Source organism: Convolutriloba macropyga, chromosome 10, assembly GCF_964194025.1.
Source record: "Convolutriloba macropyga chromosome 10, txConMacr16.3, whole genome shotgun sequence".
NCBI classification, from domain to species: Eukaryota; Metazoa; Xenacoelomorpha; order Acoela; family Convolutidae; genus Convolutriloba; species Convolutriloba macropyga.
In genome coordinates this window covers 54,242,186-54,311,666 of record NC_134477.1, presented here as the reverse complement: position 1 = coordinate 54,311,666, position 69,481 = coordinate 54,242,186, and the positions used below count along the sequence as shown (strand labels likewise).

The following is a 69,481-nucleotide window of genomic DNA, read 5'->3' as shown; positions in this document are numbered from 1 at the left end:
CGCTCAAAACCTGCTCGTCAAAAACTGATGACATGCAAAAGCTGATGATAGAGTGAGAGCCCGTAAGACGAGCGGAATGTTTATTGGGGCAACTTGTAGAAATGCCATGTTGTGTCTTCTTCGCCTCCTGGGCCTCTTTCGACATCAGCTAAAATCTATGATGTCTATCAAATCTGGAGTTAATTCACGTGACGCTTAGAAAATTCCAATTTAACTCCACGTTTAAAGTAAATGATGCTCATATATGCCAACGTGTAGGCAACGACAAGCAAAAATTGATCATTAGGTAGGTGCTCATAAAGAAGATGCGGACCTATTCAGCTTTTTTTAAACAAGACTAGAATAGTTTTATGACCTACTCTGTTAGTTTTCACGATTACCATTTTAACCTCCACTGCAAACCAGTTTTTCTAATTAAAAAGATGCTATTGAAAAAATGTTGACGTCATTGGGAACATAGGATTTTAAGTCTTGTACTCTGGGGTTGCTGATGCGAGCAGAAATATTGCAAGAATATTTGGCATAACCAAAAGGTTTCAAAAGTTAGGACCCAGCCATTTTAGGCAATTTATTGTCCAAAAATATCTCTTTTCCCTGCCAAAGCAGGAGAGCGTCTAAAAACTGCGGTAGCTACTCAAAAATCTTCTTTAGCTAGCATTTTTGGCTATTTACACGTTGAATGCAAGGTAAGCCGAAGTCAAATTAAGCCGACATAAAAGCAAGCCAAAAGTTATATAATCTTTCAAGAAAAAACATTGTTAGCAATTGCAATCCAGGGAGCTGAGCAGTTTCCCTCCACATTGTATTGCAGTGTTCCCATGATAAAAATTAGGGCATTTTTAAGAGGTCGTGGTTGCGAGCCTTTTATCAAACCGCTGTCCGTGCTAATGACCGAGGGATTTAATCCGGAAACCGCACGCCATTTTTTGCGGCGAAGCCGTGACGCGCGCAGATTGCATCCACCGGAGCGCAAGGAAGAATCTATGAAACAGCTTTCTACGAAATTTTCAGCTTACTCTGTTTTTTGCATAAAGTTTGGCTGAATTGCATATCAGCTTGCTTGACAATCACTTTCTTACACAGTAGACTAGCTCTGGATTAGAGTACCAATGCCAAAAATTGAACAAAACAACCATAGATAACTGGCAATTTTCCTTGGATGTCGGATTGACGGACAGGACGTTTAGTCAACAACCAAAAGAAAAGACCCAATAATTTAAGTAAAAAGGAAAAAAGGCAAGAGTTAACGAAAATTGCTATTATGTGATGTCAAGTGAGAACATTTATCTTAAAGTTTAGTTTTTGAAAATTGGGTGCACTGATACATAATTATGTGCCGAATTTAGAAAAATTATACTGTGCAGGTGAAAATGTGTTGTTGATGTGTGGTTGAGCATTGACGTGTAGTGATGCACCTTGAGTTATTGCTCCTCCAAGTCCATTTGCGCCACCCACTTTTACATGTTATAGCATATTGGTTGCATTTCATACACTAACAAACACAATTATATACGAACGGCAAAAAAATTTTTTATGCAGCGACGTTTTGAAACTAAGTAATATACACGTTGTGGTACACAAGGTAAATATGTACCATATATATATTGACCTTGATCTGTTAAAGCATGATATACTCCTCCGATATTCTGCCTCCGTCTGAAGGGATTTGTTCATATCACCCACTTTTACTTCCTTTCGTTCTTCACCTAATCTTAATCAAATTCAGTTGATCTTCTAACCCTCTAATTTCGGGTCCGAAGTAAAATCAGTTGAAACGTAGCTGTTCTCCAAGCCAAATTCTCGAAGTGGAATTGCACCGCGTTTCCATATCTAATTTACTAATCTTAGAACTCAAGTCTCAGATTTGAATACCGATTCGTACCGCTAGTCTAACTTATCTATTTTGGACAGCATTAGCAATACAATTGCTAATCCGTTTCACGAGACATCACACGACATAGTCAGCACCTAAAGAACGCGCTATCTTCGGAATTTAAAGTTTCTGGGAAACACCCATCCTGGGAACCCCATTGAGAAGGAAACGATGGCGAATTACTCAAAATTTTGCGATCTATGCTAAAGATGGAATTTCTAAAGACATTTGACGTGAGGTACCTCCAAAAAAGTAATCCTACCAACCGAACCAATCCATAATGAAGATGTTGATAATAGTAAGGCTCGAAGCAAACGCGTTTGGAGAATTCCAAACAAACAATTAAAGAGTGCATGTCTTAACAAATGTCAAAAGATTGAAGCTGCGGGATTTTTATGTGGTGACCAACGCTGGAAATTTATTAAAACAAACAGCGGTTGCGAGACATTAGCAAACAAGTGTCTATGGTCATCTTTCTCATCCGCTAAAGGATCTAATTTGGAAAACGGCAAATTATTCAAAAATTAGCAGTTCTGGTTAAAGAAGGATTTCGACAGTTATTCTTCGTAAGATACCTCTAGATAAAGTAACCCTACCACCCGAACCAATCCATGATAAAGATGTTGACAACAGTATGGCTCGAAGCAAACGCGATTGGAGAATTCCAAACAACCAAATAAAGAATGCATGTCTTAAAAAATGTCAAAAGATTGAAGCTGCTGGATTTTTATGTGGTGACCAACGGTGGAAATTTATTAAAACGCACAGTGGTTGCGAGACTTTAGCAAGCAGGTGTCTAGAGTCATCGCTCTCATCCGCTATTGGATCTAATTTGGAAAACGACAATTTATTCTAAAATTAGCAGTTCTGGTTAAAGACGTATTTTGACAGTCAATCTACGTGAGATACCTCTAGATAAAGTAACCCTACGAACCGAACCAATCCATGATGAAGATGTTGATAATAGTCTGGCTCGAAGCAAACACGATTGGAGAATTCCAAACAACCAAATAAAGAATGCATGTCCTAACAAATGTCAAAAGATTGAAGCTGCGGGATTTTTACGTGATGACCAACAGAAAAAATTTATTAGAACGCAGAGTGGTTGCGAGACTTTAGAAAACAAGTGTCTAGAGTCATCTCTCTCATCCGCTATTGGATCTAATTTGGAAAACGGCAAATTATTCTAAAATTAGCAATTCTGGTTAAAGCCGGATATCGACCGTCATTCTACGTGAGATAACTCTAGATAATGTAACCCTAACACCTGAAATAATCCATGATGAAGATGTTGATAATAGTAGGGCTCGAAGCAAACGCGATTGGAGAATTCCAAACAACCAATTAAAGAATGCATGTCTTAACTAATGTCAAAAGATTGAAGCTGCTGGATTTTTATGTGGTGACCAACGGTGGAAATTTATTAAAACGCACAGTGGTTGCGAGACTTTAGCAAGCAGGTGTCTAGAGTCATCGCTCTCATCCGCTATTGGATCTAATTTGGAAAACGGCAAATTATTCTAAAATTAGCAATTCTGGTTAAAGCCGGATATCGACCGTCATTCTACGTGAGATAACTCTAGATAATGTAACCCTAACACCTGAAATAATCCATGATGAAGATGTTGATAATAGTAGGGCTCGAAGCAAACGCGATTGGAGAATTCCAAACAACCAATTAAAGAATGCATGTCTTAACTAATGTCAAAAGATTGAAGCTGCGGTATTTTTATGTGGTGACCAACGCTGGAAATTTTTTAAAACGCACAATGGTTGCGAGTCTTTAGCAAACAGGTGTTCATGGTCATCTCTCTCATCCGCTAATGGATCTAATTTGGATAACGGCAGACAATTCTAAAATTAGAAATTCTTGTTAAAGATGGATTTCGACACTCAATCTACGTGAGATACCTCTAAATAAATAACCCTACCACCCAAACCAATCCATGATGAAGATGTTGATAAAAGTATGGCTTGAAGAAAACGCGGTTGGAGAATTCCAAACAACAATTAAAGAATGCATGTCTTAATAAATGTCAAAAGATTGAAGCTGTGGTATTTTTATGTGGTGACCATCGCTGGAAATTTTATTAAAACGGACAGTGGTTGCGAGACTTTAGCAAACAAGTTTCCATGGCCATTTCTCTCATCCGCTAATGGACCTAATTTGGAAAACGGCAGACATTTCTAAATTTAGAAATTCTGGTTAAATAAGGATTTCGACAGTCATTCTAAGTGAGATACCTTTCGATAAAGTAACACTACCACCCGAACCAATCCATGAGAAAGATGTTGATAATAGTATAGTTCGAAGCAAACGCTATTGGAGAATTCCAAACAACCAATTAAAGAATGCATGTCTTAACAAATGTCAAAAGATTAAAGATGCGGGATTTTTATTTGGTGACAAACTCTGAAAATTTATTAAAACGCACAGTGCTGGCGAGTCTTTAGCAATCAGTTGTCTTTGGTCATCTCTCTCATCCGCTAATTGATGTCATTTGGAAAACCGCAAATTATTCTAAAATGGCAAATTATTCTACAATTAGCAATTCTGGTTGAAGATGGATTCCGACAGTCATTCTACGTGAGATACCTCTAGATAAAGTAACCCTACCACCCGAACCAATCCATGATGAAGACGTTGACAACAGTATGGCTCGAAGCAGACCCGATTGGAGAATTCCAAACAACCAAAAAAAGAATGCATGTCTTAACAAACGTCAGAAGATTGAAGCTGCGGAATTTTTATGCGGTGACCAACGGTGGAAATTTATTAAAACGCACAGTGGTTGCGAGACTTTAGCAAACAGGTGTCTAGAGTCATCGCTCTCATCTGCTAATGGATCTAATTTGGAAAACGGTAAATTTTTCTGAACTTAGCAGTTCTGGTTAAAGAAGGATTTCGACAGTTATTCTTCGTGAGATACCTCTAGACAAAGTAACCCTACCACCCAAACCAATTCGTGATGAAGACGTTGACAACAGTATGGCTCGAAGCAAACGCGATTGGAGAATTCCAAACAACCAAATAAAGAATGCATGTCTTAACAAATGTCAAAAGACAGAAGCTGCGGAATTTTTATGTGGTGACCAACGGTGGAAATTTATTAAAACGCACAGTGGTTGCGAGACTTTAGCAAACAGGTGTCTAGAGTCATCGCTCTCATCTGCTATTGGATCTAATTTGGAAAACGGCAATTTATTCTAAAATTAGCAATTCTGGTTAAAGACGTATTTCGACAGTCAATCTACGTAAGATACCTCTAGATAAAGTAACCCTACCACCTGAACCAATCCATGATGAAGATGTTGATAATAGTAGGGCTCGAAGCAAACGCGATTGGAGAATTCCAAACAACCAATTAAAGAATGCATGTCTTAACAAATGTCAAAAGATTGAAGCTGCGGTATTTTTATGTGGTGACCAACGCTGGAAAGTTTTTAAAACTTACAGTGGTTGCGATTCGTTAGCAAACAGGTGTCCATGGTCAATATCTCTCATCCGCTAATGGATCTAATTTGGATAACGGCAGACAATTCTAAAATTAGAATTTCTGGTTAAAGATAAATTTCGACAGTCATTCTACGTGAGATACCTTTAGATAAAGTAACACTACCACCCGAACCAATCCATGATAAAGATGTTGATAATAGTATAGTTCGAAGCAAACGCTATTGGAGAATTCCAAACAACCAATTAAAGAATGCATGTCTTAACAAATGTCAAAAGATTGAAGACGCCGGATTTTTATTTGGTGACAAACTCTGAAATTTTATTAAAACGCATAGTGCTGGCGAGTCTTTAGCAAACAGTTGCCTATGGTCATCTCTCTCATCCGCTAATTGATGTAATTTGCAAAACGGCAAATTATTCTAAAATGGCAAATTATCCTACAACTAGCAATTCTGGTTGATGATGGATTTCGACAGTCATTCTACGTGAGATACCTCTAGATAAAGTAACTCAAAACCAATCTATGATGAAGATGTTGATAATAGTATGGCTCGAAGCAACTGCGATTGGAGAATTCCAAACAACCAATTAAGGATTTCATGTCTTAACAAATGTCAAAAGATTGAAGCTGCGGGATCTATATGTGGTGACAAACGCTGAAAATTTATAAAAACTCAAAGTGGTTGCGAGTCTTTAGCAAACAGGTGTCCATGGTCATCTCTCTCATCCGCTAATGGATCTAATCTGGATAACGGCAGACAATTCTAAAATTAGAAATTCTTGTTAAAGATGGATTTCGACACTCAATCTACGTGAGATACCTCTAGATAAGTAACCCAACCACCCGAACCAATCCATGATGAAGATGTTGATAAAAGTATGGCTCGAAGCAAACGCGGTTGGAGAATTCCAAACAACAATTAAAGAATGCATGTCTTAATAAATGTCAAAAGATTGAAGCCGGGGTATTTTTATGTGGTGACCATCGCAGGAAAGTTTTTAAAACTTACAGTGGTTGCGAGTCGTTAGCAAACAGGTGTCCATGGTCATCTCTCTCATCCGCTATTGGATCTAATTTGGAAAACGGCAACTTATTCTAAAATTAGCAATTCTTGCTAAAGACGTTTTTCGACAGTCAATCTACGTGAGATACCTCTAGATAAAGTAACCCTATCACCTGAACCAATCCATGATGAAGATGTTGATAATAGTATAGTTCGAAGCAAACGCTATTGGAGAATTCCAAACAACCAATTAAAGAATGCATGTCTTAACAAATGTCAAAAGATTGAAGACGCCGGATTTTTATTTGGTGACAAACTCTGAAATTTTATTAAAACGCACAGTGCTGGCGAGTCTTTAGCAAACAGTTGTCTATGGTCATCTCTCTCATCCGCTAATTGATGTAATTTGCAAAACGGCAAATTATTCTAAAATGGCAAATTATCCTACAACTAGCAATTCTGGTTGATGATGGATTCCGACAGTCATTCTACGTGAGATACCTCTAGATAAAGTAACTCAAAACCAATCTATGATGAAGATGTTGATAATAGTATGGCTCGAAGCAACTGCGATTGGAGAATTCCAAACAACCAATTAAGGATTTCATGTCTTAACAAATGTCAAAAGATTGAAGCTGCGGGATTTATATGTGGTGACAAACGCTGAAAATTTATTAAAACTCAAAGTGGTTGCGAGTCTTCAGCAAACAGGTGTCCATGCTCATCTCTCTCATCCGCTAATGGATCTAATCTGGATAACGGCAGACAATTCTAAAATTAGAAATTCTTGTTAAAGATGGATTTCGACACTCAATCTACGTGAGATACCTCTAGATAAGTAACCCAACCACCCGAACCAATCCATGATGAAGATGTTGATGAAAGTATGGCTCGAAGCAAACGCGGTTGGAGAATTCCAAACAACAATTAAAGAATGCATGTCTTAATAAATGTCAAAAGATTGAAGCCGGGGTATTTTTATGTGGTGACCATCGCTGGAAAGTTTTTAAAACTTACAGTGGTTGCGAGTCGTTAGCAAACAGGTGTCCATGGTCATCTCTCTCATCCGCTATTGGATCTAATTTGGAAAACGGCAACTTATTCTAAAATTAGCAATTCTTGTTAAAGACGTTTTTGACAGTCAATCTACGTGAGATACCTCTAGATAAAGTAACCCTATCACCTGAACCAATCCATGATGAAGATGTTGATAATAGTAGGGCTCGAAGCAAACGCGATTGGCGAATTCCAAACAACCAATTAAAGAATGCATGTCTTAACAAATGTCAAAAGATTGAAGCTGCGGTATTTTTATCGGGTGACCAACGCTGGAAAGTTTTTAAAATTAACAGTGGTTGCGAGTCGTTAGCAAACAGGTGTCCATGTTCATCTCTCTCATCCGCTAATGGATCTAATTTGGATAACGGCAGACAATTCTATAATTAGAAATTCTGGTTAAAGATGGATTTCGACACTCAATCTACGTGAGATACCTCTAGACAAGTAACCCCACCACCCGAACCAATCCATGATGAAGATGTTGATAAAAGTATGGCTCGAAGAAAACGCGGTTGGAGAATTCCAAACAACAATTAAAGAATGCATGTCTTAATAAATGTCAAAAGATTGAAGCTGCGGTATTTTTATTAGGTGACCATCGCTGGAAAGTTTTTAAAACTTACAGTGGTTGCGAGTCGTTAGCAAACAAGTGTCCATGGTCATCTCTCTCATCCGCTAATTGATCTAATTTGGATAACGGCAGACAATTCTAAAATTAGAAATTCTGGTTAAAGATGAATTTCGACAGTCATTCTACGTGAGATACTTTTAGATAAAGTAACACTACCACCCGAACCAATCCATGATAAAGATGTTGATAATAGTATAGTTCGAAGCAAACGCTATTGGAGAATTCCAAACAACTAGTTAAAGAATGCATGTCTTAACAAATGTCAAAAGATTGAAGACGCCGGATTTTTATTTGGTGACAAACTCTGAAAATTTATTAAAACGCACAGTGCTGGCGAGTCTTTAGCAAACAGTTGTCTATGGTCATCTCTCTCATCCGCTAATTGATGTATTTTGCAAAACGACAAATTATTCTAAAATGGCAAATTATTCTACAACTAGCAATTCTGGTTGAAGATGGATTCCGACAGTCATTCTACGTGAGATACCTCTAGATAAAGTAACTCAAAACCAATCTATGATGAAGATGTTGATAATAGTATGGCTCGAAGCAACTGCGATTGGAGAGTTCCAAACAACCAATTAAGGAATGCATGTCTTAACAAATGTCAAAAGATTGAAGCTGCGGGATTTATATGTGGTGACAAACGCTGAAAATTTATTAAAACTCAAAATGGTTGAGAGTCTTTAGCAAACAGGTGTCCATGGTCATCTCTCTCATCCGCTAATGGATCTAATCTGGATACCGGCAGACAATTCTAAAATTAGAAATTCTTGTTAAAGATGAATTTCGACACTCAATCTACGTGAGATACCTCTAGATAGGTAACCCAACCACCCGAACCAATCCATGATGAAGATGTTGATAAAAGTATGGCTCGAAGCAAACGCGGTTGGAGAATTCCAAACAACAATTAAAGAATGCATGTCTTAATAAATGTCAAAAGATTGAAGCCGGGGTATTTTTATGTGGTGACCATCGCTGGAAAGTTTTTAAAACTTACAGTGGTTGCGAGTCGTTAGCAAACAGGTGTCCATGGTCATCTCTCTCATCCGCTATTGGATCTAATTTGGAAAACGGCAACTTATTCTAAAATTAGCAATTCTTGTTAAAGACGTTTTTGACAGTCAATCTACGTGAGATACCTCTAGATAAAGTAACCCTATCACCTGAACCAATCCATGATGAAGATGTTGATAATAGTAGGGCTCGAAGCAAACGCGATTGGCGAATTCCAAACAACCAATTAAAGAATGCATGTCTTAACAAATGTCAAAAGATTGAAGCTGCGGTATTTTTATCGGGTGACCAACGCTGGAAAGTTTTTAAAATTAACAGTGGTTGCGAGTCGTTAGCAAACAGGTGTCCATGTTCATCTCTCTCATCCGCTAATGGATCTAATTTGGATAACGGCAGACAATTCTATAATTAGAAATTCTGGTTAAAGATGGATTTCGACACTCAATCTACGTGAGATACCTCTAGACAAGTAACCCTACCACCCGAACCAATCCATGATGAAGATGTTGATAAAAGTATGGCTCGAAGAAAACGCGGTTGGAGAATTCCAAACAACAATTAAAGAATGCATGTCTTAATAAATGTCAAAAGATTGAAGCTGCGGTATTTTTATTAGGTGACCATCGCTGGAAAGTTTTTAAAACTTACAGTGGTTGCGAGTCGTTAGCAAACAAGTGTCCATGGTCATCTCTCTCATCCGCTAATTGATCTAATTTGGATAACGGCAGACAATTCTAAAATTAGAAATTCTGGTTAAAGATGAATTTCGACAGTCATTCTACGTGAGATACTTTTAGATAAAGTAACACTACCACCCGAACCAATCCATGATAAAGATGTTGATAATAGTATAGTTCGAAGCAAACGCTATTGGAGAATTCCAAACAACTAGTTAAAGAATGCATGTCTTAACAAATGTCAAAAGATTGAAGACGCCGGATTTTTATTTGGTGACAAACTCTGAAAATTTATTAAAACGCACAGTGCTGGCGAGTCTTTAGCAAACAGTTGTCTATGGTCATCTCTCTCATCCGCTAATTGATGTATTTTGCAAAACGACAAATTATTCTAAAATGGCAAATTATTCTACAACTAGCAATTCTGGTTGAAGATGGATTCCGACAGTCATTCTACGTGAGATACCTCTAGATAAAGTAACTCAAAACCAATCTATGATGAAGATGTTGATAATAGTATGGCTCGAAGCAACTGCGATTGGAGAGTTCCAAACAACCAATTAAGGAATGCATGTCTTAACAAATGTCAAAAGATTGAAGCTGCGGGATTTATATGTGGTGACAAACGCTGAAAATTTATTAAAACTCAAAATGGTTGAGAGTCTTTAGCAAACAGGTGTCCATGGTCATCTCTCTCATCCGCTAATGGATCTAATCTGGATACCGGCAGACAATTCTAAAATTAGAAATTCTTGTTAAAGATGAATTTCGACACTCAATCTACGTGAGATACCTCTAGATAGGTAACCCAACCACCCGAACCAATCCATGATGAAGATGTTGATAAAAGTATGGCTCGAAGCAAACGCGGTTGGAGAATTCCAAACAACAATTAAAGAATGCATGTCTTAATAAATGTCAAAAGATTGAAGCCGCGGGATTTTTACGTGGTGACCAACCGCAGAAATTTATTAAAACGCAGAGTAATTGCGAGACTTTAGCAAACAAGTGTCTAGAGTCATCTCTCTCATCCGCTATTGGATCTAATTTGGAAAACGGCAACTTATTCTAAAATTAGCAATTCTTGTTAAAGACGTATTTCGACACTCAATCTACGTGAGATACCTCTAGATAGGTAACCCAACCACCCGAACCAATCCATGATGAAGATGTTGATAAAAGTATGGCTCGAAGCAAACGCGGTTGGAGAATTCCAAACAACAATTAAAGAATGCATGTCTTAACAAATGTCAAAAGATTGAAGCTGCGGGATGTTCATGTGGCGACCAACGCTGGAAATTTATTAAAACCCACAGTGGTTGCAAGTTTTTAGCGAACAGGTGTCTATGGTCATCACTCTCATCCGCTAATGGATCTAATTTGGAAAACGGCAGATTAATCTAAATTTAGCAATTCTGGTTAAAGATGGATTTCGACAGTCTTTCTACGTGAGATACCTCTAGATAAAGTAACCCTACCACCTGAACCAATCCATGATGAAGACGTTGATAACAGTAGGGCTCGAAGCAAACGCGATTGGAGAATTCCAAACAACCAATTAAAGAATGCATGTCTTAACAAATGTCAAAAGATTGAAGCTGCGGTATTTTTATGTGGTGACCAACGCTGGAAAGTTTTTAAAACTTACAGTGGTTGCGAGTCGTTAGCAAACAGGTGTCCATGGTCATCTCTCTCATCCGCTAATGGATCTAATTTGGATAACGGCAGACAATTCTATAATTAGAAATTCTGGTTAAAGATGGATTTCGACACTCAATCTACGTGAGATACTTCTAGACAAGCAACCCTACCACCCGAACCAATCCATGATGAAAATGTTGATAAAAGTATGGCTCGAAGAAAACGCGGTTGGAGAATTCCAAACAACAATTAAAGAATGCATGTCTTAATAAATGTCAAAAGATTGAAGCTGCGGTATTTTTATGTGGTGACCATCGCTGGAAATTTTATTAAAACGGACAGTGGTTGCGAGACTTTAGCAAACAGGTGTCCATGGCCATCTCTCTCATCCGCTAATGGATCTAATTTGGATAACGGCAGACAATTCTAAAATTAGAAATTCTGGTTAAAGATGAATTTCGACAGTCATTTTACGTGATATACCTTTAGATAAAGTAACACTACCACCCGAACCAATCCATGATAAAGATGTTGATAATAGTATGGCTCGAAGCAACTGCGATTGGAGAATTCCAAACAACCAATTAAGGAATGCATGTCTTAACAAATGTCAAAGGATTGAAGCTGCGGGATTTATATGTGGTGACAAACGCTGAAAATTTATTAAAACTCAAAGTGGTTGCTAGTCTTTAGCAAACAGGTGTCCATGGTCATCTCTCTCATCCGCTAATGGATCTATGTTGGATAACGGCAGACAATTCTAAAGTTAGAAATTCTGGTTAAAGATGGATTTCGACACTCAACCTACGTGAGATACCTCTAGATAAGTAACCCAACCACCCGAACCAATCCATGATGAAGATGTTGATAAAAGTATGGCTCGAAGAAACGCGGTTGGAGAATTCCAAAAAACAATTAAAGAATGCATGTCTTAATAAAAGTCAAAAGATTGAAGCTGCGGTATTTTTATTGGGTGACCATCGCTGGAAATTTATTAAAACTCAAAGTGGTTGAGAGTCTTTAGCAAACAGGTGTCCATGGTCATCTCTCTCATCCGCTAATGGATCTAATCTGGATATCGGCAGACAATTCTAGAATTAGAAATTCTTGTTAAAGATGAATTTCGACACTCAATCTACGTGAGATACCTCTAGATAGGTAACCCAACCACCCGAACCAATCCATGATGAAGATGTTGATAAAAGTATGGCTCGAAGCAAACGCGGTTGGAGAATTCCAAACAGCAATTAAAGAATGCATGTCTTAATAAATGTCAAAAGATTGAAGCTGCGGGATTTTTACGTGGTGACCAACGGCAGAAATTTATTAAAACGCAGAGTAATTGCGAGACTTTAGCAAACAAGTGTCTAGAGTCATCTCTCTCATCCGCTATTGGATCTAATTTGGAAAACGGCAACTCATTCTAAAATTAGCAATTCTTGTTAAAGACGTATTTCGACAGTCAATCTACGTGAGATACCTCTAGATAAAGTAACCCTACCACCTGAACCAATCCATGATGAAGACGTTGATAACAGTAGGGCTCGAAGCAAACGCGATTGGAGAATTCCGAAAAACCAATTAAAGAATGCATGTCTTAACAAATGTCAAAAAATTGAAGCTGCGGTATTTTTATGTGGTGACAAACGCTGGAAAGTTTCTAAAACTTACAGTGGTTGCGAGTCGTTAGCAAACAGGTGTCCATGGTCCTCTCTCTCATCCGCTAATGGATCTAATTTGGATAACGGCAGACAATTCTATAATTAGAAATTCTGGTTAAAGATGGATTTCGACACTCAATCTACGTGAGATACTTCTAGACAAGCAACCCTACCACCCGAACCAATCCATGATGAAAATGTTGATAAAAGTATGGCTCGAAGAAAACGCGGTTGGAGAATTCCAAACAACAATTAAAGAATGCATGTCTTAATAAATGTCAAAAGATTGAAGCTGCGGTATTTTTATGTGGTGACCATCGCTGGAAATTTTATTAAAACGGACAGTGGTTGCGAGACTTTAGCAAACAGGTGTCCATGGCCATCTCTCTCATCCGCTGATGGATCTAATTTGGATAACGGCAGACAATTCTAAAATTAGAAATTCTGGTTAAAGATGAATTTCGACAGTCATTCTACGTGAGATACCTTTAGATAAAGTAACACTACCACCCGAACCAATCCATGATAAAGATGTTGATAATAGTATAGTTCGAAGCAAACGCTATTGGAGAATTCCAAACAACCAATTAAAGAATGCGTGTCTTAACAAATGTCAAAAGATTGAAGACGCCGGATTTTTATTTGGTGACAAACTCTGAAAATTTATTAAAACGCACAGTGCTGGCGAGTCTTTAGCAAACAGTTGTCTATGGTCATCTCTCTCATCCGCTAATTGATGTAATTTGCAAAACGGCAAATTATTCTAAAATGGCAATTTATTCTACAACTAGCAATTCTGGTTGAAGATGGATTCCGACAGTCATTTTACGTGAGATATCTCCAGATAAAGTAACTCAAAACCAATCTATGATGAAGATGTTGATAATAGTATGGCTCGAAGCAACTGCGATTGGAGAATTCCAAACAACCAATTAAGGAATGCATGTCTTAACAAATGTCAAAGGATTGAAGCTGCGGGATTTATATGTGGTGACAAACGCTGAAAATTTATTAAAACTCAAAGTGGTTGCGAGTCTTTAGCAAACAGGTGTCCATGGTCATCTCTCTCATCCGCTAATGGATCTATATTGGATAACGGCAGACAATTCTAAAGTTAGAAATTCTGGTTAAAGATGGATTTCGACACTCAACCTACGTGAGATACCTCTAGATAAGTAACCCAACCACCCGAACCAATCCATGATGAAGATGTTGATAAAAGTATGGCTCGAAGAAACGCGGTTGGAGAATTCCAAACAACAATTAAAGAATGCATGTCTTAATAAAAGTCAAAAGATTGAAGCTGCGGTATTTTTATTTGGTGACCATCGCTGGAAAGTTTTTAAAACTTACAGTGCTTGCGAGTCGTTAGCAAACAGGTGTCCATGGTCATCTCTCTCATCCGCTATTGGATCTAATTTGGATAACGGCAGACAATTCTAAAATTAGAAATTCTGGTTAAAGGTGGATTTCGACAGTCATTCTACGTGAGATACCTTTAGATAAAGTAACACTACCACCCAAACCAATCCATGATAAAGATGTTGAGAATAGTATAGTTCGAAGCAAACGCTATTGGAGAACTCCAAACAACCAATTAAAGAATGCATGTCTTAGCAAATGTCAAAAACTGAAGTTGCGGAATTGTTATGTGGTGACAAACACTGGAAATTTATTCAAACGCACAGTTGTTGCGAGTCATTAGCGAATAGGTGTCTATGGTCATCTTTCTCATCCGCTAATGGATCTAATTTGGAAATCGGCAAATTATGTTGGTAATAGTATGGCTCAAAGCAAACGCGGTTGGAGAATTCCAAACAACCAATTAATGAATGCATGTCTTAACAAATGTCAAAAGATTAAAGATGCGGGATTTTTATGTGGTGATGAACACTGAAAATTTATTAAAACGCACAGTGGTTGCAAGTCTTTAGCAAACAGGTGTCTATGGTCATCTCTCTCATTCGCTAATGGATCTAGTTTGAAAAACCGTAAAGTATTCTAAAATGGCAATTTATTCTAAAATTAGCAATTCTGGTTAAAGGTGGATTCCGACAGTCATTCTACGTGAGATACCTCTCGATAAAATAACCCTACCAGCCAACCAATCCATGATGAAGATGTTGATAATAGTATGGCTCGAAGCAAACGCAATTGGAGAATTCCAAACAAACAATTAAAGAATCAATGTCTAAACAAATGTCAAAAGATTGAAGCTGCGGGATTTTTATGTGGTGACAAACGCTGGAAATTTATTCAAACGCAGAGTGGTTGCGAGTCATTAGCGAACAGGTGTCTATGGTCATCTCTCTCATCCGCTAATGGATCTAATTTGGAAAACGGCAAATTATTTTAAAATGGCAAATTATTCTAAAATTAGCAATTCTGGTTAAAGATGGTTTTCGACAGTCATTCTACGTAAGAAACCTCTAGATAATATAACCCAACCACCCAACCAATCCATGATGAAGATGTTTATAATAGTATGGCTTGAAGAAAACGCGATTGGAGAATTCCAAACAACCAATTAAAGAATGCATGTCTTAACAAATGTCAAAAGACTGAAGCTGCGGAATTGTTATGTGGTGACAAACGCTGGAAATTTATTCAAACGCACAGTGTTTGCGAGTCCTTAGCGAACAGGTGTCTATGGTCATCTCTCTCATCCGCTAATGGATCTAATTTAAAAAACGGCAAATTATTATAAAATGGCAAAATATTCTAAAATTAGCAATTCTGGTTAAAGATGGTTTTCGACAGTCATTCTACAAGAGATAACTCTAGATAATATAACCCTACCACCCAACCAATCCATGATGAAGATGTTGATAATAGTATGGCTGGAAGCAAACCTGATTGGAGAATTCCAAACAACCAATTAAAGAATGCATGTCTTAACAAATGTCAAAATATTGAAGATGCGGGATTTTTATTTGGTGACAAACTCTGAAAATTTATTAAAACGCACAGTGCTGGCGAGTCTTTAGCAAACAGTTGTCTATGGTCATCTCTCTCATCCGCTAATTGATGTAATTTGGAAAACCGCAAATTATTCTAAAATGGCAAAATATTCTACAATTAGCAATTCTGGTTGAAGATGGATTCCGACAGTCATTCTACGTGAGATACCTCTAGATAAAGTAACCCAACCTCCTAAACCAATCTATGATGAAGATGTTGATAATAGCAGAGCTCGAAGCAAACGCAATTGGAGAATTCCAAACAACCAATTAAAGAATGCATTTCTTAAAAAATGTCAAAAGATTGAAGCTGCGGTATTTTTATGTGGTGACCAACGCTGGAAATTTTTTAAACGCACAGTGGTTGCAAGTCTTTAGCAAACAGGTGTCCATGGCCATCTCTCTCATCCGCTGATGGATCTGATTTGGATAACGGCGGACAAATCTAAAATTAGAAATTCTGGTTAAAGATGTATTTCGACAGTCATTCTATGTGAGATACCTTTATATAAAGTAACACTACCATCCGAACCAATCCATGATGAAGTTGTTGATAAAAGTATAGTTCGAAGTAAACGCGATTAGAGAATTCCAAATAACCAATTAAAGAATGCATGTCTTAGCAAATGTCAAAGATTGAAGCTGCGGTATTTTTATGTGGTGACCAACGCTGGAAATTTATTAAAACACACAGTGGTTGCGAGTCTTTAGCAAACAGGTGTCGATGGTCATCTCTCTCATCCGCTAGTGGATCTAATTTGGAATACGGCAGACTATTCTAAAATTAGCAATTCTGGTTAAAGATGGATTTCGACAGTCATTTTACGTGAGATACCTCTAGACAAAGTAACCCTACCACCCAAACCAACCCATGATGAAGATGTTGATAATAGTATGGCTCGAAGCAAACGCAATTGGAGAATTCTAAACAACCAATTAAAGAATGCATGTCTTAACAGATGTCAAAATACTGAAGATGCGGGATTTTTCTTTGGTGACAAACTCTGAAAATTTATTAAAACGCACAGTGCTGGCGAGTCTTTAGCAAACAGGTGTCTATGGTCATCTCTCTCATCCGCTTAATTTGGAAAACGGCAAAATGTTCGAAAATGGCAAGTTATTCTACAATTAGCAATTCTGGTTAAAGATGGATTCCGACAGTCATTCAACGTGAGATACCTCTAGATAAAGTAACCCTACCACCCGAACCAATCCAGGATGAAGATTTTGATAATAGTATAGTTCGAAGCAAACGCGATTGGAGAATTCCAAACAACCAACTAAGGAATGCATGTCTTAAAAAATGTCAAAACATTGAAGCTGCGGGATTTTTTTGTGGTGACAAACGCTGAAAATTTATTAAAACGCACAGTGGTTGCGAGTCTTTAGCGAACAGGTGTCTATGGCCATCTCTCTCATCCGATAATGGATCTAATTTGGAATACCGCAGATTATTCTAAAACTAGCAATTCTGGTTAAAGATGGATTTCGACAGTCATTCTACGTGAGATACCTCTAGACAAAGTAACCCTACCACCCAAACCAACCCATGATGAAGATTTTGATAATAGTATGGCTCGAAGCAAACGCAATTGGAGACTTCTAAACAACCAATTAAAGATTGCATGTCTTAACAGATGTCAAAATATTGAAGATGCGGGATTTTTATTTGGTGACAAACTCTGAAAATTTATTAAAACGCACAGTGCTGGCGAGTCTTTAGCAAACAGGTGTCTATGGTCATCTCTCCATCCGCTTAATTTGGAAAACGGCAAATTGTTCTAAAATGGCAATATATTCTACAATTAGCAATTCTGGTTAAAGATGGATTCCGACTGTCATTCTACGTGAGATACCTCTAGATAAAGTAACCCTAACACCCGAACCAATCCATGATGAAGATTTTGATAATAGTATAGTTCGAAGCAAACGCGATTGGAGAATTCCAAACAACCAATTAAGGAATGCATGTCTTAACAAATGTCAAAACGTTGAAGCTGCGGGATTTTTTTGTGGTGACAAACGCTGAAAATTTATTAAAACGCACAGTGGTTGCGATTCTTTAGCGAACAGGTGTCTATGGTCATCTCTCTCATCCGCTAATGGATCCAATTTAGAAAACGACAAATTGTTCAAAAATTATCAATTCTGGTTAAAGATGGATTTCGACAGGCATTCTACGTGAGATACCTCTAGATAAAATAACCCTACCACCCACACCAATCCATGATGAAGATGTTGATAATATTAGGGCTCGAGGCAAACGCGATTGGAGAATTCCAAACAACCAAATAAAGAAAGCATGTCTTAACAAATGTCAAAAGATTGAAGCTGCGGGATTTTTATGTGGTGGTTAACGCTGAAAATTAATTAAAACGCACATTGGTTGCGAAACTTTAGCAAACAGTTGTTTATGGTCATCTCTCTTATCCGCTAATGGATCTAATTTGGAAAACGGCAAATTATTCTAATATGGAAAATTATTCTAAAATTAGCCATTCGGGTTAAAGATGGATTTCGACAGTCATTCTACGTGAGATACCTCTAGATAAAGTAACCCTACCGACCGAACCAGTTCATGCTGAAGAAGTTGATAATAGTATGGCTCGAAGCAAACGCGTTTGGAGAATTCAAACAAACAATAAAAGAATGCATGTCTTAACAAATGTCAAAAGATTGAAGCTGCGGGATTTTTATGTGGTGACTAACGCTGAAAATTTATTAAAACGCACAGTGGTTGCGATTCTTTAGCGAACAGGTGTCTATGGTCATCTCTCTCATCCGCTAATGGATCCAATTTAGAAAACGACAAATTGTTCAAAAATTATCAATTCTGGTTAAAGATGGATTTCGACAGGCATTCTACGTGAGATACCTCTAGATAAAATAACCCTACCACCCACACCAATCCATGATGAAGATGTTGATAATATTAGGGCTCGAGGCAAACGCGATTGGAGAATTCCAAACAACCAAATAAAGAAAGCATGTCTTAACAAATGTCAAAAGATTGAAGCTGCGGGATTTTTATGTGGTGGTTAACGCTGAAAATTAATTAAAACGCACATTGGTTGCGAAACTTTAGCAAACAGTTGTTTATGGTCATCTCTCTTATCCGCTAATGGATCTAATTTGGAAAACGGCAAATTATTCTAATATGGAAAATTATTCTAAAATTAGCCATTCGGGTTAAAGATGGATTTCGACAGTCATTCTACGTGAGATACCTCTAGATAAAGTAACCCTACCGACCGAACCAGTTCATGCTGAAGAAGTTGATAATAGTATGGCTCGAAGCAAACGCGTTTGGAGAATTCAAACAAACAATAAAAGAATGCATGTCTTAACAAATGTCAAAAGATTGAAGCTGCGGGATTTTTATGTGGTGACTAACGCTGAAAATAATTAAAACGCACAGTGGTTGGGAGTCTTTAGCAAACAGGTGTCTATGATCATCTCTCTTAACCTCTAATGGATCTAATTTGGAAAACGACAAATTTTTCTAAAACGGCAAATTATACAAAAATTAGCAATTCTGGTTAAAGATGGATTTTGACAGTCATTCTACGTGAGATATTTCTAGATAAAGTAACCCTACCACCCCAAGCAATCCATGATGAAGATGTTGATAATAGTACGGCTCAAAGCAAACGCGATTGGAGAATTCGAAACAACCAAATAAAGAACGCATGTCTTAAGAAATGTCAAAAAATTGAAGCTGCGGGATTTATATGTGGTGACAAACGTTGAAAATTTATTAAAACGCACAGTGGTTGCGAGTCTTTAGCAAACAGGTGTCTAGGGTCATCTCTCTCATCCGCTAATATATCTAATTTGAAAAACAACAAATTGTTCTAAAATTAGCAAGTCTGGTTAAAGATGGATTTCGACAGTCATTCTACGTGAGATACCTCTAGATAAAGTAGCCCTACCACCCGGACCAATTCATGATAAAGAGGTTGATAATAGTATGACTCAAAGCAAACGCGGTTGGAGAATTCCAAAGAAACAATTTAAGAAAGCATGTCTTAACAAATGTCAAAAGTTTGACGCTGCGGAATTTTTATGTGGTGACAAACGCTGGAAATTTTTTAAAACGCACAGTGGTTGCGATTCTTTAGCAAACAGGTGTCTAGGGTCATCTCTCTCATCCGCTAATATATCTAATTTGAAAAACAACAAATTGTTCTAAAATTAGCAAGTCTGGTTAAAGATGGATTTCGACAGTCATTCTACGTGAGATACCTCTAGATAAAGTAGCCCTACCACCCGGACCAATTCATGATAAAGAGGTTGATAATAGTATGACTCAAAGCAAACGCGGTTGGAGAATTCCAAAGAAACAATTTAAGAAAGCATGTCTTAACAAATGCCAAAAGATTGAAGCTGCGGGACTTTCATGTGGCGACCAACGCTGAAAATTTCTTAAAACACACTGTGGTTGCGAGTCTTTAGCGAACAGGTGTTTATGGTCATCTCTCTCATCCGCTAAAGGATCTAATTCGGAAAACTACAAATTATTGTAAAATTGCAAATTATTCTAAAAGTAGCAATTCTGGTTAAAGATGGATTTCGACAGTCATTCTACGTGAGATACTTCTAGATAAAGTAGCCCTACCACCCGGACCAATTCATGATAAAGATGTTGACAATAGTATAGCTCGAAGCAACCCCGATTGGAGAATTCCAAACAACCAATTAAAGAATGCATGTCTTAACAAATGTCAAAAGATTGAAGCTGCGGGATTTTTATGTGGTGACAAACGCTGAAAATTTATTGAAACGCACAGTGGTTGCGAGTATTTAGCAAACAGGTGTCTATGGTCATCTCTGTCATCCGCCAATGGATCTAATTTGGAAATCGGCAATTTATTCTAAAATAGCAAATTTTTCAAAACTTAGCATTTCTGGTTAAAGATGGATTTCGACAGTCATTCTACGTGAGATACCTCTAGATAAAGTAACCCTACCACCTGAACCAATCCAAGATGAAGCTGTTGATAATAGTAGGGCTCGAAGCAAACGCGATTGGAGAATTCCAAACAACCAATTGAAGAATGCATGTCTTAACAAATGTCAAAAATTGAAGCTGCGGGATTTTTATGTGGTGACCAACGCTGGAAATTTATCAAAATGCACAGTGGTTGCAAGTCTTTAGCAAACAGGTGTCTATGGTCATCTCTCTCATCCGCTAATGGATCTAATTTGGAAATCGGCAAATTATTCCAAAATGGCAAATTTTGCTAAAATTAGCAATTCTGATTAAAGATGGATTTCGACAGTCATTCTACGTGAGATACCTCTAGATAAAGTAGCCCTACCACCCGAACCATTCCATGATGAAGATGTTGATAATAGTATGGCTCAAAGCAAACGCGGTTGGAGAATTCCAAACAACCAATTAATGAATGCATGTCTTAACAAATGTCAAAAGATTAAAGATGCGGGATTTTTATGTGGTGACGAACACTGAAAATTTATTAAAACGCACAGTGGTTGCAAGTCTTTAGCAAACAGGTGTCTATGGTCATCTCTCTCATTCGCTAATGGATCTAGTTTGAAAAACCGTAAAGTATTCTAAAATGGTAATTTATTCTAAAATTAGCAATTCTGGTTAGAGGTGGATTCCGACAGTCATTCTACGTGAGATACCTCTCGATAAAATAACCCTACCAGCCAACCAATCCATGATGAAGATGTTGATAATAGTATGGCTCGAAGCAAACGCAATTGGAGAATTCCAAACAAACAATTAAAGAATCAATGTCTAAACAAATGTCAAAAGATTGAAGCTGCGGGATTTTTATGTGGTGACAAACGCTGAAAATTTATTAAAACGCACAGTGGTTGCGAGTCTTTAGCAAACAGGTGTCTGTGGTCATCTCTCTCATCCGCTAATGGATTTAATTTGGAAAACGGCAAATTATTATAAAATGGCAAAATGATCTAAAATTAGCAATTCTGGTTAAAGATGGATTTCGACAGTCATTCTACGTGAGATACCTCTAGATAAAATAACCCTACCACCCAACCAATCTATGATGAAGATGTTGATAATAGTATGGCTCGAAGCAAACCCAATTGGAGAATTACAAACAAGCAATTAAAGAATCAATGTCTAAACAAATGTCAAAAGGCTGAAGCTGCGGAATTTTTATGTGGTGACCAACGCAGGGAATTTATTAAAACGCACAGTGGTTGCGAGTCTTTAGCGAACAGGTGTCAATGGTCATCTCTCTCATCCGCTAGCGGATCTAATTTGGAAAATGGCACATTATTCTAAAATTAGCTATTCTGGTTAAAAATGTATTGCGACAGTCGTTTAACGTGAAATACCTCTAGATAAAGTAACCCTACCAACCAAACCAATCCATGATGAAGATGTTGCCAATAGTATGGCTCGAAGCAAACGCGATTGGAGAATGCCAAACAACCAATTAAAGAATGCATGTCTTAACAAATGTCAAAAGATTGAAGCTGCGGGATTTTTATGTGGTGACAAACACTGAAAATTTATTAAAACGCACAGTGGTTGCGAGTCTTTAGCAAACACGTGTCTGTGGTCATCTCTCTCATCCGCTAATGGATTTAATTTGGATAACGGCAATTTATTATAAAATGGCAAAATGATCTAAAATTAGCAATTCTGGTTAAAGATGGATTTCGACAGTCATTCTACGTGAGATACCTCTAGATAAAATAACCCTACCACCCAAGCAATCTATGATGAAGATGTTGATAATACTATGGCTCGAAGCAAACGCAATTGGAGAATTCCAAACATGCAATTAAAGAATCAATGTCTAAACAAATGTCAAAAGTCTGAAGCCGCGGAATTTTTATGTGGTGACCAATGCAGGGAATTTATTAAAACGCACAGTGGTTGCGAGTCTTTAGCGATCAGGTGTCAATGGTCATCTCTCTCATCCGCTAGTGGATCTAATTTGGAAAACGGCAGACAATTCTAAAATTAGAAATTCTTGTTAAAGATGGATTTCGACAGTCATTTTACGTGAAATACCTCTAGACAAAGTAACCCTACCAACCGAACCAATCCATGATGAAGATGTTGCCAATTGTATGGCTCGAAGCAAACGCGATTGGAGAATGCCAAACAACCAATTAAAGAATGCATGTCTTAACAAATGTCAAAAGATTGAAGCTGCGGGAAATCTATGTGGTGACAAACGCTGAAAATTTATTAAAACACACAGTGGTTGCGAGTCTTTAGCAAACAGGTGTCTGTGGTCATCTCTCTCATCCGCTAATGAATTTAATTTGGAAAACGGCAAATTATTATAAAATGGTAAAATGATCTAAAATTAGCAATTCTGGTTAAAGATGGATTTCGACAGTCATTCTACGTGAGATACCTCTAGATAAAATAACCCTACCACCCAACCAATCTATGATGAAGATGTTGATAATAGTATGGCTCGAAGCAAACGCAATTGGAGAATTCCAAACAAGCAATTAAGAATCAATGTCTAAACAAATGTCAAAAGACTGAAGCTGCGGAATTTTTATGTGGTGACCAATGCAGCGAATTTATTAAAACGCACAGTGGTTACGAGTCTCTAGCGAACAGGTGTCAATGGTCATCTCTCTCATCCGCTAGTGGATCTAATTTGGAAAACGGCAATTTATTCTAAAATTAGCTATTCTGGTTAAAAATGGATTTCGACAGTCATTTTACGTGAAATACCTCTAGATAAAGTAACCCTACCAACCGAACCAATCCATGATGAAGATGTTGCCAATAGTATGGCTCAAAGCAAACGCGATTGGAGAATGCCAAACAACCAATTAAAGAATGCATGTCTTAACAAATGTCAAAAGATTGAAGCTGCGGGATTTTTATGTGGTGACAAACGCTGAAAATTTTTTAAAACGCAAAGTGGTTGCGAGTCTTTAGCAAACAGGTGTCTGTGGTCATCTCTCTCATCCGCTAATTGATTTATTTTGGAAAACGGCAAATTATTGTAAAATGGCAAATTATTCTAAAAGTAGCAATTCTGGTTAAAGATGGATTTCGACAGTCATTTTACGTGAGATACCTCTAGATAAAATAACCCTACCACCCAACCAATCTATGATGAAGATGTTGATAATAGTATGGCTCGAAGAAAACGCGATTGGAGAATTCCAATCAACCAATTAAAGAATGCATATAGCTGTGGGATTTTAATGCTGCGACCAACGCTGAAAATTTATTGAAACGCACAGTGGTTGCGAGTCTTTAGCGAACAGGTGTCTATGGTCATCTCTCTCATCCGCTAATGGATCTAACTTGGAAAACGGCAAATTTTTCTAAAATTGGCAGTTCTGTTTAAAGATGGATTCCGACAGTCATTCTACGTGAGATACCTCTAGATAAAATAACCCGACCACCCAACCAATCCATGATGAAGATGTTGATAATAGTATGGATCGAAGCAAAAGCGATTGGAGAATTCCAAACAACCAATTAAAGAATTCTTATCTTAACAAATGTCAAAAGACTGAAGCTGCGGAATTGCTATGTGGTGACAAACGCTGAAAATTTATTCAATCGCACAGTGGTTGCGAGTCATTAGCGAACAGGTGTCTATGGTCATCTCTCTCATCCGCGAATGGATCTAATTTGGAAAACGGCAAATTATTATAAAATGGCAAATTAATCTAAAATTTGCAATTCTGGTTAAAGATGGTTTTCGACAGTCATTCTACGTGAGATACCTGTAGATAAAATAACCCTACCACCCAACCAATCCATGATGAAGATTTTGATAATAGTATGGCTCGAAGCAAAAGCGATTGGAGAATTCCAAACAACCAATTAAAGAATGCATGTCTTAACAAATGTCAAAAGACTGAAGCTGCGGAATTGTTATGTGGTGACAAACGCCGAAAATTTAATCAAACGCACAGTGGTTGCGAGTCATTAGCGAACAGGTGTCTATGGTCATCTCTCTCATCCGCTAATGGATCTAATTTGGAAAACGGCAAATTATTATAAAATGGCAAATTTTTCTAAAATTGGTAATTCTGTTTAAATAGGGATTCTGACAGTCATTCTACGTGAGATACCTCTAGATAAAATAACCCTACCACCCAACCAATCCATGATGAAGAAGTTGATAATAGTATGACTCGAAGCAAAAGCGATTGGGGAATTCCAAACAACCAATTAAAGAATGCATGTCTTCACAAATGTCAAAAGACTGAAGCTGCGGGATTTTTATGTGGTGACAGACGCTCAAAATTTATTCAAACGCACAGTGGTTGCGAGTCTTTAGCAAACAGGTGTCTATTGTCATCTCTCTCATCCGCTAATGGATCTAATTCGGAAAACGGCAAATTATTATAAAATGGCAATTTATTCTAAAATTAGCAATTCTGGTTAAAGATGGATTTCGACAGTCATTCTACATGAGATACCTCTAGATAAAATAACCCTACCATCCAACCAATCCATGATGAAGATGTTGATAATAGTATGGCTCGAAGCAAAAGCGATTGGAGAATTCCAAACAACCAATTAAAGAATGCATGTCTTAACAAATGTCAAAAGACTGAAGCTGCGGGAATTTTAGGTGGTGACAAACGCTGAAAATATATTCAAACGCACAGTGGTTGCGAGTCTTTAGCAAACAGGTGTCTATGGTCATCTCTCTCATCCGCTAATGGATCTAATTTGGAAAACGGCAAGTTATTATAAAATGGCAAATTATTCTAAATTTAGCAATTCTGGTTAAAGATGGTTTTCGACAGTCATTCTACATGAGATACCTCTAGATAAAATAACCCTACCACCCAACCAATCCATGATGAAGATTTTGATAATAGTATGGCTCGAAGCAAAAGAGATTGGAGAATTCCAAACAACCAATTAAAGAATGCTTGTCTTAACAAATGTCAAAAGACTGAAGCTGCGGAATTGCTATGTGGTTACAAACGCTGAAAATTTTTTCAAACGCACAGTGGTTGCGAGTCATTAGCGAACAGGTGTCTATGGTCATCTCACTCTTCCGCTAATGGATCTAATTTGGAAAACGTCAAATTATTATAAAATGGCAAATTTTTCTAAAATTGGCAATTCTGTTTAAAGATGGATTCCGACAGCCATTCTACGTGAGATACCTCTAGATAATATAACCCTACCACCCAACCAATCCATGATGAAGATTTTGATAATAGTATGGCTCGAAGCAAAAGCGATTGGAGAATTCCAAACAACCAATTAAAGAATGCATGTCTTAACAAATGTCAAAAGACTGAAGCTGCGGAATTGTTATGTGGTGACAAACGCTGAAAATTTATTCAAATGCACAGTGGTTGCGAGTCATTAGCGAACAGGTGTCTATGGTCATCTCTCTCATCCGCTAATGGATCTAATTTGGAAAACGGCAAGGTATTATAAAATGGCAAATTTTTCTAAAATTGGTAATTCTGTTTAAAGATGGATTCTGACAGTCATTCTACGTGAGATACCTCTAGATAAAATAACCCTACCACCCAACCAATCCATGATGAAGATGTTGATAATAGTATGGCTCGAAGCAAAAGCGATTGGAGAATTCCAAACAACCAATTAAAGAATGCATGTCTTAACAAATGTCAAAAGACTGAAGCTGCGGAATTGTTATGTGGTTACAAACGCTGAAAATTTTTTCAAACGCACAGTGGTTGCGAGTCATTAGCGAACAGGTGTCTATGGTCATCTCACTCTTCCGCTAATGGATCTAATTTGGAAAACGTCAAATTATTATAAAATGGCAAATTTTTCTAAAATTGGCAATTCTGTTTAAAGATGGATTCCGACAGCCATTCTACGTGAGATACCTCTAGATAATATAACCCTACCACCCAACCAATCCATGATGAAGATTTTGATAATAGTATGGCTCGAAGCAAAAGCGATTGGAGAATTCCAAACAACCAATTAAAGAATGCATGTCTTAACAAATGTCAAAAGACTGAAGCTGCGGAATTGTTATGTGGTGACAAACGCTGAAAATTTATTCAAATGCACAGTGGTTGCGAGTCATTAGCGAACAGGTGTCTATGGTCATCTCTCTCATACGCTAATGGATCTAATTTGGAAAACGGCAAGGTATTATAAAATGGCAAATTTTTCTAAAATTGGTAATTCTGTTTAAAGATGGATTCTGACAGTCATTCTACGTGAGATACCTCTAGATAAAATAACCCTACCACCCAACCAATCCATGATGAAGATGTTGATAATAGTATGGCTCGAAGAAAAAGCGATTGGAGAATTCCAAACAACCAATTAAAGAATGCATGTCTTAACAAATGTCAAAAGACTGAAGCTGCGGAATTGTTATGTGTTGACAAACGCTGAAAATTTATTCAAACGCACAGTGGTTGCGAGTCAATAGCGAACAGGTGTCTATGGTCATCTCACTCTTCCGCTAATGGATCTAATTTGGAAAACGGCAAATTATTATAAAATGGCAAATTTTTCTAAAATTGGCAATTCTGTTTAAAGATGGATTCTGACAGTCATTCTAACTGAGATACCTCTAGATAAAATAACCCTACCACCCAACCAATCCATGATGAAGATGTTGATAATAGTATGGCTCGAAGCAAAAGCGATTGGAGAATTCCAAACAACCAATTAAAGAATGCATGTCTTAACAAATGTCAAAAGACTGAAGCTGCGGAATTGTTATGTGTTGACAAACGCTGAAAATTTATTCAAACGCACAGTGGTTGCGAGTCATTAGCGAACAGGTGTCTATGGTCATCTCACTCATCCGCTAATGGATCTAATTTGGAAAACGGCAAATTATTATAAAATGGCAAATTTTTCTAAAATTGGCAATTCTGTTTAAAGATGGATTCCGACAGCCATTCTACGTAATATACCTCTGGATAAAATAACCTTACCACCCAGCCAATCCATGATGATGATGTTGATAATAGTATGACTCGAAGCAAAAGCGATTGGGGAATTCCAAACAACCAATTAAAGAATGTATGTCTTCACAAATGTCAAAAGATTGAAGCTGCGGGATTTTTATGTGGTGACAGACGCTGACAATTTATTCAAACGCACAGTGGTTGCGAGTCTTTAGCAAACAGGTGTCTATTGCCATCTCTCTCATCCGCTAACGGATCTAAGTTGGAAAACGGCAAATTATTCTAAAATTAGCAATTCTGGTTAAAGATGGATTTCGACAATCATTCTACGTGAGATACTTCTAGATAAAGTAAACCTACCACCCGAACTAAACCATGATGAAGATGTTGACAATAGTATGGCTCGAAGCAAACGCTATTGGCCAATTCCAAACAACCAAATAAAGAATGCATGTCTTCACAAATGTCAAAAGATTGAGGCTGCGGGATTTTTATGTGGTGACAAACGCTGAAAATTTATTCAAACGCACAGTGGTTGCGAGTCTTTAGAAAACAAATGTCTGTGGTCATCTCTCTCATCTGGTAATGGATCTAATTTGGAAAACGGCAAATTATTGTAAACTGACAAATTATTCTAAAATTAGCAATTCTGGTTAAAGATGGATTTCGACAGTCATTCTACGTGAAATACCTCAAGATAAAATTACACTGCCACCCAACCAATCCATGGTGAAGATGTTGATAATAGTATGGCTCGAAGCAAACGCGATTGCAGAAATCCAAACAACCAATTAAAGAATGCATGTCTTAACAAATGTCAAAAGACTGAAGCTGCGGAATTGTTATTTGGTGACAAACGCTGAAAATTTATTCAAACGCACAGTGGTTGCGAGTCATTAGCGATCAGGTGTCTAGCGTCATCTCTCTCATCCGCTAATGGATCTAAATTGGAAAACGGCAAATTATTCTAAAATTAGCAATTCTGGTTAAAGATGGATTTCGACAGTCATTCTACGTGAAATACCTCAAGATAAAATTACACTGCCACCCAACCAATCCATGATGAAGATGTTGATAATAGTATGGCTCGAAGCAAAAGCGATTGGAGAATTCCAAACAACCAATTAAAGTATGCATGTCTTAACAAATGTCAAAAGACTGAAGCTGCGGAATTGTTATGTGGTGACAAACGCTGAAAATTTATTCAAACGCACAGTGGTTGCGAGTCATTAGCGAACAGGTGTCTATGGTCATCTCACTCATCCGCTAATGGATCTAATTTGGAAAACGGCAAATTATTCTAAAATTGGTAATTCTGTTTAAAGATGGATTACGACTGTCATTCTACGTGAGATAACTCTAGATAAATAACCCTACCACCCAATCAATCCATGATGAGGATGTTGGTAATAGTATGGCTCGAAGCAAAAGCAATTGGAGAATTCCAAACAACCCATTAAAGAATGCATGTCTTAACAAATGTCAAAAGACTGAAGCTGCCGTATTTTTTTGCGATGACAAACGCTGAAAATTTATTCAAACGCACAGTGGTTGCGAGTCTTTAGCAAACAAGCGTCTGTGGTCATCTCTCTCATCCGGTAATGGACCTAATTTGGAAAACGGCAAATTATTGTTAAGTGGCAAATTATTCTAAAATTAGCAATTCTGGTTAAAGATAGATTTCGACAGTCATTCTACGTGAGATAACTCTGGATAAAATAACCTTACCACCCAGCCAATTCATGATGAAGATGTTGATAATAGTATGACTCGAAGCAAAAGCGATTGGGGAATTCCAAACAACCAATTAAAGAATGCATGTCTTAACAAATGTCAAAAGACTGAAGCTGCGGAATTGTTATGTGGTGACAAACGCTGAAAATTTTTTCAAACGCACAGTGGTTGCGAGTTTTTAGCAAACAAGCGTCTGTGGTCATCTCTCTCATCCGGTATTGGACCTAATTTGGAAAACGGCAAATTAGTGTTAAGTGGCAAATTATTCTAAAATTAGCAATTCTGGTTAAAGATAGATTTCGACAGTCATTCTACGTGAGATAACTCTGGATAAAATAACCCTGTCACCATAACAATCCATGATGAAGATATTGACACTATTATGGCTCGAAGCAAACGCAATTGAAGAAATCCAAAACATCGAAATAATGACTGCATTTCTTAACAAATGTCAAAAGACTGAAGCCGCGGAATTTTTATGTGGTGACCAACGCTGGAAATTTATTAAAACGCACAGTGGTTGCGGGTCTTTAGCGAACAGGTGTCTATGGTCATCTCTCTCATCCGCTAATGGATCTAATTTGGAAAACGGCAAATTATTCTAAAACTAGTAATTCTGGTTAAAGGTGGATTTCGACTGCCCTTCTATGTGAGATACCTCTAGATAAAGTAACCCTACCACCCGAACCAATCCATGACGAAGATGTTGACAATAGTATGGCTCGAAGCAAACGCGATTGGAGAATGCCAAACAACCAATTAAAGAAATCACGTCTTAACAAATGTCAAAAGATTGAAGCTGCGGGATGTTCATGTGGCGACCAACGCTGGAAATTTATTAAAACGCACAGTGGTTGCGAGTTTTTAGCGAACAGGTGTCAATGGTCATCTCTCTCATCCGCTAATGGATCTAATTTGGAAAACGGCAAATTATTCTAAAACTAGAAATTCTGTTTAAAGATGGATTTCAACTGCCCTTCTATGTGAGATACCTCTAGATAAAGTAACCTTACCACCCGAACCAAGCCATGATGAAGATGTTGACAATAGTATGGCTCGAAGCAAACGCGATTGGAGAATGCCAAACAACCAATTAAAGAAATCATGTCTTAACAAATGTCAAAAGATTGAAGCTGCGGGATGTTCATGTGGCGACCAACGCTGGAAATTTATTAAAACCCACAGTGGTTGCAAGTTTTTAGCGAACAGGTGTCTATGGTCATCACTCTCATCCGCTAATGGATCTAATTTGGAAAACGGCAGATTAATCTAAATTTAGCAATTCTGGTTAAAGATGGATTTCGACAGTCATTCTACGTGAGATACCTCTAGATAAAGTAACCCTACCACCCAACCAAACCATGATGAAGATGTTGACAATAGTATGGCTCGAAGCTAACGCGATTGGAGAGTTCCAGATCAGCAATTAAAGAATGCATGTCTTAACAAATGTCAAAAGATTGAAGCTGCGGGATTTTCATGTGGCCACCAACGCTGGCAATTTATTAAAACGCACAGTGGTTGCGAGTCTTTAGCGAACAGGTGTCTATGGTCATCACTCTCATCCGCTAATGGATCTAATTTGGAAAACGGAAAATTAATCTAAATTTATCAATTGTGGTTAAAGATGGATTTCGACAGCCATTCTACGTGAGATACCTATAGATAAAGTAACCCTACCGCCCGAACCAAACCATGATGGAGATGTTGACAATAAAATGGCTCGAAGCAAACGCGATTGGAGAATTTCAAACCAGCAATTAAGGAATGCATGTCTTGACAAATGCCAAAAGATTGAAGCTGCGGGACTTTCATGTGGCGACCAACGCTGAAAATTTATTAAAACACACTGTGGTTGCGAATCTTTTGCGAACAAATGTTAATGGTCATCTCTCTCATCCGCTAATGGATCTAATTCGGAAAACGGCAAATTATTGTAAAATGGCAAATTATTCTAAAAGTAGCATTTCTTGTTAAAATGGATTTCGACAGTCATTCTACGTGAGATATCTCTAGATATAGTAAGTAACCCTACCAGCCAAACCAATCCATGATGAAGATGTTGACAATATTATGGCTCGAAGCAAACGCGATTGGAGAATTCCAAACCAGCAATTAAAGAATGCATGTCTTAACAAATGTCAAAAGATTGAAGCTGCGGGACTTTCATGTGGCAACCAACGCTGAAAATTTATTAAAACACACTGTGGTTGCGAGTCTTTAGCGAATAGGTGTTCATGGTCATCTCTCTCATCCGCTAATGGATCTAATTCGGAAAACGGCAAATTATTGTAAAATGGCAAATTATTCTAAAAGTAGCAATTCTGGTTAAAGTTGGATTTCGACAGTCATTCTACGTGAGATATCTCTAGATAAAGTAAGTAACACTACCAGCCAAACCAATCCATGATGATGATGTTGACAATAGTATGGCTCGAAGCAAACGCGATTGGAGAATTCCAAACCTGCAATTAAAGAATGCATGTCTTAACAAATGTCAAAAGATTGAAGCTGCGGGATTTTCATGTGGCGACCAACGCTGGAAATTTATTAAAACGCACAGTGGTTGCGAGTCTTTAGCGAACAGGTGTCTATGGTCATCTCTCTCATCCGCTAATGGATCTAATTCGGAAAACGGCAAATTATTGTAAAATGGCAAATTATTCTAAAAGTAGCAATTCTGGTTAAAGTTGGATTTCGACAGTCATTCTACGTGAGATATCTCTAGATAAAGTAAGTAACACTACCAGCCAAACCAATCCATGATGAAGATGTTGACAATAGTATGGCTCGAAGCAAACGCGATTGGAGAATTCCAAACCAGCAATTAAAGAATGCATGTCTTAACAAATGTCAAAAGATTGAAGCTGCGGGATTTTCATGTGGCGACCAACGCTGGAAATTTATTAAAACACACTGTGGTTGCGAGTCTTTAGCGAGCAGGTGTTCATGGTCATCTCTCTCATCCGCTAATGGATCTAATTCGGAAAACGGCAAATTATTGTAAAATGGCAAATTATTCTAAAAGTAGCAATTCTGGTTAAAGTTGGATTTCGACAGTCATTCTACGTGAGATATCTCTAGATAAAGTAAGTAACACTACCAGCCAAACCAATCCATGATGAAGATGTTGACAATAGTATGGCTCGAAGCAAACGCGATTGGAGAATTCCAAACCAGCAATTAAAGAATGCATGTCTTAACAAATGTCAAAAGATTGAAGCTGCGGGATTTTCATGTGGCGACCAACGCTGGAAATTTATTAAAACGCACAGTGGTTGCGAGTCTTTAGCGAACAGGTGTCTATGGTCATCACTCTAATCCGCTAATGGATCTAATTTGGAAAACGGCAGATTAATCTAAATTTAGCAATTTTGGTTGAAGATGGATTTCGACAGTCATTCTACGTGAGATACCTCTAGATAAAGTAACCCTACCACCCGAACCAAACCATGATGAAGATGTTGACAATAGTATGGCTCGAAGCAAACGCGATTGGAGAATTTCAAACCAGCAATTAAAGAATGCATGTCTTAACAAATGCCAAAAGATTGAAGCTGCGGGACTTTCAGGTGGCGACCAACGCTGAAAATTTCTTAAAACACACTGTGGTTGCGAGTCTTTAGCGAACAGGTGTTTATGGTCATCTCTCTCATCCGCTAATGGATCTAATTCGGAAAACGGCAAATTATTGTAAAATGACAAATTATTCTAAAAGTAGCAATTTTGGTTAAAGATGGACTTCGACAGTCATTCTACGTGAGATATCTCGAGATAAAGTAACCCTACCAGCCAAACCAATCCATGATGAAGATGTTGACAATGGTATGGCTCGAAGCAAACGCGATTGGAGAATTCCAAACCAGCAAATAAGGAATGCATGTCTTAAAAAATGTCAAAAGATTGAAGCTTCGGGTTTTTCATGTGGCGACCAACGCTGGAAATTTATTAAAACGCACAGTGGTTGCGGTCTTTAGCGAACAGGTGTCTATGGTCATCACTCTCATCCGCTAATGGATCTAATTTGGAAAACGACAGATTAATCTAAATTTAGCAATTCTGGTTAAAGATGGATTTCGACAGTCATTCTACGTGAGATACCTCTACATAAAGTAACCCTACCACCCGAACCAAACCATGATGAAGATGTTGACAATAGTATGGCTCGAAGCAAACGCGATTGGAGAATTCCAAACCAGCAATTAAAGAATGCATGTCTTAAGAAATGCCAAAAGGTTGAAGCTGCGGGTTTTTCATGTGGCGACCAACGCTGGAAATTTATTAAAACGCACAGTGGTTGCGAGTCTTTAGCGAACAGGTGTCTATGGTCATCACTCTAATCCGCTAATGGATCTAATTTGGAAAACGGCAGATTAATCTAAATTTAGCAATTTTGGTTAAAGATGGATTTCGACAGTCATTCTACGTGAGATACCTCTAGATAAAGTAACCCTACCACCCGAACCAAACCATGATGAAGATGTTGACAATAGTATGGCTCGAAGCAAACGCAATTGGAGAATTTCAAACCAGCAATTAAAGAATGCATGTCTTAACAAATGCCAAAAGATTGAAGCTGCGGGACTTTCATGTGGCGACCAGCGCTGAAAATTTCTTAAAACACACTGTGGTTGCGAGTCTTTAGCGAACAGGTGTTTATGGTCATCTCTCTCATCCGCTAATGGATCTAATTCGGCAAACGGCAAATTATTGTAAAATGGCAAATTATTCTAAAAGTAGCAATTCTGGTTAAAGATGGATTTCGACAGTCATTCTACGTGAGATATCTCTAGATAAAGTAACCCTACCAGCCAAACCAATCCATGATGAAGATGTTGACAATAGTATGGCTCGAAGCAAACGCGATTGGAGAATTCCAAACCAGCAAATAAGGAATGCATGTCTTAAAAAATGTCAAAAGATTGAAGCTTCGGGTTTTTCATGTGGCGACCAACGCTGGAAATTTATTAAAACGCACAGTGGTTGCGAGTCTTTAGCGAACAGGTGTCTATGGTCATCACTCTCATCCGCTAATGGATCTAATTTGGAAAACGACAGATTAATCTAAATTTAGCAATTCTGGTTAAAGATGGATTTCGACAGTCATTCTACGTGAGATACCTCTAGATTAAGTAACCCTACCACGCGAACCAAACCATGATGAAGATGTTGACAATAGTATGGCTCGAAGCAAACGCGATTGGAGAATTCCAAACCAGCAATTAAAGAATGCATGTCATAAGAAATGCCAAAAGGTTGAAGCTGCGGGTTTTTCATGTGGCGACCAACGCTGGAAATTTATTAAAACGCACAGTGGTTGCGAGTTTTTAGCGAACAGGTGTCTATGGTCATCACTCTAATCCGCTAATGGATCTAATTTGGAAAACGGCAGATTAATCTAAATTTAGCAATTTTGGTTAAAGATGGATTTCGACAGTCATTCTACGTGAGATACCTCTAGATAAAGTAACCCTACCACCCGAACCAAACCATGATGAAGATGTTGACAACAGTATGGCTCGAAGCAAACGCGATTGGAGAATTCCAAACCAGCAATTAAAGAATGCATGTCTTAACAAATGCCAAAAGATTGAAGCTGCGGGACTTTCATGTGGCGACCAACGCTGAAAATTTCTTAAAACACACTGTGGTTGCGAGTCTTTAGCGAACAGGTGTTTATGGTCATCTCTCTCATCCGCTAAAGGATCTAATTCGGAAAACTACAAATTATTGTAAAATTGCAAATTATTCTAAAAGTAGCAATTCTGGTTAAAGATGGATTTCGAAAGTCATTCTACGTGAGATACCTCTAGAGAAAGTAACCCTTCCAACCGAACCAATCCTTGATGAAGACGTTGACAACAGTATGGCTCGAAGCAAACGCGATTGGAGAATTCCAAACCAGCAATTAAAGAATGCATGTCTTAAGAAATGCCAAAAGGTTGAAGCTGCGGGATTTTCATGTGGCGACTAACTCTGAAAATTTATTGAAACGCACAGTGGTTGCGAGTCTTTAGCGAACAGTTGTCTATGGTCATCTCTCTCATCCGCTAATTGATCTAATTCGGAAAACTGCAAATTATTGTAAAATTGCAAATTATTCTAAAAGTAGCAATTCTGGTTAAAGATGGATTTCGACAGTCATTCTACGTGAGATACCTCTAGAGAAAGTAACCCTTCCACCCGAACCAATCCATGATGAAGACGTTGACAACAGTATGGCTCGAAGCAAACGCGTTTGGAGAATTCCAAACCAGCAATTAAAGAACGCATGTTTTAACAAATGTCAAAAGATTGAAGACGCCGGATTTTTATTTGGTGACAAACTCTGAAAATTTATTAAAACGCACAGTGCTGGCGAGTCTTTAGCAAACAGGTGTCTATGGTCATCACTCTCATCCGCTAATGGATCTAATTTGGAAAACGGCAGATTAATCTAAATTTAGCAATTCTGGTTAAAGATGGATTTCGACAGTCATTCTGCGTGAGATACCTCTAGATAAAATAACCCTACAAGCCAAACCAATCCATGATGAAGATGTTGACAATAGTATAGCTCGAAGCAAACGCGATTGGAGAATTCCAAACCAGCAATTAAAAAATGCATGTCTTAACAAATGTCAAGAGATTGAAGCTGTCGGATTTTCATGTGGGGACCAAGGCTGAAAATTTATTAAAGCGCACAGTGGTTGCGAGCCTTTAGTGATCAGGCGTCTATGGTCATCTCTCTCATCCGCTAATGGATCTAATTTGGAAAACGGCAGACTATTCTAAAATTAGCAATTCTGGTTAAAGATGGATTTCGACAGTCATTCTACGTGAGATACCTCTAGATAAAGTAACCCTACCACCCGAACCAAACCATGATGAAGATGTTGACAATAGTATGGTTCGAAGCAAACGCGTTTTGAGAATTCCAAACAAACAATTAAAGAATGCATGTCTTAACAAATGTCAAAAGATTGAAGCTGCGGGATTTTCATGTGGCGACCAACGCTGGAAATTTATTAAAACGCACAGTGGTTGCGAGTCTTTAGCGAACAGGTGTCTATGGTCATCTCTCTCATCCGCTAATGGATCTAATTTGGAAAATGGCAGATTATTCTAAAATTAGCATTTCTGGTTAAAGATGGATTTCCACAGTCATTCTACGTGAGATACCTCTAGATAAAGTAACCCTACCACCCGAAGCAAACCATGATGAAGATGTTGACAATAGTATGGTTCAAAGCAAACGCGATTGGAGAATTCCAAACAACCAAATAAAGAATGCATTTCTTTAAAAATGTCAAAAGATTGAAGCTGCGGAATTTTTATGTAGTGACAAACGCTCAAAATTTTTTAAAACGCACAGCGGTTGCGAGACTTTAGCAAACAGGTGTCTAGAGTCATCTCTCTCATCTGCTATGGGATCTAATTTGGAAAACGGCAAATTATTCTAAAATTAGCAATTCTGGTTAAAGATGGATTTCGACAGTCATTCTACATGAGATACCTCTAGATAAAGTAACCCTACCACCCGAATCAATCCATGATGAAGATGTTGACAATAGTATGGCTCGAAGCAAACGCGATTGGAGAATTCCAAACAACCAATTAAAGAAAGCATGTCTTAACAAATGTCAAAAGACTGAAACTGGGGAATTTTTATGTGGTGACAAACGCTGAAAATTTATTAAAACGCACAGTGGTTGCGAGTCTTCAGCGACCAGGTGTCTATGGTCATCTCTCTCATCCGCTAATGGATCTAATTTGGAAAATGGCAAATTATTCTAAAATTAGCAATTCTGGTTAAAGATGGATTTCGACAGTCATTCTACGTGAGATACATCTAGATAAATTAACCCTACGAACCAAACCAATCCATGATAAAGATGTTGACAATAGTACGGCTCGAAGCAAACGCGATTGGAGAATTCCAAACAACCAAATAAAGAATGCATTTCTTTAAAAATTTCAAAAGATTGAAGCTGCGGAATTTTTATGTAGTGACAAACGCTCAAAATTTTTTAAAACGCACAGCGGTTGCGAGACTTTAGCAAACAGGTGTCTAGAGTCATCTCTCTCATCTGCTATGGGATCTAATTTGGAAAACGGCAAATTATTCTAAAATTAGCAATTCTGGTTAAAGATGGATTTCGACAGTCATTCTACATGAGATACCTCTAGATAAAGTAATCCTACCACCCGAATCAATCCATGATGAAGATGTTGACAATAGTATGGCTCGAAGCAAACGCGATTGGAGAATTCCAAACAACCAATTAAAGAAAGCATGTCTTAACAAATGTCAAAAGACTGAAACTGCGGAATTTTTTTGTGGTGACAAAGGCTGAAAATTTATTAAAACGCACAGTGGTTGCGAGTCTTCAGCGACCAGGTGTCTATGGTCATCTCTCTCATCCGCTAATGGATCTAATTTGGAGAATGGCAATTTATTCTAAAATTAGCAGTTCTGGTTAAAGATGGATTTCGACAGTCATTCTACGTGAGATACATCTAGATAATTTAACCCTACGAACCAAACCAATCCATGATAAAGATGTTGACAATAGTACGGCTCGAAGCAAACGCGATTGGAGAATGCCAAACAACCAATTAAAGAATGCATGTCCTAACAAATGTCAAAAATGTGAAGCTGCGGTATTTTTATGTGGTGACAAACGCTAAAAATTTATTAAAACTTACAGTGGATGCTAGTTTTTAGCAAACAGGCGTCTATGGTCATCTCTCTCATCCGCTAATGGATCTAATTTAGAAAACGGTAAATTTTTCTAAAATGGCAAATTATTCTAAAATTAGCAATTCTGGTTAAAGATGGATTTCGACAATCATTCTACGTGAGAAACCTCTAGATAATGTAACCCTAACACCCGAACCAAACCATGATGAAGATGTTGACAATAGTATGGCTCGAAGCAAACGCTATTGGACAATTCCAAACAACCAAATAAAGAATGCATGTCTTAACAATTGTCAAAAGATTAAGGCCGCGGGATTTTTATGTGGTGACAAACGCTGAAAATTTAATAAAACGCACAGTGGTTGCGAGTCTTTGGCAAACAGCTGTCTATGGTCATCTCTCTCATCCGCTAACGGATCTAATTTGGAAAACGGCAAATTTTTCTAAAATGGCAAATTATTCTAAAATTAGCAATTCTGGTTAAAGATGGATTTCGACAATCATTCTACGTGAGAAACCTCTAGATAATGTAACCCTAACACCCGAACCAAACCATGATGAAGATGTTGACAATAGTATGGCTCGAAGCAAACGCTATTGGACAATTCCAAACAACCAAATAAAGAATGCATGTCTTAACAATTGTCAAAAGATTAAGGCCGCGGGATTTTTATGTGGTGACAAACGCTGAAAATTTAATAAAACGCACAGTGGTTGCGAGTCTTTGGCAAACAGCTGTCTATGGTCATCTCTCTCATCCGCTAACGGATCTAATTTGGAAAACGGCAAATTATTCTAAAATGGCAAATTATTCTTAAATCAGCAATTGTGGTTAAATATGGATTTCGACAGTCATTCTACGTGAGGTACCTCTAGATAATGTAACCCTACCACCCGAACCAAACCATGATGAAGATGTTGACAATATTATGGCTCGAAGCAAACGCTATTGGACAATTCCAAACAACCAAATAAAGAATGCATGTCTTAACAAATGTCAAAAGATTAAGGCCGCGGGATTTTTATGTGGCGACAAACTCTGAAAGTTTACTAAAACGCACAGTGGTTGCGAGTCTTTGGCAAACAGGTGTCTATGGTCATCTCTCTCATCCGCTAACGGATCTAATTTGGAAAACGGCAAATTATTCTAAAATGGCAAATCATTCTAAATTCAGCAATTCTGGCTACAGATAGAAATTCGATAGTCATTATACGTGAGGTACCTCTAGAAAAAGTAACCCTTCCACCCGAACCAATCCATGATGAAGACGTTGACAACAGTATGGCTCGAAGCAAACGCGATTGGAGAATTCCAAACAACCAAAGAAAGAATGCATGTCCTAACAAATGTCAAAAGATTGAAGCTGCGGGATTTTTACGTGGTGACCAACGGTAGAAATTTATTAAGACGCAGAGTAATTGCGAGACTTTAGCAAACAAGTGTCTAAAGTCATCTCTCTCATCCGCTAATGGATCTAATTCGGAATTCGACAAATTATTCTAAAATGGCAAATCATTCTAAAATCAGCAGTTCTGGCTACAGATAGAAATTCGATAGTCATTATACGTGAGGTACCTCTAGAAAAAGTAACCCTATGCCCAAATCAATTTACGATAACGACTTTGATAATAGTATGGCTCAAAGCAAACGCGATGGGAGAATTCCAAACAAACAATTAAAGAATGCATGGCTAAACAAATGTCAAAGATTGATTCTGCGGGATTTTCATGTGGTGACAAACGCTGAAAACTTTATTTTAAGACGTGCAGTGATTGCAAGTTTTTAGCAAACAAGTGTATATGGTCATCGCTATCATCCACTGAGGGGTCTAATTCGGAAATTGGCAAATCATTCTAGAATGACAAATCATTCTAAAATCAGCATTTCTGGCTACAGATAGTAATTCGATAGTCATTATACGTGATATACCTCTAGATGAAGTAACCTTACCTCTCAAACCAATCCATGATGAAGATGTTGACAATAGTATGGCTCGAAGCAAACGCGATTGGAGAATTCCAAACAACCAAATAAAGAATGTATGTCTGAACAAATGTCAAAAGATTGAAGCTGCGGGATTTTTTTGTGGTGACAAACGCTGGAAATTTTTTAAACGCACAGTGGTTGCGAGTCCTTAGCAAACAGGTGTCAATGGTCATCTCTCTCATCCGCTTATGGATCTAATTTGGAAAACGGCAAATTATTCTAAAATTAGCAATTCTGGTTAAAGATGGATTCCGACAGTCATTCTACGTGAGATACTTTCTAAAAAAAGTAACCCTATCACCCAAACCAATCCATGATAAAGATGTTGACAATAGTATGGTTCAACGCAAACGCGATTGTAGAATGCCAAACAATCAATTCAAGAATGCATGGCTAACAAATGTCAAAAGATTGAGGCTGCAGGAACTTTATGTGGTGACAGACCCTGGAGATTTTATGACAAAAAATGTCGTTTCCCTTACATATCTCAGTCTATGTAGGAAGATCGACAATGTTTTGGCTCAAAAGAACCTACTGTTCAAATTGAACAAAAAACAACAATGGAATAACCACAAACGGAGCAAAGGTAAGAGTCAACTAAAACTGCTATGATGTGATGTAAAATGAGAAAATTTAGCTTGAATTTTTTATGCAGCGATGTTTTGAAACTAAGTAATATACACGTTGTGGTACACAAGGTAAAGATGCATCAAATATATTTACCTTGATCTGTTAAAGCATGATATACTCCTACGATATTTTGCCTCAGTTTGAAGGGGATTTGTTCATATCCCCCACTTTTACTTCATTTCGTTCTTCACTTAATCTTAATCAATTTCAGTTGATCTTCTAACCCTCTAATTTCGGGTCCGAAGTAAAATCAGTGGAAACGTAGCTGTTCTCCAAGCTAAACTCTCGAATGGATTCACACTGGGTTTCAATATCTAATTTACTAATCTGAGAACTCAAGTCTCGGATTTGAATACCGATTCGTACCGCTAGTCTAACTTATCTATTTTGGAGAGCATTGGCAATACAATTGCTAATCCGTTTCACGAAACATCACACGACATTGTCAGCACCTAAAGAACGCGCTATCTTCGGAATTTAAATTTTCTGGGAAAGACCCATCCTGGGAACCCATTGAGAAGGAAACGACGGCCAATTACTCAAAATTTTTTGATCTTTGCTTAAGATGGAGTTTCGAAAGACATTTGACGTGAGGTACCTCCAAAAAAGTAATCCTACCACCCGAATCAATCCATAATGAATATGTTGACAATAGCATGGCTCGAAGCAAACGCGATTGGAGAGTTCCAAACAACCAAATAATGAATGCATGTCTTAACAAATGTCAAAAGATTGAAGCTGCGGGATTTTTATGTGGTGACCAACGGTGGAAATTTATTAAAATGGACAGTGGTTGCGAGACTTTAGCAAACAGGTATCTAGAGTCATCTCTCTCATCCGCTATTGGATCTAATTTCGAAAGCGGCCAATTATTCTAAAATTAGCACTTCTGGTTAAAGACGGATTTCGACAGTCATTCTACGTGAGATACCTCTAGGTTAAGTTAACCCTACCACCCGAACCAATTCAAGATGAAGATGTTGGTAATAGTATGGCTCGAAGCAAACTTGATTGGACAATTCCAAACAACCAAATAAAGAATGCATGTCTTAACAAATGTCAAAAGATTGAAGCTGCGGAATTTTGATGTGGTGACCAAAAGTGGAAATTCAATAAAATGCACAGTGATTGCGAGAACTCCTCAATTCTCAGAATTGAATACGGATTCGTACAGCTAATCTAAATTATCTATTTTGGACAGCATTAACAATACAATTGCTAATCTGTTTCACGAGACATCACAAGGCGCCGTCCGCACAATGAAAAAAAGCGCTATCTTCGTAAATTTAGTTTTCTGGGAAAGACCCATCCTGGAACCCCCACTGAGAAGCAAGAGATATCGAATTTTTCTTAAATTTGCAATCTTGGCTAAAGAGGGAATTTCGAAAGACATTTTACGAGAGGTAACTCCAAAAAACCCCTACCAGCCGAACCAATCTATGAGGAAGATCTTGATAATAGTATGGCTCGAAGCAACTGCGATTGGAGAATTCCAAACAACCAATTAAGGATTTCATGTCTTAACAAATGTCAAAAGATTGAAGCTGCGTGATTTATATGTGGTGACAAACGCTGAAAATTTTTTAAAACTCAAAGTGGTTGCGAGTCTTTAGCAAACAGGTGTCCATGGTCATCTCTCTCGTCCGCTAATGGATCTAATCTGGATAACGGCAGACAATTCTAAAATTAGAAATTCTTGTTAAAGATGGATTTCGACACTCAATCTACGTGAGATACCTCTAGATAATATAACCCTACCACCCAACCAATCCATGATGAAGATGTTGATAATAGTATGGCTCGAAGCAAACGCGATTGGAGAATTCCAAACAACCAATTTAAGAATGCATGTCTTAACAATGCATATTTTGACCTTGATCTGTTCAAGCATGATATACTCATGACTGCTATTTTTTTACTTTGTGATATTTTACCTCCATCTGAAAGGGATTTGTTCATGTCATCCACTCTTACTCCATTTCATTCTTCACTTAATCTTAATCATATTTACTCGTTCTTCTAACCCTCTAATTTTGAGTCCGACGTAAAATCAGCGGAAACGTAGCTGTTCTCCAAGCTAAATTCTCGAAGTGGAATTGCAACGGGTTTCCATATATAATTTAATAATCTGAGAACTCAATTCTCAGAATTGAATACGGATTCGTACAGCTAATCTAAATTATCTATTTTGGACAGCATTAACAATACAATTTGTAATCCGTTTCACGAGACATGACAAGGCGCAGTCCGCACCTGAAAAACGCGCTATCTTCGGAATTGAGTTTTCTGGGAAAGACCCACCCTGGAACCCCCACTGAGAAGGAAGAGATTTCAAATTTTTCTTAAATTTGCAATCTTGGCTAAAGAGGGAATTTCGAAAGACATTTTACGAGAGGTAACTCCAAAAAAACCTACCAGCCAAACCAATCTATGAGGAAGATCCTGATAATAGTATGGCTCAAAGCAAAGTTGATCGCAGAATTCGAAACAAACAATTAAAAAATGCATGGCTAAAAAAGTCAAAAGGTAGAGGCTGGTCACAGACGCTGGAAATTTACTAAGACGTACAGTGGTTGCGAGTCTTTAGCAGACAGGTGTCTATGGTCATCTCTCTCATCCGCTATTGGATCTAACTTGGAAAGCGGTAAATTATTCTAACATTAGCAATTCTGGTTAAAGATGAATTTCGATAGTCATTCTACGTAAGATACCTCTAGATAAAGTAACCCTACCATCCGAACCAATCTACGAGGAAGGCGTTGATAATAGTATGGCTCAAAACAAAAGCGATCACATTATTTAAAACAAACAATTAAAGAATGCATGGCTAAACAAATGTAAAAAAAATGAGGCTGCAGGAATTTATGTGTTGACACAAACTGGAAATCTTGTGACAATGAAGCCGTTTACCATACATATCTCAGTCTAGGTAGGAAGGTCGAGGAACTTTGGGCTCAAAAGAACCTATTGTTAAAACTGACCAAATAACCACAAAGGAATTATGGGATATTTTTCACGTCTTTACCAAACAAAGACACAAGGCTTTCAACCGTTACATTTTTCTGACGAGAAAACAACTAAAAAGTAACCAATAAGTTTTACGGATGCTTGCAGAAACGGTTTCTAACTTCTGATCTTGGCAGCTACGAAGAATCGACTATACGAGACGTATCCATGAAAATTATACAAGATAGGGAAACTCAACGGGTACGAACCAAAAGAAACACGAACCCCTAAGAAAGCGCCAGAAATTGACATCAATGTAAAAATGGACAAACAAATGCACTTTAGAACTTCGGGATCTCCTGCATTCACAGTATCCACTTCAGACATTAACCCTTCAGTCAACAACTTGCAAAAATCTTGGAACAATCCCAGGACGAACACAAATAAAATTAAGCCGTCTCTCTGCCGCAACTGTCGTTATAATTGGTCTATTTGACATCGCCAAAAATGTCCAGCACTAAGAAACACTTGCAAAAATTGTGGCATCAACAATCACTTTGCAAAAGTTTGTTGTAAACCATAAAAAAGTTTGAAAACAAAACCTAGAGTTAACAAAGTAGCAGACATAAAATCTGAAGCACCCACAGCTGGAGAATCTTCATCGATAGAGAAACAAGTCCGTCAAATAGACAAAACTATAAAAAAAGAGTAATCATTACGATGCAAACTATGACTCTGACTACGATTAACAAAAAATCAACTGCTTAGCAGTCTTCACATATGACCAAAAATTTAGGAAAGAATAATCAGTCGTTGTGCAAGTACAGTTCGCGCAACATAGAAATTAAAGCACTAGTGGACTCTACCTGTACAATCATCCCTAAAAATCTTTCAAATGCAGTTGTTGTGAACAACAAAGATAGCTACGGCAGAAAACCGTCGGGACTGCAAGGCTTAAAAACATTCTCAAATGACATAATCAAGACAGTTGGTGTCATTTACAATATAGTAAAAAGCAATGACTGGTTGGCTGAAGATTCTAAAGTTACAGTCGAAGAAGTCTGCCGTCGGCCAACCATTGGACGCGATCTGTTCCCTTATCTCGGACTCTCTTCAAATGAATTAAAACAAATAATGAAAGTTAATCAAAATCAATTTCCAATCAAACAAAAATTAGCACTCGTCTTTCCAGCTCTCACCTCCTGCAATGGTAAATCTCTCAACTACACTGTCCAAACAATATTTCATAAAAATTTTGCTCCAGATTATCAGATACGTAGAGGAATACCAATTAACCTTCAACCATTAGTAAATGCGGAACTTCAAAAAATAATAGAAAAAAACACATCATAAAACTTAATAGTTGTTCTGATAACAAGTTACATCTCTAATCGTTATTACTGATTAACGAGATAAAACTTTAAAACTAGCCTTGGACTCTAAAATTCTAAACAAATTCATTTATGAAAATAAATATCAGATGCCTAATTTTGAAAATTTAAAAGACACCGTTTAAAAAAATATTAACGTAAATGCATCAAATGGGACAGCAGGTATTACTACACTTGATATTGATTACATTTATTTGCAGTTAATTGGATATATACCCAGAAACTTTAGTATAATAAGCGGCAAATGTACAGGAACATATCGTTTTGTTACTATATTCTACGGCCAAACTGGCATGCCAACAGCATTTCAAAAAGTGATGATGGACTACACTCTAATTGGACTTAAAAACACACATTGTTTTCTTGATGAAGTAAAAATCACTAGTAAAAGGTCTCAAGAGGATCACCTAAAATTAGTCTATCAATGTCTTTAAAAAAAACTTGATGAATATACTCTTAGAATTAACATACTTAAGTGTCATTTTGCCAAAATTTTAATTGCATATTTGGGCTGCAAAATTTAGCAAATCCGCTATCTCTCCAATAGAATCAAAAACTTTGGTAACTCAACTTCTTTCGGCACCGAAAAATCTCAAACAACTACGTTCGTTCCTAGGTTCAGTAAATTATCTGGGAAAAGTCATCACCAATCCTTTATATTTATGCCATCCATTACGACCTACAAAAAGACAAAAACTTGTATAGAACAATGAACTAGAATGGCATTTCCAACACATTATAAATCAAGTAGGAAGTACAATTGAAAACACAGATTATAATCCACATTTGGAAACTCGCATCAAATGCGATGCTTCTCGAGCAGGTTTAGACGCTGCATCAGAACATTGATCACCGACCGCATACAAAATCACTTGCGTCAGGTTCCCTTGACAGCAAGGAGAAGAGGTGTAGTGTTATTGAATAGAACTTTTAGGAGTAATTTGGTCTGTCCAAAACATAAAAAATTATCTGACCGGAAAATCTTTCACTGTCATCACTAACCACCAAATTCGGCATCACCAAACTGCCAATCACAGCACATTAACACGGTAAAAACTACACATTCCATGAATGCAACTAATACATACCAAAAAAGCCATTGCATATAAGTTTTTGCCTTAAATTGCCTTTCAAATAAGTTTCTTCAATCTCTCTCTGCAAACGCAGCACAATTCCACTCCTCTTTCTCAAACATCATGAGCAACACAATTGCATCACCTCCAACTCTTTCTGGACGGATGACATTGTAATCCAACCCAAACTCGGAATTCAACACAATTCGTTCCTCAAATGAGTGACAATAAATATCAAATTTGAAATTTTCCATAGAAGAGGTCTTCGAAAACAACGACCCACAACTTTCCACCAAAGGCTTCGTGGCAGTCCTTACAACGAGAAAAACTGTCCTCAAAGAGGTCCAGTACTGCATCTTACATATTGAGTAACAATGATGTAAGAATGTGAACCATTACATGCATTCATTCTGGCGCGATCTCAAAATTCCGTCAGGATGTGTCTGGGTTGACAAACGGTAGGCGATTCCAAACTCGAATCAAGAAGCGATTCTGGAAGCTGTCCACATTACCCATCCATTGAAACGGGGAATGATTTATTTTTCGCAAAACGGCTTTTGGCAATACATGATCCGAGTGATTCTCAAAAAAGCGGCCAATTGCAAACCTTGAACAGATATAGTTCAGAACTTTAAACCAGGAGTTCCTGCAATAAACTGGAAACCTCAGAAAATTGTTTTCAATGAATAAACTCAAATCTAATTTAGAGGAACATTTAAAACAAAAAAGATCAAGATATAGATTTTCTGGCACCTATTGACCGTTTCTCTAAATATAGAAATGTAGACTTTTTTATAAAGCGAACGGTCCCAATGTTGAAAATTTTTTAGATGAATACTTTCAAATCCATGGAGCACCACGAAATATCCGCTTAGATCAAGCTACACGTTTAATATTTAATAAAGGTGAAGACTTCTGTGAACACAATGAAGTCAACAAAATAACTGCTCCTGCAAATGATCACCGAGCTATTGGATTAGTAGAACGATTGATATAAACGATTAACCGACGCTTAAGTTGTTTAAATTAACAACTAAACCTAACAGATATACAATAAAAGAACCAATCATGTCAATAGTATATCAATTACGCATTTGCAAAGAAAAGACAACAAACGTAACACCTTTCCAAGCACCCTTTGGACAAAACGAAACACACCACTTAGCAATATAAAGACAGTTCCAAATTCAACAATTTTGATATATTAACAAATATTGGATCTCTATTTAGATGCTGATACTGTTCCAGTCGAAAAAGTTTTAGACAACAACGTGTGGGTTTTGAGTGAGACGAGCAAAATTATGATTGAGGAAGTCATGAACCGCGACCAAGTGGGCGCAGGTCAACAATACAATTGTGATCAGAAACATTTGGTATCAAATTTTATTATCCACCCGAAAATAACAAACCCCATTCCTCGATCAAAAAGATCACTAGAGCTCAAGTTAGCCCGAATGGTAACAAAACGTTTGAAGAAAGATCGTTGTAGATTATGGGACACACTTGCACCTGGAATACTGGGCTCTTCGCCCCACAACAACTGTGATTCAGGAGCCTGGAGTTTCTGAAGTTCGAGTCAGGAACAATGATATTGCCAGATTCGAGACAACATAAAATGTAACACACGAATTGGTGTAATATGCCGGGCGCCGACCCCTTCCATATGAGGAAACTACAGATAGCGTGTCACTCAAAAAATTTGAAAAAAAATAAGAAGAGATACGAAAATCTGGCGCAGACATAATGATCATCTTTCGGGTGTCTCGTCTACTAACCGCAATATTTTAAAAGCAGTGACGACACGAAAACCATCAAAACGACAACTACTTGTAACTCGCGGCAGAAACACGCCAACCCCCAACACGTCGGCAGCCTCCTCAATTTCCATTTCATCGACATCCACGGGCAAACTCAATAGAGTGGCTCCAAGTTATTTCGAATTTGCAAACACGGTCTGCTCCGTCAGCATATCCGAAACAATTCCAGCACCAGAAAGGCTAAAAGCTGAAAATGCCCATATTGCAACAATCGTTCGAGAAGAATTCAAGCAACTACAGGCGTTAGAGTTCACTTTCAAACTTCCCTTATTAAGTCCCCCCGATCCAAGAATCCGACCACTTACAACCTCACCACCAGCGTTTGACGACTCAAAATACGAACGCAAAATAAGCATGTCCGTATTTGACGCGGAAAATCAAATATAGTATAATACAAACGAAATTATTGGATTTGATAAATTCAAAACTCCTATTGCAAAATAAATTTTAAAATTTAATTTCGTTTTATTGGGTTAATTTGTCATCTTCTGGTGAAACCGTTTCAATTTTATTCGATATCTGTTCAATTTGCCACTCAAATGTGACACCTTTCCAGCTAACTTTTGTTCAAAATTATAAGTTTCTTTGAGTGCTACTCTAACACATTCACTAAAATTTAGTGCAAACTCACTACAATTAAACTCACAATTTATTAAACTCCCAATGTTATGTTTGCAATTACTTATTATTCAATGCAGTAATCTACCAAAAACTAACTACGATAACTAGCAAAGATTTTACTCAACATAAATTGATATATGTATTTCTATTCATAAAATAGGTAATGTGTGTATATAATTTTAACTTGTTCTGAATTTCCTTGCTCTCAATTATTTTAAAACGGCTGGTATGTTGTACACTAATCAAATATTAACCAATTTTTTTGGCATTGATTTGAAAAAACATGATATACTCATGACTGCTAGTAATTCACTTGGTGATTTTTTACCTCCGTCGAACGGAGATTTGTTCATATCACCCACATTTCTTTCTTCTCTTAATTGTACTCAATTTTAGTTGTTCTTCTAAACCTCTAATTTCGAGACCGAAGTAAAATCAGTGGAAACGTAGCTGTTCACCAAGCTAAATTCTCGCAGTGGAATTGCAACGGGTTTCAATATCTAATTTAATAATCTGAGAACTCAATTCTCAGAATTGAATACGGATTCGTACTGCTAATCTAAATTATCTATTTTGGACAGCATTAACAATACAATTGCTAATCCGTTTCACGAGACATGACAAGGCGCAGTCCGCACCTGAAAAACGCGCTATCTTCGGAATTGAGTTTTCTGGGAAAGATCCACCCTGGAACCCCCACTGAGAAGGAAGAGATTTCGAATTTTTCTTAAATTTGCAATCTTGGCTAAAGATGGAATTTCGAAAGACATTTTACGTGAGGTAACTCCAAAAAAAACCCTACCGGCCGAACTACTCTATGAGGAAGATCTTGATAAAAGTATGGCTCAAAGCAAACTTGATCGAAGAATTCGAAACAAACAATTAAAAAATGCATGGCTAAAAAAAGTCAAAGGGTAGAGGCTGCGGGAATTCTATGTGGTGACAGACGCTGTTATTATCTTAAGACGTGCAGTGGTTACGAGCCTTTAGCGAACGGGTTTCCCTGGTCACTATTCTCATCTGCTAAGGGCTCTAATCTGGAAACCGACAAATTATTCCAAAATGGCAAATTATTCTAAAATTAGCAATTCTGACTTAAGATAGAATTTCGACAGTCATTCTACGTAAGGTACCTCTAGAAAAAATAAACTTCCCGACCGAATTAATCTAAGATGAAGATGTTGATAATGATATGACTCAAAGCAAACGCAAATGGAGAATTCGAAACAAACAATAAAAGAACGCATGGCTAAACAAATATCGTCGAAAAGGGATTTGTTCATATCACCCACATTTCATTCTTCTCTTAATTTTAGTTGTTCTTCTAAACCTCTAATTTAGAGTCCGAAGTAAGATGTCAGTGGAATCGTAGTTCTTCTGCAAGCTAAATTCTCGAAGTTGAATCGCATCGGGTTTCCTTCTCTAATTTATCAATCTGAAAACTCAAGCGTCAGATTTGGATACGGATTCGTACAGATAATCCAGCTTATCTATTTTGGACCGTATTAGCAGCACAAACTTATCCATTTAACGAGATATCAACCACGTTAATAGAACCCTGCTTATAATGTAATCATCCTGGTTGAGACAGGATGTCTAACTTACAAAAACTTACAAGTTTCTTTCGAAAAATGGTTCAATTATAAGATCTTACAGGTCAGGTGTCTAACATGTAAGAAGTTAAAATTCTGATGGTCAACTTGTAAGTTTCTTTCAAACTTTGCCATAAGGGTATAAATAGTGATTTCTATTCCTTTTTTCAAATTTTTCTAGGTCGCTAATTCGTGTGAAAGAAATCATCAAGATTGTTTGACTATTTGGATCTTTTCTGTTTGTGGGCCCCAGCTTAGTAAGTACATATTAATTGCACCCCTAGCCGCACTTGCCATATTTTTACTTAATGATTTACCTTGTAATGGCACGTGCTCTGTAATTAGGCGCATAACGTATGGGGGGATATACGGAGATGATCCAAATTTTAATCAATAAAACGTGTGTTTGAGTGTTTTTGTGCGTGTGTGCTTGCGTGCGTGTGTGTGATGTACGTATGCGTGTGTATGTGTATGTGTGTGCGCGCGTGTGTGTGTGTACGTGTGGTGTGTGTGCATAAACAAATCAAAATCTGTTAAGGAACTCTACAAAGAACCACATGGACCAGAAAGAACTCTCAAAAAACCTTCTTTAACTTTGGCAACGACAAGAAAAATTGAGAAAATCAAGATCAAATTGGAATGATGATCAAATAGAATTTTTTCGAAAAAAGGAGATTGAAGATGGAACGATTTTTCTTTTGATGCTCTAAATTAATGTTTTTCTGATGTTTTCTTTTTTTGCAAAAAATATTTGTCGATGCAAAAATATATGTACCTTGATGCTCAAGGTTTTCATGTTTTTGCAGATATAAGGCAAGACGATGGGATAATTTGTAAGAGCCTTATAAGATGGGATGATAAATTTCTAAGAACTTATAAGTTGGATGGTTGACTTGCAAGAACTTGTAAGGTTTAGTTAGTAAACTTGTAGGAACTTATATGATTGTTGGTAAACTTATAAATACTTGTAGGAAAAACGTATATTGCGATGCATAAACTTATAAGAATTAAGTTCTTACAAGTTAACCATCCAGTCTCAACCCGAGCAGTAAAAGAATGACGTGTGTTTTTTTAATGTTTTTGCGCTTTTATTTCATAGGAATAGCTTTATGGTGCTAATTTTTTTGCCAAAATGGAAACAAAATTTCATTCATTCGTCTATCGGTACCAGCAATTTGTAATAACTGAAATAGGGGATCTCTAAGGACCAAAAAGAACACATTTGGGGTGTGCAAATAGACTGGTTATAAAAAGCGGTGGGGCAATAACAGAAAAGAGCCTCTAACCTTGTTAAAAAATTACGGAACATTTTGAAAATTAATTAACGATTTTTCGTTGAGTGTCCAGTTAAAATAACATCTAAACATTTAAATTTTACAAAATCAAGCAACGTCCATGAAATAAAATTAACCGTGGACTCTGAGATTCTGCTAATTTTTTTCTGTTCAGCAGTTTTAATTGTTGTTAACTATAAAATATTTCATTTTTCAATATACCACATTTTTAGAACAAAGTTTAGCAACATCACAATTGAAATTGAAAGTATCAATTCTTTTCTATCATTAAAATTAAATCATAGTTTCTAATGAAAGATATTTTTTATTAGATTTGGCACGTGCAATCATTGAGTAACGGCAAACACAGCTCCCCCCCCCCCCCCCCCCCGTGAATTATAAACATCTATAATTGATATTTAGATGCTCAAACTCTTAAAATCCTGTGTATTAATTATGGACATTCCCACCTCTTTCCAAACCTTTATTAGTTCAAATAAGCATATAAACCCATTAACATGCTGTTTTGAAAACAAAAATTTTTTTCACGGGGTTCGGGAAAGATTAGATGGAAAACAGTTCTTTAAAAACACTAATAAAGTCTGATGATTACACGATCACAAACAGATTGATCAGCGTCACTAAAACTATGCGTATTTTTCCATCTGGCACTTTTGAAGACCAGCGGGAACCACTGAAGTCATCAGCCGGACCATTTGCTAAAATGTTAAAAATTACATTTTGAGATCTCTGACATTGATTGCAACCCCGAATCCAACAAAATTTGGTAGCAAAAAAAAACATGAAAACTCACGCCCGATTCTTGCTCTGTTAGCTTCGCTTCAGCTGCGTAGAGCGCCATTTTTTAAAACTCGCAAAGTGCTGTTTTCAAGTAACTTTAGGTGAGTCTGCAAAATTCCTCGGAAAGCCAATTACGCTCATTCCTTTCATTCCTCTCCTGTAAGTCCACTGATATTGTGCGTTGGCGGGGGGGGGGGGGGGGGGTGGACCACGAACCAGTAGAGGCCAGAAAAAGCCTCAATATACTCATCAAGTACCCTACTTTCCCCCTGAACACCCTCTGTAAAAATAATAACAAGACCACAACCAACTTCATTTTGATTGAACTTGATTTTTGAGTTTTACATTTGTTTTACTTACCTCCGCCACCACCTCCTCCTCCTCCTCCTCCCCCTCCTCCGCCCGAACAGCGACTGTTGACACACATTTTAGCCCCAAACAGGTCGCATATTTTTGAACATTCCACCCTTGCATCTGACTGTTCGTAGTCCTTACACTGTGAACGAATATAGTCTGCTAGAGCTGTACATTGGGCATCTGTCGGAATACAATCGCACATTAACCCAGCTTCACTCTGGGCCAAAATGCAACAGAACACAAAAGCAGTTGAAATAACGAAAGCTGAAACAAACTTGTACTACTCGGGCTTAGACTTTGACTTATGAAAAATCTTTATAATTGTAGTTTTGGGGGAGGGGGTCTTTATAGCTTTGTAGACTATGATTAAACGGCTCAGCTCCTAGCGAAAGTCTTTTCATGGGTCCAGCAAGACTCTTTTCATAAGTGCTTTTTTAGGGTTCAGGGGGTTGAAAGTACCAAGTTTTGGTCTCGTTTGAACAACTCCTGACTTGATTGGAAAACACTGTTTTTTAAAAGAAAATAATAATATTTTGCCTATAAAACAGGGGGTAATCTGAATCTCTTCGTGCAAAAATAGGCATCAAAATCCCTCTTGCCTAAGTCTTTACTTAACCGGGGACCCTACCTACCACGTTTTCAGCCATTAGAGCATTCCTTGAACTGAATGGAAAACGCAATTTTTGAAAAGTATAATTCGTTTGTAAACGAAAAAAAAATAAAAACATAACCCTACTGACGTCGAGCGAATTCCTCTCAAACGACTGGCGAGCGGTTGGTTTCGTCAGTAGCTAGCCATGGTTTAGTGAGGCGAGATTTGGCTTAATTGAAGGGGCATGAGGTGAGCGCAGCGGGGGAGGAGGCGGGGAGAATTGCCCTTCACATCATAAGTATAAGTCTCCAAAACAGTTACTGTGAATCGCATAGTTGAAGACTAATGAGCTGAAAAGCTCTAAAAGAACTTAATGATCACTATGCGCTACATGTTTATCTCGTAAAAACAATTAAAATTTATCAAAAAAACTGCTAAAAAGTGATTCGCTAAAATATTGATAACCAGTCCATTGACTCTACAAACTGTGCAGCAGGTTATTAATGAACATTGGAGGGGGTCCCTCAAAAAACAAAAAATTGCAAAATTTTGTGATATTAAAAAGTTGAAAACTATTCCATGGCAAATGAAAATTGTTCAGTAATTTATCAAAACCTTAAGGAGGTTTTCTGGTTCCTGGGTCTGGAAGGACTTGAATAATGAAAAATAAATGTCTTAGAAATTGAAAAAGAACTGCACGTTTCATCAAAATATTGCTAAAATTCGTAACTCCAAAAAGTTGAAACCATTCCCTTACCACTATAAACTATGCAGTAACCTATTATCAAACTCTAGAGGAGGTTCCTTGACACCTAAGGCTGATGAAACTTAAGAAAAGTGACAAAAATTTTTCAAAAATATTGCGTGTTTTTAGCGAGCGGTTGTTCGTCAGTAGCTAGCCACGGGGGGGGGGGGGTGCACCGGGAGGGTTTTTGGGGGGATGGGGGCAAAAGTGGGTTGGGGGCAACAGCGCGGTGGGGCCAATAGTGGAGGGGGGTCAACAGTGGGGGTCTTCAGCCTCTAAACACTGCCTTTCACGCCATAGGTAGAAGTCTCTTAAACAGTTTGAGCTGAAACAGCTGAACGGCTCTAAGAGTAACTAATGCACGCTGGTTGTTACCTGCTTATCCCGTTTTTGAGGACAAAAAGTCAATTGGATCAAACAAAAAATTGCATAAAAAATACCGACAGGACTAATATAATTGATAAAAACTTCGTTTGAGAGCAATTAATCAAGAACCAATCTTGGGGGCATCAAAATTTATTAGAGCTAAACTAGATCATAGAAAGTGCCCCGGAGGTTGTTGGCGGAGCAAATGAGCGCTGAATCAGTCTAGAAACATTCTGTTTTTTCTGATGGCCAGTATTCTGTATTCTTCACAATTTACACTGGCCAGTCTTGATTTTTTAGTAAAATTTACTGCATGAAAAAAAAAATATGTTTAGCCTAACTGCCGCCAACAAGGTCTGCTTTATAAGCGGTTCCAACATCCGCATGGGTACTCATAACCACTAAGCTGAATGGGCTTTGTAGTAGTTGCCTAAAAAATAGCTCATGTATACATAGGCTACAAAAAATGACTTTATTATCAGAAAATTACTTATTTTTAGAGAGTGAGTAATTTTCAGACTTTATAGGATAAGTTTAGCCGTGACTAGCTCTGTGACCTCAATATAATCATAATGAAGAAAAACTGCGCATAAATAACCTTATAATATTCTGCAGATTCAATGTTCCAGAACTGAATTTTCATTATTGAAATAAACTGGAGCACTCTGAAGTGCTCTGAGCCTCAAGTCCGGAGGTAAAGCTAAAGTCGAATTTTGCGGTCAAGCAGGCACAACTAATGTAAAATTGAGCTAGTTCAGGATTCGAATTAACATCTCGTACTTGCAAGTCCAAGTGCTAAACATTACACCAACTGGACCCAAACTCTCGGCTCACTTATGTATAACCCCAAATTAATTGAACGGACAAAAACTTTTACAATTTTTTAAACCAATTTAATGAATCACATAATTTTGACAAAAAATTAATGTATATAAGCAAAGAGTAGTTCTATTGCTCAGCGAATATGGTTTTCTCGGCTTTTTAGCCTGCAACTACTCACTCGCAGTAATAAAGATAATTTGTTTCATTTGAACAGATTTTTCTCATTTTAGAATTTTTGGCTCAAATTAGAAACTAGGCGTACTTTTTGTGTTTTGAAGTATTAAATTGAAGTTTGCAAAGTTCCAGATCACAGTTTTGCGTTTAAAAAATTGAAAAAAATGGGACAATTACGATAAAAATATCCAATCAACTCTAGATATATCCACTAAAGTTGATCAAGATCTAATCACAGATTGAAAAGGAATCTTTTAAAAACTCTTTCATCTAAATCTTACAACTCAGATGAGAGTGTAGACATATTTTTAAAAACTAACAAGCAAATATGGCGCCAAAAGTTTTTCGTGTAAAAAAATTAATTAATTGTAAAGTGCTATCGATGACCAACTGCCTTGAGTTATTTTGTTGAATTCGCAGCTCAGTTATTAGGATATTTTTTATTTTTAGTTGCTCTCATCAACTAAAACAAATAGTTTTTGTAACAATTGATAGTCCAGAAAATGTTTTTTTTTTCAAGTGAAGGATATCTGGATTTAAAGTCATCTATGTTGCTTTGCCCAAAAAATTTTTTGAAAGTGTGTATTCATTTTTTTTTAAAAAAGAACAATTTTGAGGTAGAATTTAATTAAACAAAAAAATTTTTTTTTTGAGAGTTTTGTATGAAAAGCGTTATTTATCTGTTGGCAAAACTTCTCCTTAGCATATCAAAAATCATTTTCACTTGCCAATGAATTTTTTTGTTAAGGAAAAAAATATATCTCGCTCACATAAGCTTTTTTATCCTGTCTTCTACCGAAACGCATTGTTTAACAACTGGTTATCCTCCTTTCCGGGGTATAGATTTCCTTTCCGGGGTAAAGATTTCATTTCCAGGGTAAAGATTTTATTTCCGAGTAAAGATTTCGTTCGGCAGTTTTTTTAAGAAAAACTGTTAACTGGTCAAATTAACACTGGTATTTTTGCGGTTATCAAAATATTTAGTTTCTATAGCTTTTTTGGTCTCAAAAATTTTTGGTCTCAATGTCTCAAAAAAAATTAAAAATTGACAAAATCGTTTAGCGGACCGTTCTTTATATACTACTTATGCTGTATATAGCTATTTTTTTGCAAGACGACCTAAAAGCCTCGGAATACTTCAAAAGTATCTTTGAGTTAATTCATTCTTCTGCTTCGAGAAAAATCAATTTTTTCTTCAGTTATTCACTTTTTACGTTCTTTGATTTGGTCTGTGAGTAGTGATGTCTCTTTCTGGTCAATCTACGGGGGGTACATAAGAGTCTTCCCGTGAACACTACAGGGGAGGACATGAGTGTCTTCCCAGGCAAACTACAGGGGGGACATAAGTGTCTTCCCGTGAACACTACAGAGGGGACATAATTGTCTTCCCGGGCAAAATGCAAGAGGGGACACTTAAAATTTTTTTTGTGTTTTTTTTCCAATTTTATGCTTGAAATCAACTCTGGCAAAGAAATTCTAATAATTCCTGCTGCCTGTGTAAATGCTGTGTGTTTTGTTATTGAATAACGTCACCTTAACGCCATTTTTGCTTAGAAACTTAATTCTTAAAAGTCTCTTCAGACGGGGTTTTGACCGAAAGTTGAATATGAGAATATGAGTATTTGAATAGAAGAATAGCGGTTTATCCCAGAGAGTGAGGACTAACAGTTCGCTTCGCTTTGCTTTGCGTCAAAACTGAGCGCAAATAAATACCCGAATTAGCCATAAAACGAAATCTTTTACAGAATTGCATTGTACTAAGAAACTATTACCGGCGACGGTAGGCAAAACCAAGGAAAAAAACTGGTTTAACAATCATTCGGAGCCTACGCAAAATTGAATAAACTTTACGGGGATTTTTTAGTTTATTCGTTGCAAAAAAACTAACATCGAAACTTTGTCAGGATAGTCACTAAAAAACATTTAAATTCGTTACTTTAATTTCTTTGCTCTGATTGGAACTCTTCTACTATTTCTCTTTCAGTCTGCAGCATTTATAAAGGAAAGCTGGCATTTATTACAATCTTAACAACAATGGCGTCAGTGACACCCAGATGGTAAATTTTAGTATCAATTTTTCTTCTGATTTGTAGCAAATCTCATATGCAGTGGCTGCAAATTGCTCATACGGGCACCATTGAACAATGTCGTGTTAGAGCAAGAAATGAAGTGCTGATAGATTTTAGTTTGGAGCAAATTTATCAAAAATGCAAGTGACAAAAAGCTAGGAATGGAGTGAGACAAAGAGATAAGCAGACATATTGAGAACGAGGGGAAATGTAAGTCAAAGAAGAGAAATTGGAGAAAACAGAATGATGTAGACTGCCGGGACCGCGTAAGACTAAGGCGAGGGGCGACCAAGAATGTGAATAAGTGGAGAGAGTGCAATGTGAACATAGAAAAGTAGGGGTGAAGGAAAACTCTGCTAACGAATCAAAAAGAAAAAACCAGAGCAAAAATTTATGAGCAATTGATCGAGCAATCGATCGGGCTATTATGTGGGACCGATTGAGAGAGAAAGATTGAGCAACTAACGGGAGAAGAGAGAGAGAGGAAGGTGTGTTGAGACGGATGGGCGAGGCAAAAAGCTGAAGAAAACGATACGAGGGCAGCAAGCCTTAGAGTGACTGAGAGCAATTGAGCGAGCAACCAATTGAGTTATTATATGTGGGACCAACTCAGAGACAAAACGTGAGCAAACAAAGAGAGAAGAGAGAGGGAGGTAAGTTGGAAGACGGTTAGCTGCAGCAAGCAGTGAGTAGTATTATAGTGAGCGCTGGTGGCATATACGACTTTTGATGAAAACAGCGAGAGAAAACAATTTAGTAGGCGTGTGTGTGTGTGGAAGAAAGAAAGTCAGCAAGCGAACGAGTGATCGAAAGATCGATTGAGCTATCGTGTTGGACCCGTTGAGAGACAGAGATTGACCACGCAAAGAGAACTTGGAAGGTCAACAGAGACGATGGGAGGAAAAATTGAATGGTGAACTAATACGAAAGTGAAAAACAATTGATAATTCGCTCTATAAGCATCATATCAAAAAATAACTCATAACTGGCTGTGAAACAGAATGCTCCAGTATCCTTCGAAACGCACAGAGCCTCAACCAACACAACACCTTTGAGTTCAGAGACTCCCAAAGTAAGCACTGCTCCACAGAAAAAACGTGCCAATTGAACACCACTTATAGATACATTTGAGGACTAAGCTGAACTCTGAGAACTGAAACTTGTCCAAAGAGTCACCATTTTTATGACCCTCTAAATAAATGAATTTTGTCTGCTTTAATTGTTGTGTGTGATTTTGTTAAAAAAATATCGAGTTGCAATTGTAAATTTAATTGAACATCATAATATCCCTTTACGTTTAGAGAATAAAACGAGAATGAGAAGGCAGAATCAAGAAGTATTCCGTCAAATTGTTATTTAGTGAACGTTGAAAGAAAATAATCTCACTTGTTATCACATCAAAACACAGCAAAGTAAGTTCTGTTTAAAGCACATATTGAAGAATGAAAGGGTCTCAAATGGTAAGGAGTCAATTTTCATGTGTAGGAATTCAGTAGAAGTGCAAAAATCTCACTACTTAAGTAGTTATAAAAAACTTTTCTTTTCCTCGCCATATAATAAAAAATGGTATTTAAATGGCAAAAATCAATTTTCATATGTAGGAATACAGTTAAAGTGCAAAAATCTCACTACTGAAGTAGTTTAAAAAAACTTGTATTTTCCTCACCATATAGTAAAAAAAAGGTTTTCAAATCGTAAAATGTCAATTTTCATATGTAGGAATTCAGTAAAAGTGTAAAAATTTCAATACTTAACTAGTTATAAAAAATTTTTACTTCCCTCGCCATATAGGAAAAAAGATTTTTAAATGGTAAAAGTCAATTTTCAAATGTAGTTTTCAGTAAAAGTGCAAAAATCTCACTATTTAACTAGATATGAAAAACTTTTATCTTCCTCGCCATATATTAAAATTTTTTTAAATGGTAGGAAGTCAAACTTCTTATGTAGGAATTCAGTAAAAATGCCAAAACGTCACTACATGAGTAGTTATAAAAAGACGTTTATTTTCCTCGCCATATGGTAAAAAAGTTTCCCTAATGGTAAAATGTCAATTTTCATAAGTAGGACTTTAGTAAAAGTGCAAAAATCCCACTTCTTCGGTAGTTATAAAGAACTATTATTTTATTAACCTTATAGTAAAAAAAGTTTTCAATTGCTTAAGTCTTTTTTTTATTTGCAGAAGTTCGGTAGAAGTGTAAGGCTCTTGTTCTTCATTCAATTGTCATTAACTCTGTTTCAATGGCCATAAAGTAGAACAAAAAAAATTTCAATTGGTAAAAAGTCAATTTCTATATGCAGAAATTTAGTAGAACAGTTTTCTTGTTTTCATGGTTATATACTAAAGAAAGGTTTGTAATTAGTGAAAAGTCAATTTTTTTAAACGGAACTTCAGCAGAACTATAAAAATCCCACCTCTCAACCAGTTATGGTTAACTTCTGTTTGATGTTCATATAGTCGAAAAAAATTTTGAACTGGTTAAAAGCATTTTTATCTGTAGAAGATCGGTAGAACTGTTAAAGAATCAAAAATTAACCAGCTATGAAAAAAATTGTCTTTAGTGTCATAAACTACATAAAGATTTTAGGTAGTGAAAAGTCAGTTTTTATATGCAGAATGTCAATTGATATGGAAAATTACCACTTCTCAATCAGTTGTGATTAACTTTTGTATTCATTGTCATACACTAGAAAAAGGTTTGTAACTCGTAAAAAAGACAACTTTTCATGTAGAAATTCAGTAGAAAGGCAAAATAATCTGGTTTTCCAACCAGTTATGGTTAACTTCTGGGATGTTTTCCGTTTGTGCCCCCCAGCTTAGTGGGCGCATATTATTTGCAACACCCAGACGCACGTGCCATATTTTCACTATGATGATTTACTATGTAATCGCACGTGCTCCGTAACTGGGGGGCGCATAACGTACGGGGGGGCACAAACGGAAAAGATCCAACTTCTGTTTGATGTTCATATAGTAGAGAAAAGTTTTGAACTGGCTAAAAGCATTTTTATCTGTAGAAGGTCGGTAGAACTGTAAAAGTTTCAAAAATTAACCAGCTATGAAAAAAATTTGTCTTTAGTGTCATAAACTACATAAAGATTTTAGGTAGTGAAAAGTCAGTTTTTATATGCAGAATGTCAATCGATATTGAAAATTACCACTTCTTAATCAGTTGTGATTAACTTTTGTTTTCATTGTCATACACTAGAAAAAGGTTTTTAATTCGTAAAAAAGACAACTTTTTATGTAGAAATTCAGTAGAAAGGCAAAATAATCTGGTTTTCCAATCAGTTATGTTTAACTTTTATTTTGATGGCATCATAGCAGAGAAATTTTTTCAATTAGTGAATAATCAATTTTTATATGCAGAAGTCCAGTAGAATTTAAACTGTCTTGATGGTCTTGATGATCATTTGTAGAAAAAGGTTTTAAATTGGTTAAAAGTACCTTTTTATATGAAAAACTTCATTTGAAGTGTAAAAATCTCATTCTTCAATTGCTTGAGAATAACTTGTTTTGATGGTCTCATAGCAGACAAGCGTTTTCAATCAACGAAACGTCAAATTATTTTTGCAGAAACTTAATAGAAGTGTTAAGTTCTCACTTCTCAAAAAGTTTAAGTAACCTTTTTGTCCTTAGAGTCATATAGTAGCAAAAAGTTTTTATTTGGTAAAAAATCTACATTCATTTGGAAAATTTCAGTAGCAGTTTAAAATTCTCGTTCTTGAATTAGTGAATGATACCATATGTTTTGATGGTCTAATAGCAGAAAAATTTTTCAATTAGTTAATAGTCGTTTTCTACATGCAGAAGTTCAGTAGAAGTAAAAATTTGCTACTTCCCGGTCACCTCTCTTTAACTTTTGTCTTGATGGTCATTTGTAGAAAAAGGTTTTATACCGATAAAAAGTATCTTTTCACATGTAGAACTCCAGTAGAAGTGTAAATATGTCATTCTTCAATTGGTTGAGAATAATTTTTGTTTCGATGGTCTCATAGCAGAAAAACGTTTTCAATCAGTGAAAAGTCAAATTATATTTGCAGAAATACGGTAGAAGTGTCATGTTCTCACCCCTCAAACTTTTATAGTAAACATTTGTCCCTATGGTCATATAGTAGATTTTTTATCTACTATATATGGTCAAAAGATTTTTTATTTGGTAAAAATTCAATTCTCATTTGTACAAGTTCAGTAGAAGAGCAAAAATTTTCTTTTCACAGCCAGTTAGGAGTTATTTGATGATATGATGCTTATAGAGTGAATTATCAATTGTTTTTCACCACTCGTATTAGTTACACCATTCAATTCTTCCTCCACTCGTCTCTGTTGACCTTCCGCTCTCTTCTTGCGTGGTCGATCTCTGTCTCTCAACCGGTCCAACACGATAGCTCAATCGATCTTTCGATCACTCGTTCGCTTGCTGACTTTCTTTCTTCCACACACACACACACACGCCGACTAAATCGTTTCCTCCCGCCGTTTTCATCATAAGTCGTATTTGCCACTAGCGCTCACTATAATACTACTCACCGCTTGCTCCAATTAACCGTCCTCCACCTGTCCTTCTCCCTTCGGTTCCTTGCTTTCGATTTGTCTCCCATTCGGCCCCACACACTAACGCTATCGATTGCTCAATCACTGGCTCTCCACTTACTTCTTTTCTGGCTTGCTCTTTTTCACTCCTTTTCTTGCATTGTGCATCTTCACACACTTATATGAACACTACTTCTCATTTTTCTCCCCTTGTTTGCTCGCTTTTGAACCAATATCACAACCTAATCCCTCGGTCAGGCACTTCCTCGAGTACTCCCCATACTCGTTTTCTCTAATTAAATATCACCTGTTTGCCGCAACTTACCTCCCTCTCTCTCTTCTCTCTTTGTTTGCTCACGTTTTGTCTCTGAGTTGGTCCCACATATAATAACTCGATTGGTTGCTCGCTCAATTGCTCTCAGTCACTCTAAGGCTTGCTGCCCTCGTATCGTTTTCTTCAGCTGTTTGCCTTGCCCATCCGTCTCAACAAACCCTCCTCTCTCACATAATAGCCCGATGGATTTCTCGATCAATTGCTCATTAAATTTTGCTCTGGTTTTTTCTTTTTGATTCGTTAGCACAGTTTTCCTTCACCCCTACTTTTCTCTGTTCACCTTTCACTCTCTCCACCTATTCAAATTCTTGGTCGCCCCTCACCTTAGTCTTAAGCTGTCCCGGCAGTCTACATCATTCTGCTTTCTCCAATTTCTCTTCTTTGACTTACATTTCCCCTCGATCTCTATATGTCTGCTTATCTCTTTGTCTCATTCCATTCCTAACTTTTTGTCACTTGCATTTTTGATAAATTTGCTCCAAACTAAAATCTATCAGCACTAGATTTCTTGCTCTAACACGACATTGTTCAATGGTGCCCGTATGAGCAATTTGCAGCCACTGCATATGAGATTTGCTACAAATCAGAAAAAAATGATACTAAAATTTACCATCTGGGTGAATTTGACGCCATTGTTGTAAAGATTTTAATAAATGCCTGCTTTCCTTTATAAATGCTGCAGCCTGAAAGAGAAATAGTAGAAGAGTTACAATCAAAGCAAAGCAATTAAAGTAAGGTACTTAAATTTTTTAGTGACTATTCTGACAAAGATTTGATGTTAGTTTTTTGCAAAATTTACACTGAAAAATCCTCCGTAAAGTTAATTTAATTTTGCTGAGGCGCCGAATGATTGTTTAACCAGTCTTTTTCCTCGGTTTTGCCTACCGTCGCCGGTAATAGCTTCTTAGTACAATGCAATTCTGTAAAAGACTTCCGTTTTATGGCTAAGTCGAGTATTTATTTGCGCTCACTTTTGACGCAATGCAAAATGAACCGAACTGTTAGTCCCTCGCTCTCTGGGATAACCCGCTATTCTCATGTTCAAATTCTCATATTCTCATATTCAAATTTCCGTAAATACCCCGCCTGAAGAGACTTTTAAGAATTAAGTTTATACTCAAAAATAGCGTTTGCCAGAGTTGATTCCATGCATAAAAGTGGAAAAAACTCGTAAAAAATTAAGTGTCCCCCTGTAGTTTGCCCGGGAAGACACTTATATCCCCTCTGTAGTGTTCACGGGAAGACAATTACTTCCCCCCCCCCTGTAGTTTGCCCGGGAAGAGACTTATGTCCCCCCCCCCTGTAGTGTTCACGGAAGAGACTTATGTCCCCCTCCCCCCGTAGTTTGCCCAGAAAGACACATCACTACTTTTGTGTGATTAGTGACGTGCTATTAATTGTGGTACTTACAGTCCATAGCCAAACTGTGTTTATAAAACTGCTCCATCAAATATTCTCTAGGCATAGAAATTTAAAGTAAATCAGGAATGATAACTGAAGCAGTTGGAGCAAACAAAAATCAGCATCAGCCATTTTTGAGGTTGAAAAAATAGGGTTATTTTCCATTCTTGACCCCCAAGGTTTTGTGGATGCATACTATTAGCACCTACCACCCAAGTGGCCGTGCCATATTTTTACATGAATGAAGTACTCTACAAGGGCACGTGCTCTCTAATGGGGTGCAAAACGTAATGATTGCCCAGGCGCATTTTTATAAAAAAAACTCTGGAAAAAATTATTGTTTTCAACGGATCTTTTCCGTTTGTGCCCCCCCCCCAGTTTAGTGGGCACATATTATTTGCACCCCCCAGACGCACGTGAAATATTTTTACATAATGATTTACTATGTAATTGCACGTGCTCTGTAACTGGGGGCTCATAACGTACTGGGGGCACAAACGGAAAAGATCCTTTTCAACTTATATAAAATAATACAGAACAAATTCGGACAAGTTGTTTACCTTTAATGAGAACGGAAAAGATCAATAGTTGGCTTAAAAACTGGTTCGAAGATGGGGAACAATGAGGGTAGCAAATTTCTTAGTGAAATCAACAAAAGGTTGGGACAGTTTCGAGTCAAGTGTCAATTTTTCTTATCATAACTTTGCTTGATGCTAATTTTTTCTGCTCAGAATATCACACCAATCAGTCAACTTCCGCAAAAATCATGGTTTAAAAAATGCGCGCGAAAAACATTTTTGATTGCAGAAATCATTAGTTAAAAAAAAATCCCGTTTTAGAGAACCAGTAGTAAAAATAGTCTGCCAGTTGCCAAATTTTAAGTTTCGACAATTTGTAACCCGCTAGTAGAACACGCCTCAATTCATACCCCTTTTGTGCCCCCCTTCCATTACTTTATGCTCCCCAGAGTTACAGGGGACGTGTCATTACATAGTAAATCGGGATCTTTTCCGTTTGTGCCCCCCCCCCCCGCTTATTGGGCAAATATTATTTGCAACCCCCAGTCGTACGTGCCATACTTTTACATAATGATTTACTATGTAATGACATGTGCTCTGTAACTGGGGGGGGGGTGCATATCGTACTGGGGGCACAAACGGAAAAGATCTGTAAATCGTTATGCAAAACTGTGACACGTGGGAGCATTGCTAATAATATGCACCCACTAAGGTAGGGGGGCACAAATGGAAAAGATCCCTTTTTCGTTTTCTAATTATGTCCAAACGAACTTATCATTCTCCTCTGAACTTGGGCTCAAGCAACTTCGTGCGAAGGCACTAAGTCAACAGGGCGGATAGAAATTGTTTACAGTAATATATATACTTAGAGATTTCCAGTTGAACAAAAAATGTCACTAGATACAGGACACCCTCAGTTGATGGCCAAATAACGTAAAAATGAAATGATCCTTCCCAACATAGCCTCCCAGGTAGGAGGTAGGTAACTAATAGCACCTCACTCAATTACCTTACAAATACCATAAAGGACATAATTTTGGTTGGAGAAGGGCTTAAACGCAAAGGACTCATATATTGTCTAAGTCTAAAAATGTTGCTGTGACAAAATTTCTTGCCTTTAAATGTTGAGTAAGCTCTTTGAAAGTCAGAATATACTTTTGCGTTCACAGGACTGCAAACCCGGGTAAACGATCATACAACTTTCTTTGATTTCGTACTAGGTCATATATGATTCTTAGTAATCATACAAGGTCATGTATGATTCGTATGAATTCTTGGTAGTCATACAAGGACCTAGAAATCATACCGGGATCATACAAAAAAATTCAAAGACTAAAAACTGTATAATTTTGATTTTCCATTGAAGTTGAAAAAATTCTTGGATATCATACAAGGTCATATATGACACATAATACATTGACTGGTGCCACAAATTCTCGTATAATGTAGTCAGAGGACTTATTAAGTTATTATATCGCATTTGCAATCCACATTTGATTCTTTCTGTGCGCTAAAAGAAAAACTTTGTGGTTTAAGCGTATTCAGAAAACGAATTTGACGTGATATGCAATTTTTTTTCTTGATTAATTTTTTTTATAAATGAGCATTTATATGTATAAACTGGCTTCAGAGTATGTCAAAAAATCTGTTATTTTTTTGGACTTACTCTTTTATTTTGTGCCCAACTTGCAATTGATATTGTACGTTAGGGTTTCTTTGCGGATCACAATGTGATGCCGGGGTATCATATAGGTGATGCCCTACCGAATAAAAACAAAAAAAAACATAAATGATTAAAGTTTATCATAAAACAGATGTATGATTCTTGGTATTCGTACTGGTATGATATATGATTTCTTAGTAATCATACAAGGATCATATATGATTTCTTTGGTTTCATACAAGGATCGTACTAAGAAAATCAAAGAAACTTCAACCCGGGAAACTGCATTAAAACCAGCAGTACCGCTATTCTGATCGGATAAAAAAATATGAATTCGCGAATTGATAATAAATTATAGCCGTTTCGAGTCATTTACGTTGGCCTAGGACACGGACGCATTGTTGCCGGGGTAATAAGTCCCCTAGCTTACTACGTAACGCGTTGCGGCAAACAAAAAAAATCATGATTGTATCATAATTTAAAAAGAGCAGCAAAAAATGTGTTCTGTATCAAGTGTACCCAAAAAAAATTTCTTCCCATCTGTTCTATAGTTTAGACATTTAATATCTATTCGCAAAAAAGGACCTACAACTATTTTAAAAATTTAAAGGCCGATATCAATATTACCATCCTTTGCTGTTTTTCTAGAGACTTTTTTGAGGTTAATTTGCATCTAAACCACAGCGAACTTTTAATCCAAACGTGTGTATAGCAAGCACCTCCTTTAGCAAAGATATGGTGGGGCTAACCTTTGCCCACTGTTGTTCTTCGGCAACAATTTAGAGAACTCAGGGTACAATTTCATCGGTCACAAAAACATCGAGGCAGCGAGCTTAGTTTGAAAGATTGAACTTAGACTTATAGAAAAAATAGTCTAATTTTTGCCCTTAACTTCTTGTCTTAATTTAGGTAACTAAGTTTAGGGCAAAAAAAAACTTTTACTTCCTTTCTAAAATCAACCCGGGTCGAGGTGTCACCGCCATTCAACGCAAAATTATGTAAGATAAGCGGTGAATTCCAAAATTTTTGAAAGATAAGAGGTGAATGCGGTGAAATTAGATAAATCAGGCGGTTAATGCGGTGAAAAATTCTTTATTGCCTGGTAGCGGTGAAATTAAATAATTTCACCGCTGAACTTACCGGTGAAATTAAATAATTTCACTGCTTCGAACAAAATGTTTAAATTATGTAAGATAAGCGGTGAATGCGGTGAACTTACATAATTTCACCGCTTAGAAATTTTTTTTAAAATTTTGTGATATCAGCAAAGAATGCGGTGAAATTAATGGGGAGTAGGGGAAGATTTGATAGATTTACCCTCCCATTAAAACTACCCCTAATCTCACATCTTTTTGACACTTTTTTCTAAGAGGTGAATTTATATAATTTCACCACTAGAGTAAGCGGTGATTTCACCGCTTAAATATGTAATTTCAACGCTAAAAATCGCAAATCTTACAAAAATTCACCGCGCATGTTTAATAGAAAGTAATGTGAACTTTGACACGCAGAAGGTGAGAGGTTCGAACCCTCGTAACGGCGGTGAAAATACATATTTTAGCGGTTAATTGTGGTGAATTTTTGTAAGATCACCGCTTACTCTAGCGGTGAACCTACATGATTTCACCCATTCAACAACGCATTTCAACGCAAAATTATGTACGAAATTTTCGGTGAAAAAACTAAGTTTTCACCGCTTATCTTACATATTTTTCCAACTTTTTCTCGACCCGGGAATCTTTCAAGCTAAGCTCTCTGCCTTGAAGTTTTACTGAGCAATGAAATCTTACCCTGGATTCTCCAATTTGTACTTAGAAATCAAGATTACGCTTTGGTTCAACAAATTTGACAGTTTTCAAAATGTCAAGTGAACCTCTTACAGAATACATGGGAAAACAACTCAGTTAAATAATGTTAATTGATGATTAATTCAAATAAACTGTTGATTTCAACCATTAGAGAGCTGATATTTTTTCTGAGTCCCCTCCCAGTGGTTATATTGTCTCGGCCTCAGTCGGTTCTTCTCGAACAGCAAATTTCGATTCTTTTTCAACTGGTGATTTCGCCTCCCAGCCTGTTCCAGGTTCTCCATAGCCCTGTCGCTCCTAAACAGAAATCTACTAGTCTGGTCAGTTTTTTGCATGCCTCCGACTACAATTTATATGTTGTTATATACCACGTTACTATATACAAAATAGCGCGTGCGCCCGGGGGCATAAAAGTTACGTGCCCACTAAGCTAGCTGTGGGGGGCAGAATAGATCCTAACAGAACGATAATTTTTTCGGTTGCGACATTTTCGTGTAGATTCAAAGATGTGTGCTAAGTCAAAACCAGTGCTCAAGATACATGGCCAAACTCAGGTTTAAGAAATAGGGTCTTTCCTATTATAGACCCCCGGAATTTTAGGCCCCTCCCCAATATGATATTTTTACCATGATATAGGTTATATGTTTTGTGACCACTAAGCTGGGGGGGGGGGGGGTGAGGGAGGGGAGGGGGGGCTATGATGAGAACACAAAAAATAAAAATTAAATGGTGATTTAACTTATTTCAAATAATATAGAGCATACGCTTTCTACCTAATTGGTTTTCGATTTGTTGTACCATGACAGCCGATATTCAGCGTTGAGTAAATATTTCTTTGAGGAAAACGTCAAATATTTAAAAAAAAATAAATACCCCAAACATTGCATTTCGTCTGCTACAATGGAATCACAGCCCTGTTGATGCAAATTGTTAGAGCGCGGCTCGTTCCAGTCAGAGACGTAAATTCAGATAACGTCCTTTAATTCCAAAACTTGAAGTTAGTGAAAAATGTCATCTTTGAATAACAATTTTGTAAGAAAATTGGTGATTAAAATGACAATGATAAAAATTTCTGAAAGAATGAATACAGTGGCCGGCTTAGGAAAAACCCGACCCCTCAAAAAAGAACAAAACAAAACTGCACTGTTATAGAGCTGCCACGTCAACTAAATTATGTGAATTGTCTAAAGAAATTATCGCATTTGGTCATTTCTTAGGGGGGGGGGGGGGGGTTGTTGTGCTGAATTTTAAAAAATTATCAGAACCGAACAAATGACCGCTTTTTTCTTAGGCATGTGTTTAAATGCTTTCTTAATACCCGATGTTCTTCAGTTTCAACATGGAATGTTTCTGAAATGTTTTTTTTCTATGTTAAAATCAGTCCTTATATTTTTCGTGAATGGGGGGTTATTTCGAATAACCTACAAGATCAGGTACGAGAATAAAATCGTTTTTTGAAACTGGGGGACACAAATCATTAGCGAACATGATCAAGGAAATAAAATTCACCAAATTCATTTTTCTGAAAATCAGAGAAAATTATCAAAAATTGGGATTAATTGGTTTGAATTTTCCTTTACTTAAATTAGTATTGAATGACTTCAGATTTTTCAGGACTGTGCATTGTGTTTGAAATATTTTAGATCCAGCAAACAATGATCTCTGCGACGAGCCTATGTCGAGGAACTGCTTTTGGGG

At 37.2% G+C, this 69,481-nt stretch overlaps 1 protein-coding gene across 2 annotated transcripts; it reads right to left on the bottom strand.

The window, feature by feature from the left end:
* Positions 1–52,164: 52,164 nt before the first annotated feature.
* On the bottom strand, positions 52,165–64,553 carry LOC142348761 (uncharacterized). 2 transcript variants are annotated; one of them, XM_075400255.1, is made up of 4 exons: positions 64,536–64,553; positions 63,804–63,887; positions 52,764–53,024; positions 52,165–52,321 (listed from the first exon to the last, which is right to left on the bottom strand). In XM_075400255.1, the coding sequence occupies exons 2-4, from the start codon at positions 63,856–63,858 to the stop codon at positions 52,212–52,214; spliced, it is 426 nt and encodes a 141-aa protein (XP_075256370.1). In that variant the 5' UTR covers positions 63,859–63,887; positions 64,536–64,553; the 3' UTR covers positions 52,165–52,211. The 2 variants fall into 2 exon arrangements, with proteins under 2 accessions (XP_075256370.1, XP_075256371.1); XM_075400256.1 differs by having other exon boundaries at positions 52,764–52,940; positions 64,536–64,548.
* Between the last annotated feature and the right edge of the window lie 4,928 nt (positions 64,554–69,481).

What these genes read in the sequence shown, in the direction of transcription:
- LOC142348761 (XM_075400255.1), bottom strand. Translation starts at nt 63,858, where the DNA reads ATGCCTAGAGAATATTTGATGGAGCAGTTTTATAAACACAGTTTGGCT. An exon ending in ACACAGTTTGGCTATGGACT is followed by an intron (nt 53,025 to 63,803) that starts GTAAGTACCACA and finishes AGTTTGTTTCAG; the next exon opens with CTTTCGTTATTTCAACTGCT. An exon ending in AGGAGGAGGTGGTGGCGGAG is followed by an intron (nt 52,322 to 52,763) that starts GTAAGTAAAACA and finishes TTAACATTTTAG; the next exon opens with CAAATGGTCCGGCTGATGAC.